This window comes from Leopardus geoffroyi, chromosome A1 (assembly GCF_018350155.1).
Source record: "Leopardus geoffroyi isolate Oge1 chromosome A1, O.geoffroyi_Oge1_pat1.0, whole genome shotgun sequence".
NCBI lineage: Eukaryota > Metazoa > Chordata > Mammalia > Carnivora > Felidae > Leopardus > Leopardus geoffroyi.
This window is the reverse complement of record NC_059326.1, coordinates 62632374-62704462: the sequence shown is the minus strand read 5'-3', so window position 1 is coordinate 62704462 and position 72089 is coordinate 62632374. Positions and strand designations below refer to the sequence as shown.

The window sequence follows — 72089 nt, the reverse complement described above, 5'->3', positions numbered from 1 at the left end:
GAAATGTCTAATGCATAAAAATGTTAACATTCTTTTCTAATTTTCCACATGGCAATCATATTTTTAACAATAAATGGTTCTTATAATTATAAAAACAGATCCTCTTAACAGATTCTCTTGCAAACTTTCACTGATATGTCTACTATTATGATTGCTATATATAACACTTGAACTAAAAACTCATACTTAAATAAAAATTCACTATAGTTATAAAATATAAGAAGTATATAATATATAATATATATGAATAAAAGAAGCATATGGCTGGAGAACTGAAAAATTGTTTCAGAGTTTTTTAAAGGTAATGCCAACATCCCACGGGGCATTTTATTGCAAAAATGTTACAATTTATCTCATTTCTCAGATGTTTGTATCTAGTGTGATACTGGTTCAAGCTCAGGCGTGGCTACAGATGGTGTGAAGGGATGATCTGATTAATTTTCCATAAATATAGTCCCTTCTTTCTAACACAGTGTTTACTACCCATGCACATGTGTTCACACACACATGCACGGACACACACACACAGCAACAACAAGGAGACAAAACTATGTAATAAGGTAAACTGGCACAGCATGAACTGACCATTCATGGCTGCCCTTAACAGCTTGATAGTTATTTTCTCTGTCCCCTTCTTGTTCCCCTCCTCTTCCTCCTCTTTCCACCACCTCCTTACCATTCTTCTCTCTTGCCCCCTTCCTCCTCCCTCCTCCTTCTCCTCCTCTTTCTCTTACTCTGCTTTTCCTCTTTCTTCTCCTTTAATTTTCTTTAACCTCCCCTTGTCTCTCCTTCTTCCACCCACCTTATCATTGGAAGAGACAAAGGACTCAAGTCTGAGGAATTAAAAGCCAATTTTGGGTATTAAGTATGCAACTGGAAGGCTGAAATGACAGGCACTGCCTATAGAGAGACATAATCTCCTCTAAAGAGTACTCAGGAGCTCAGCTCTGTTTTTGAATTACTAAATTCTCTCCAACTCCCCTCTCCCTCGCGGCCATCGGAGACTTTGAAGCTCTAGTGTCTCAGTCCAGGCTGTGTCTTTGCTCAGAACGCTAAAGTAAATCAACTTCTGGAACCAGCAAGGCCACTACACTCATATGAAACCATTCTTTTGCATATAGTACAGCCTCCTTATTGCACACACAGCATCATGGACCTTGACAAAAATGTGATTATTATATTGTCTTATTCATAACTATAAATGTATGATACATTCTTTTAATTTATCCTATATATTTAATTATATAATAATTTATTATCACATTATATTATATAATAAAATTATTTTAATAGATATTAAGTATACATAAAAATCCTTCTCAGTTTTCACTTGTGATCTCCTAATCCCTCCCTTTGACAAAAAGCTGTTTTCCTCCAAGCACCTTGTTTCAAAACTTCCTTAGGCCAACATCTTTAAGCAATAGAAAAAATTAATACTGTAGCTCACCAGTTCCTTTATGGTGAAATTCTGCTTACTCTGTTACCATACCAGTAACTCTAAAATTTTGATTAATGATGAAAAACTCATTCCCTTTTTTTGACTTTGTATTAACATATTTGCTAGCTTTCAATTTTCCATTTCTCAAGACAATGCCTCAAGCTTTAATACATTATTCAGCTTTATATTTTCCAATATGAAATCTTTCTACCACAATTTTCCTAAATATATAGTTAACTCTCAAATATTCACTCAAATACCAAGCCCAGCGAGGTGTGCAATGTAATATGGGTAGATAAGATTAAAATCCTGACTCTAAACACTTTTCCATTTATATTAAAAAAAATTTTTTTTAATGTTTATTTATTTTTGAGACAGAGAGAGACAGAGCATGAGCAGGGAAGGGGCAGAAAGAGAGGGAGACACAGAATGTGAAGCAGGCTCCAGGCTCTGAGCTGTCAGCACAGAGCCCGATGCGGGGCTCGAACTCACGGACCGCGAGATCATGACCTGAGCGGAAGTTGGACACTTAACTGACTGAGCCACCCAGGCGCCCCTTACATTTATATTTAAATATGTATATATTTTTCTGTTTTTTCACATTCATTCAAAGCAGATAAACAACAAGTAAAGTAATCCACATTGAAGAACTAATAGAAGATTTATTGCACTCCATCTGGTTTCCTGTTGCTCTCCCTTACCCAACGCTTACATGAATGTTATTTTGCATAGGAAATGAGCTACTTTTCTCTCTGTCTGGTGCAACATTTTTTCTTTTTAAAATGTTCTCTACAGGTAGTTATAAGGAGCTTTTAAGTACAGGAAGTAAACAGAGCACATCAAGAAGTCAAGACGTTTTAACTGCATTTAGTGAGTAATATAGATATTAATAAATTCAGTATTTCGGTAGAATTGCTTTGTCATACTTGAAAATAGACTGTATTCCATTTTCTTAACTGCATAAAATTCCCATAGAAAGTGAAGCAAGCTGAAAGAAATGTACTATATAGCTTCAAAAGTAAGGTGCACATTGAGTTAAAACCTAATGAGATTCAATTCTAGAATTTGGAGGATAATGGAGCCAAAAAACAATCAAGTGTATTATACATTTCACTGTTGTTTTTCCTAAGATAGTTTGCTTCAATTATGAGTCCATTTGGTGCATCTATAAAAATCCACCAGCAGGGCTCTCCCTTGCATTATAATTTAGAAACAAATTATTTTTTTATTTCCTTGGAAGACAATATAACCCCTGAAAGCCCTAAAAAAACTAAATATATTGAATTTTCAAAGTGAATGACTAATGTTTACAACCTTATACTTGCTTGTGCTATTTTTGATCAATTCATCATTAATCTAGTAGTGTTATAAATATGTTATTTAATATTAAAATCTATATTTTTTCTTTTAGTTTAAAAAGAATAATAGATCCAAAAATGTACACACAAAAGTTTGTAACATTATTAAATGAAAATTGAAAAGAATGCCCATATTTATGGCTAGCTGATAATCTTTTGAGCATGTTGTTATTTTCATCATGAAACTAAGAACTTCACACTAAATTGTGTGTTTTTGCCTTTTTTTCTCTTTTGAGATAAATGGGCTTACTCATTTCTCTTATGACAAAATGATTAGTCATGTGTTCAGATCACTGTGTAATACCTGGGTAATAACAACATATAATGGAAAAATGAATTATGGAAAAAAGTCTGACAGTGAAGTCAAAATAACCTTGTCATTTGACTCGACCTATAGTATCTCATTGGAGTTATTCTACTTGCACTAAGCTTCATAGCCTTACATGGCTATATTTTCAGAGAGTTTCTCTTTGCTGGGAAATATTGTTATATTTAATCCTTTGGAGCCCAATCACTTGACTGACTCTTTCAATATCATAACTCCATTATTTCCAAGAGTGAAAAATATTTATTTGATGTCATAATTACATAGAGTCATTTCATGTATTTTACATAGCTGGTGAATTATAAATTGGTCTCAAAGAGCCCTAGTTGAATATATCTTAGGACTAGATGTTGTAACAAGCAAACTGATAGATTATTTACCTACAATTCATGTGAGTACTTGAAGTTCTAAAGGGATAAGAACATATCATGATAAGGGAGCCTAAAAGGTTATGGATCTATGGCCAGACATTTATATGGTATCAATATATTCTGGGTAATGAAAGATGCTATTAACATCAGGGGATGTGTGAAAAGAAGTAATGGTTTTCAGAGTAGATTGATAATGTTATTCAGGTATATATGTTAGAAATGACCCTAGTGCAGGGATTTTTATGTGATAGTTACTTTAGCTGTAGTCCACAAGGGAAATACATGGTGACAAATCAATGTGTCTTTGTTTCCATCTGTGTTGTCTCTGAACCATTTATCAGTTCTGCTACTGAGAGTCTGATCACATCTAGGAAGATGAGCCTATGGTAAAACATTTTCTCTTTTATGTGGGTAACACTTTTCTGCACTACAGATTCAGTGTGGTGCAAAGAATTAGCTTGAATGTAAAAACTAACTCACTATCAAATATGCTGAAATTCAGACAATTACATTTGTATACATCTTTTTAGTTTAAAAAGACAAATATAATACATTTAAATAAATGTGCACAAATGGAAGATAATAAATGGGCAATAAATAATAAATTTAAACAAACAATAAATTTAAATAAACATTTGAAATAATAATGTATGGACCTACCTTGAAGATTACGTTTTAAATTTTGGCTAAGCAAAATGAATAATTCAAAGTTGTGTACCTGTGGGGCGCCTGGGAGTCTCAGTTGGTTAAGCATCTGACTTCAGCTCAGGTCATGATCTAGCTGTTCATTGAGTTGGAGACCCCCCATCGGGCTCTGCGCTGACAGCTCAGAGCCTGGAGCCTGTTTTGGATTCTGTGTCTCCCTCTCTCTCTCTCTGCCGCCCCCCCACTCTGTCTCTGCCTCTCTCAAAAATAAATAAAAATTTAAAAATTTAATAACAAATTTGTGTACTTGTAATTTGCTTAGGGTGTTTGCGATAGTCATGCAGAACAGTCATGTATTTGGATGGACTTTGCAGTGCTCTTTTCTAGTGCATAAAGTGCACTAAAATAGGATGAAAGGCAATGTGTTAATGGACTTTATAGTAGATACCAAAGCTACCTCCCCACTCCTTTTCACAATCATTTTAATCTCTTACCTATAACAATGATATATAGTAATCAACAATTACCCAACCATTAAATTCTTATGCTTAAGAATTTTATTGTGATTGGATTGATGACTGTGGGAAGATAAATGAACAGATTATAAAAGTGTTAGCAGTTCAAACAAGAGGCTGTATCATCTTCAAGAGTTAGAGAATGTCTTCATAGTACACAAATTTCAGCATGTAAAGAAATCTTAAAATTCATCTAGGAAGATTGTTTGTTACCTTTTCAGAAATTCCACCCCTGTTCCCTAGAAATGGGAACAGCCAACCTCAGGCTCAGCCAACATCTAAATTTATACTTTTTTGATCATATATGTCTGTACTGTTCATGCAATATCCCTTAGCCACGTGTTGCTATTTAAATTATTTAAATGAATCAAATTGAAATGAAATTTAAAATTCTCTTCCTTTGTCATACTAGGCTACTTTCAAGTGTATAATAGTCACATGCAGCTGGTGCTGGCATATTGAATGGTGCTGATATGGAAGAATAATTCTTTTATATGAAACCCTTTCATAGATCTCCTTCAGGCTTTCTTTTCCAACTTAAGCCTCCTGAATTTATTTCAGCTATGCCTTTTGCCCTCAACTACCGGCCCTTCACTTGTGAATATAATTTTCATGAGCCACTGTTAACTTGAATTCCTTATAGGAATTTCACCTCTACTAGCCTGCAATGCTTCTAGTCTTTGTTATTTCATTCAATGGAAATCATTCATACAATTGCTCTAACCATGATCATCAGTAGTATTCTTGATTACCCACTGTCTCTCACAATGAGAAGTTCTGCCATTTCTAGTTGCAAAATAAATATGGCAGGTCTATCCTTTCTCTTGTCTACATGGCCATGGACCCCCATCTAGTTCAAGCCACCATCATCTCTAGGTCTGAATGAATATAACGTTTTTTTTTTAATCTATTTATATTCTTGCCCTCTAAACCATTTTTTTTGCATATTAGCTATTATAAACATTAAAGATAAAAGTCACAACCCGCATCATCCTTGTGTCATTGTGTAATCCACTATTTATTATCTTTGAAGCATAGCATATTATTCCATTAAGAAAACGTATGCAATGAACTGGTTGCAAGAAACATATCATAGTGGTTAAGAAAGAAGGCCCTCTATAAGCCTGTTTAGTTTAGAATCCTGACTTACTGGCAATGTGATTTTGAAGAACTTACTTAACTCTTGTCCCTCCAACTCATGCCCTCCTTGTCAAATACAGATAGGAACAGTTCCTTTCTCAAAAGATTGTTGTGAGGCATAAATGAATTGATTTAGAATAGTAGCTGACATATAATCATTTCTCAGGAAATATTCAATATTATTCTTGCCAGAAGAAAAAGGCACAACATTATTCTCACTTATGCATACTCATTGCATTGTAGACTCAATGCCTACCCTCTGTTTAGTTTCTCTAACCTACTAAGTTTTTTTTACCAACTCCAGATTTTCATTCAGAGCCTGAAATGCTCTCCCTTGTTTTCCCCAAACTGGCTTATGCTCAGTCTCATTTGGCTGATTGTTACCTTCTCAGTATACACTACGTTGAAATTCTAGGTTTGTATCTATCAGATTCTAAAATTATTTCATTTGATTACTTTGTAATCATTATCAGTATGTTCAATTAATTTTTTACCTATTTTCTTGCTAGGTGTCTGCGGTTCTCTCTTGTTCACATCTATTCTTTGACGCCTCATAGGTCATAGGTCATAATAAAAATTAATTGACTTATTCAATGCAAGCATGAATTAATGACTATTTATAAACCCGAATTTTAAGCATATCATGACCAGAACACAAGACAGTGGTACAAAAGTATTTTTACTCATTCTACAAGTTATTTTGTATAACAATATCACACTTTTTTGAGTATTTATTTATAGTGAGCTTATTCTGAATCAAAATCTTTGTATATTTTTTACACATGTGCAACATAATTTTGGGTTTGAGGTTTAGTGTCTTCTTTAAAAAAATTTTTTTAGCGTCTTATTTATTTTTGAAACAGAGAGAGACAGAGCATGAACAGGAGAGGGTCAGCGAGAGGGAGACACAGAATCTGAAACAGGCTCCAGGCTCCGAGCTATAAGCACAGAGCCCGACGCGGGGCTTGAACTCACTGACCGTGAGATCATGACCTGAGCCGAAGTCGGCCGCTTAACCGACTGAGCCACCCAGGCGCCCCTAGTGTCTTCTTTAAAGAAGATATTGCTAAAGTTCATCTCATGGGAGTAAAGCTATTGATGTATTTCATAAACTTGGTAATCATTTTCAGAATACAGTATTTGATATTTTTTGATAGATAGGCAAGAAATGACCTGTTAGCATTTCAAATATGAATATCTGCTAATAAATGGATAGTATTGGTGTGTAAGTGCTTATTTTCTCACGTGGAGTTGATGATATTTTGATTTACAACTTAGTGTCAACCTCACATATCTACCTATTTGAAGACAGAGAGCTAGAATCAGTAGATTTCAGAAATCTTGCAGAATAGCTTTCAGAATAGCTCCCAATGAGGTTGCTTATTACATAGAAACAGGAAAATGAGTTCCATCAGCCCAGGCTCAGTCAAGTCAAAAAGGTGTTAAAATAAAAATTACAGAGTTAGCAGCTTATGCTATCTTAACCTCAAAGACCAGTAAGATATCCTTGTGAATTGTTAGATATGTGACTTCTCTTGTGTGGAGGCTAGAATAAGCAGTAGGTGAATTCCCATTCACTCTGGTCTTTACAGGGAGTAGAATAGAATGACATTGGATATATGAGAGGGGGAATTAAAACATCTTTTTTCCATCACTTAAAGTCATTCTTAAATATCATCCCTAATTAAAAATATATATATATTGCTTCTTCCCTCGCTATAGTTTACCATTTTCTCTCTGATATACATTATTTCAGATATCCACCACAAAAATAAAATGTCTTTATATGAGATAATTTTTTAAAAGCAAGGATTTATATATAGGCTGAGAATAGTGTGAGATAACCAGGCCTTAGGAAAAATTGAAAACCTTCTAGTTGCATAGTGCAAAAGTTAATAAAGAGAGAGAGATGTGGAAGGAGATTGAGGACTGTGGATTCAGACTACAGGTAATTAAGCTAGTTGGTGTAAAAGATACCACACCAGAGTGATGAACTGAGTGACCAGATATATCAAGCTACTTTCAACTGAACTGCCCCACTAATGAAAATGGACATAGGCTCTGGCTGTTGTTTTCTTATAAAAATAATAATCAACTATGAAAATATTTTGAAGCTCCATTTCATTTTTAACAGTGAAAGTAGCCTCAGGACATTTTTGTGCAATTGTTGATTATGCTCATTGAAAAAAAAACCACAGCAATTTGTAACTGAAATTATCTGTATCTGTATTTGATATTTTTAATGGTACAAGAGATATTCACTAAATCATTATCTTATAACACTTGAATAAAGCAAATTAGATAAAATTTTAATAGGGAAAGTGGCACATCAAAAATGACACTAAATAATTTTCATTCTAGATCAAATATAAACAAATACAATAGAGTCATGGAAGTGAGCTTAATCATTTCAGATATCAAGGCTTCATTATGATCTTTAAACATGTTACATGCTGTGGCTATCAAGTTAAGTTGTACATCAGAATCCACACTGTTCTAGAGGTTACACATAAACCTTTGTAAAACTTTGATTGTGGTTCTCACCATTTAATATTTAAGATAGCATGCAGTACCAAACTGAGTAAAATCACTGAACAGAAAAAATTGAAAAGATTAATATCAAATAAACTTCATCAGGCATACTGATGACAAATAGCTATTACAAAAATATTACAAAATGCTTTTAGAATTTTTATATATTCTATTTAATTCATTTCTCTGGATAATATCAATATTGCTACCTTGCAGAGTATCATTTTGTAAATCGAGAAAGTAATGCTTTATGTAATCCAATATAAACTATTGAGTTTATTCTTAAATATTTATTTAAAAGTTTTTAAATAGTTTTATTATAAACAGTATAGTAGATATGAATATGAGTAAAATATGTCCCTAACTTCAGTGAACTAAGTCTAGTAGGGAAGTGCAGGAGCAGGATGAACACCATTTTATTATATTTCATGTTCTCATTTAATGTTAAACATATGACATATTTATTATTATTTCAATCATAGCCAAGAAAAATTAATCTCAGAGAAAGTACTTGACTTACTTAAAATTCCAGTTGGTTTGAAAATATGGAAACAGAATTTGATTCCATATGTGCCTTGGTCTAAGGCATATGTTCTTTGAACTGTATTACATAGCCATCCACAAAGCCAAGGCTTATATCTCTATCAGCTAAAAGCATGTGACATATAAGCAGATACTCAGTTTAAAATGAGATAGAGAGGCAAAGGAAAAGTTTCCTCTCTTCAGATAGAGCAGAAGAAACTTGGTGCCATCATGACTGAGGAAGGCTTAAGAGCTGCTAATCAGGAAGTTGGGCAATAAAGGATATGTGGAATTTTAGTAGGTAGAACTGATAAGAAAGCCACTTCTGGAGGGGTAGGAAGTACATGGGAAAGAAACATGCCTTCCTTAAATATATTCTAGATATTTTCTATGACGAACATTTTAATAACAGATTTTCTATGAGACGATGCTTTTATGCTTATATGAAAGTCATTTACCTGCTCTATGGGGGCACTACCTACATAAATAATGCAATACTCAATGGCTAAAGTTTGTACCAGTTGTATTTCATATAATTGTTGATCAGACAGAAAACTAATCTTTGCCTAGTAGACTTACCTTCTAGGGTGGTCATGTTCTTCTATTTCTTAAGCTTTGGAAGAAAATGGTTTAACTTCTACAGCAATACCTATCGGAGCCAGTTTGTACAATATTGATAGAGGTAGAAAATCTAATTTTCAGATTTTGGATTATAATATCTTGAAGGGTAGAGAAATCTGATTGTGTAATAGTGGGTTAGTTTATTAGAGGTAAAGTGGTTGGCTTATATTAAATAAATTTTCCAGAGCTCAAATTCAATACCAACTTTACAACTTGCTTTTCTCATTTGATAAAATATCATGGGTATTCTTTCAAGTTGATTAATATAGAGATTATTCATTTTTGAAGTAGATGTGTAGACTTTTGTATTACAAATGAATGTCAATTAACTTATTTATTCTCTAACTAATGTATATTAATATTTATGTCTTTCTAAAAACTCCAAAATAATGGTGTAATAAATATTCTTATGACTATATTCTTATATATTAGGCTGGGGTTGAGTTGTGATAAGATAAATCTTCCAAAAGAAAAATTATGACTTAAAGCCTGCTTTATGCCTCAGGTTTTAAAATCATATGGTCATCTCAATAGATTCAGGAAAAGCATTTGACAAAATTCAACATCTTGTCATGATAAAAACTCTCAAAAACTGGGTATAGAGAAGCATATCTCAACATAATGAAGTCCATCTATGACAAGTCCAAAGCTAACATCATCCACAGTGTTGAAAAACTCAAAGCTTTTCCTCTCAGATCAAGAAAAAAACAAGGGTACCCGCTCTCACCTGTCCTAGTTGACGTAGTACTGGAAATCATAACAGGAGCAATAGGGCAAGAAAAAGAAATACAAGTCAACCAATTAGAGAAGAAGAAATAAAAGCATCTGTTTGCAGATAACATGATATTATATTAAGAAAATCCTAAACACTCCATTAAAAAACTGTTAAAATTAATATATGAGTTCAGTGTAGTTTCAGGACAGAAAACCAACATATGTAAATCAGTTGTGTTTATATATACCAAAAAGGAACTATCAGAAAAATAAATTAAGAACAAGTGTTGATGAGAATGTGGAAAAAAAGGAACCTCTTGCACTGTCGGTGGGGATGGAAAGAGGTACAGCCACTGGGGAAAACAGTATGGAGGTTCCTCAAAGTTAGAAATAAAACTACCCTACAATCCAGTAATCACACTACTGGGTATTTGCCAAAAAAAAAAAAAAAAAAACAAAAAAAAACAAAAACAAAAACACTAATCGAAAGGGATACACACACCCCTATGTTTATAGCAGCATTATTTACAAACGCCAAATCATGGAAGCAGGCCAAGTGTCCATTGATACATAAATGGATAAAGAAGATGTGGTATATGCACACCGTGGAATACTATTCAGCCATAAAAAGAATGAAATCTTGCCATTTGCAATGATGTGAATGGAGCAAGAGAGTATAATGCTAAGTGAAATAAGTCAGAGAAAGAAAAATACCATATGATTGTATTAATATGTGGAATTTAAGAAACAAACAAAATAATGAGTAAAGGAAAAATGAAGAAAGAGAGAATGAGACAGAGAGAGAAAGCAAGAAAAAGACTCTTAATTATAGAAAACAAACTGATGGTTACCATAGGAGAGGTGGGTGGGATGATGGGTAAAGTAGTGATTGGTAATATCATCACAGCAAGGAATGCACTTGCTGTGATGAGCAGAAAGTGTTGTATGGAAGTGTTGAATCATTAAAATGTATACCTGAAACTAATATAACACTGTATATTAACTATACCAAAATTTAAAAAAAAGATTAAAAAAAAACCAAAAAGAAATTAAGAAAACAATCACATTTACAATAGCATCATGAAGAAAAAAACAAAAAACAAAAAACAAAAAACTAAGGAATAAATTTAACCAAGGAACTAAAAGTTCTGTGCCTTGAAATTATAAAACATTGACAAAAAAAAGTAAGAAGGTGCAATAAATGGGGAGGTATTCTGTGTTCATGGGTTTGAAGAATTAACATTGTTCAGATGTCCATTCTATCCAAAGTGACCTACAGATTCAGTGCAATCTCTACCAAAATTTAAATGCCATTTTTCACAGACAAAGAAAAAAAAATAGAATTGGTATAAAACCATAGAACCACAATGAGATATCACCTCATACCTGTTAAGATGACTATTAATAGAAAAAAATAACAAATGTTGGCAAAGAGGTGGAGAAAAGGGAACCCTGGTCTATTGTTGGTGAGAATGTAAACTGGTACATCCACTATGGAAAACAGAATGGCATTTTGCAAGAAATTAAACTTGATCCAGCAATCCTACTTCTGAGCATATATCTAAAGGTCATGAAATCACTATCTTGAAGAGATATCTGTACGTCTATGTTCATTGCAGCATTATTCAGAATAGCAAGGTATGGAAATAGCGGATTAATGGATAAAGAAAATCTGATATGTGTATTGACAATAGAATAATATTCAATCCTAAAACAAAATGGAAACCCTGCCAGCTGCGACAATATGGATAAACTTGGAGGATATTATGCTAAGTAAAATAAGACGGCAAAGAAAGACAAATATGGTCTGGAATCACCTGTATGTGAATCTTAGAAAAAATTGAATGGTGGAAGAGAGTGTAGAAAAGTAGTTGCCACGGCTGGTATTTGGGGGAAATAGAGGAATGTACAGCAGCACAAAATTTCAGTTATAAGTTGAATAAGTTCTGAGGTCTAATGTATAACATAATAACTATAATTGATAATACTCTATTATATAATTAAAATTTGTGAAATAGGCTTAAGTATTGTCACAAAGAAAAAGGAAATTAAATAATCCACACATTCAACTCCAAGTAAGATGAATAAAGAAAATGGAAGGGGCGCCTGGGTGGCACAGTCGGTTAAGCGTCCGACTTCAGCCAGGTCACGATCTCGCGGTCCGTGAGTTCGAGCCCCGCGTCAGGCTCTGGGCTGATGGCTCAGAGCCTGGAGCCTGTTTCCGATTCTGTGTCTCCCTCTCTCTCTGCCCCTCCCCCGTTCATGCTCTGTCTCTCTCTGTCCCAAAAATAAATAAACGTTGAAAAAAAAATTAAAAAAAAAAAAGAAAATGGAATATTAGTTAAATTGAGCTCAGATTATAACCAAACTAAAAATAATCAATAATGAATAAAGAATACGTAAGACAAACACACACCCCCCCAAAAAAACCTGCTTAAAATATCATTGAATTAGGAAAAAAAAAACTCTAAAAAGTGTGTTCAAAATATTTTTTTTTTAAATTGAAGGCACACTTAAATAATATTTTGGATAAAAACAATAAGGCTGGTTGAATGAAAGCAGGTAACAAGAGCTGAAAGATTTGCTTTGGTGCTTTTCACCTGGATTTTACTTTCAACTCAGTCTCTTAATACCTGTATGATATGTAACTTAGCCACTTTATGTGTTAACTTTTTCATGTGTAAAGTGGATTTTCAACATTACCTAACTCTTGAAACTTGTGTGAATATTACATCATTTAAATGCTTAATACTTATCTCATGTAAATAAACTAATATAAGTACTCAATAACTATAAGCTAACATGATCTAAATGGAAAACCAAAGTAGAATATTTTCACTAACAAATTTAAAATCCTAAGTTAAATAGACAGTTTTCTAGGAAAAATATAAATTTTGAAATTTAATTCAAGGTAAATTGGCCACTTGCTATGAAACAATAAACTTTTAAAAACCTGAAGATATGGATTAGGAAGGATATTTATAAAGCCATGAAGTTTTATAGTATATTGTTCCAAGATTTAAGAAATAGAAAATTCTTATTTTATATAAAGACATTGAGACTAATATAACCCTGATATTGGAATATTATTTATATACATTAATTTATCTTTCAAAGAGTCATAGGACTCTAAAGTGCATTATTTTGAAATGTCTCCCTTTTTGAAATAATCATGTTTCCATCTTGGACTTCAAAGTATTTGATTAGACTTGATAACAAAAATAATAGGCTTGGGGCGCCTGGGTGGCGCAGTCGGTTAAGCGTCCGACTTCAGCCAGGTCACGATCTCGCGGTCCGTGAGTTCGAGCCCCGCGTCGGGCTCTGGGCTCATGGCTCAGGGCCTGGAGCCAGTTTCCGATTCTGTGTCTCCCTCTCTCTCTGCCCCTCCCCCGTTCATGCTCTGTCTCTCTCTGTCCCAAAAATAAATGTTGAAAAAAAAATAATAATAGGCTTAATTTGATACTCATAATAAACATGTATTTATAATAAAAATGTAAACATAATAGTAAAATAGGGCTTAGTCCAAACTCATTCTATATTTTAATCTCCAGTCATTTATTTTTTAAGAACAAAGATCTGAAACAGAAGAAGTAGCTTTGTTTGACAAACAGGATTTTGGGTCCTCAAATATGAGGAATTTGAAGGACTAAACTTACTTTTACTAACCTTCTGGAGTGTACTCTGGGTATAACTCTTAATGAGTCTGTGTTTCATATTTGTGACTTTTCTTTCCCTAGTTAGATTGATCAGTTCCTCAAAAAGATAAATCTTGTTAGATACTACCTTGATTTTATGAGAAATGCAAATAGAAAATGTTCTGCTAGGTAAACAGTGTAGTTTTTAAAGTGTCAGATCAGATTATTAGAACTAGTTTCTCAATATAATGACTTCCATGTTTGTAATCACCTTCAAGTAGTTTAAACTCTTTAAAATTCTAAAGTTTTAACATTGAAATTTTGTTCTGAACCAAATTGCTTTCTCTTTTCATTCAAATAAATACCTATGGGACTACTTTTTTTCACTGCTACCTTTGAATGTTGTCTTTTGTTCTCATGAGCAATTTTGTTTGCCTTATTTCACAGCTTATACACAATTTTCAGCATTTTTCAGCGAAATGTTTAGTTTCTAACTTCCATGATTACCTTCCATCCAGTTTAAAACAGATGATTGACTTACTGATTGTTTTATTTCTTTTTCCAAACCTCCATTCAATTATCAGTAAAGAAAAAAAAATTTTTAAAAGCCCTAGATTTGAAATGAAGTAGAAACCAGGGATAAGCAGACAATAATGATAGATAATAATAATAATAGATAGATAGATAGATAGATAGATAGATGATAGATAAATGCCCTCTCAATTAAAAAAAAAAAACAAAAAACTATTAACATGTTTTTAAGGACCAGTACAAATTTCCTTTCTCAAGAGAAAGATTTCTTTTTATTGAAAGTATTCCCCTTTACTCTGCAAACAAATCATCAGTAGATCTGGTTAAAATTCTTTGAATTGTATTTTATTTTCTAAGTGAAAAATACATAATTATATGCTCATATGGTATAATTTAAAACCATGTTAATCAAAGTGTGGTTCTTGAGCCATTATCATCATCATCTTCTGGGAACTTATGAAAATACAGAATCTCCTTTACTTACATAGAAAGAGTAAACATCTCAAGTCTTAAATGAATGTCACTGGAACCATTACCAATCTGTGCAAAAAAAACTCTGTTTTCTTTTTTTCATTGTATACATTGTTAATTGTATCAACTTAATTCACACACATTTCATTTTGTCCCATAATTACTAAAAGTGCATCTAACTTGCTTCTTCCTGACTCTCAATCATTTGTGTCATATTCAGCTTCTATAATCATATCAATTCTCGCCCAACAAACTTTCAGTGATTATTGCTTACCGAATTAAATGACGCTCCTTTGTTTCACAGTTAAGATTTGTCATAATATGCCCCTCCGCTTTCCCTTTTCACATTATCTGTCACTCCTTGTTTATATATTCTACATTCCTGGTAATCTGACTGGTGTGTGTCTCTCAAACATGCATTATATTTTCTTAGCTTTCAGCTTCAATTTTTATTTTTATTTTTTTTTTTCAACGTTTATTTATTTTTGGGACAGAGAGAGACAGAGCATGAACGGGGGAGGGGCAGAGAGAGAGGGAGACACAGAATTGGAAACAGGCTCCAGGCTCTGAGCCATCAGCCCAGAGCCTGACGCGGGGCTCGAACTCACGGACCGCGAGATCGTGACCTGGCTGAAGTCGGACGCTTAACCGACTGCGCCACCCAGGCGCCCCCAGCTTCAATTTTTATGCCAGGAAAGAATTAAAGGAATGGTCCAATGGGGCAAAAAACTCAAAGAACACAAAAATGTCTTTAAAGTTGTACTTGAAGTTTGTCTCCTATTCCAGAAAAACATTGTATCTCAAAATACTAGAATATCTGTCAAATGAAAGTGATTTTCATACATTACAAGGAAGCATGAAAAATCAGAAATATATAAAAAGATAATAATGGATAGGGAAGAATTTCATTTTTAAACTAGAGTCAAATATCTACATGCAAATTGTAGTCCACTTCTATCATATTTGAAGAAATAATAGCATGGGGATGACAGATATAATATACATCAGAGTTAAATACTAAATTAGAAGTTTCTAAATAGTAAACATATACAATGAATATAGAGGTGATGAAAACATGGACAGGAGAATGGGTTTTAAACCATTTGGAAGTATTTCTTTCCTGGCATATTGTGTTCTAACATCTAGTAATTTAGATTCACATTTCTTTCTTTATAAGTGTGAATACAATTTTCTCTACTTTAAGAGATGCGATGAGCTTGTCTAGTAAAATATTCTTTATTTTGATCCTTCTAACACTCACACAACTTTCATGCATTGCACGTTAGCACCCCTTATCTCCTTTTGTGTGCCAGATTCAGATTTTCATACCTTGATTAGTGAAAGAATATTTTGAACTATTACACGATGTTGCTGCCAGCTGGCTCTAACAAATCAGTTTTGTCAAAGTCACCAACTTTGCATATCAGTGTGGTGTGGTTTGGAATGACTTTTATTTCATTCTTTTCATGTGATTTTATAAAATGAGTGTAAAATAAAAACAGGTATAAAATTCTAATGTCAGTTTTTAAAAAATTTTTTAAAAATGTTTATTTTTAAAACTTTTTTTTAACGTTTATTTTTGAGACAGAGAGAGACAGAGCATGAACGGGGGAGGGGCAGAGAGAGAGGGAGACACAGAATCGGAAGCAGGCTCCAGGCTCTGATCATCAGCCCAGAGCCCGACGCGGGGCTCAAACTCACGGACCGCGAGATCGTGACCTGAGCCGAAGTCAGATGCCCAACCGACTGAGCCACCCAGGCACCCCATAAAATGTTTATATTTGAGAGAGAGACAGAGCATGAGCAGAGGAGGGTCAGAGAAAGAGGGAGACAGAATCTAGCTGTCAGCACAGAGCCCGAAGTGGGGCTCAAAGCCAAAAACCGTGAGATCATGACCTGAGCTGAAGTCAGACACTTAACCGACTGAGCCACCCAGGCACCCCTAATGTCACTTTTTAAAGCATGGCTTATCTTTGTAACAGTAGAGCAAAATTAAAATTCTATTTGGCATGTGTAAAATTGTTAGCCTCCAATGGACAATTTTTGGACTTAAACTAGTTAACTATTAATTCAGTTGTGAAAAGAAAGTAATGAAATTAAGAAATAATATTGAGTTCTACAAAGAGAACATTAAAATAAATTCCATAGCAGCTGGTGTAATATTGAAACTTACTGTTTTTTTGTATATTGCAAACTCTGGAAAAAAACCGCACTTAGAACATCACTTTTTATATAGTTGACATACACTGTTACATTAGTATCAGGTATACAACACAGTGATTTAACAATTCTGTACATTACTCAGTGCTCACCACAATAAATGTAGTTACCATCTGTCACCGTCACTATACAACATTATTACAATATTGTTGACTATATTCCCTATGCTGTCCTTTTCAACCCAGTGACTCACTTATTTAAAACTAAAGGTTTGTACCTCTTAATCTCCTTTTCCTGTTTCACCCATTCCCCTACCTCTTCCCTCTGGCAACCACAAGTTTGCTTCCTATATCTGTCTTTTTGGTTTTCTGTGTCTGTTCATTTGTTTTGTTTTTCAGATTCCACTTTAATATGTTGATTGACTCCGTTTTTCTGGAATTGATGATTTTATGATTAAGCAAAATAGAAGGTGGTGCTGTCAAAGTCTTGCCTTTGTGATAGAATTATTTTCTATCAGGAGCTCATGTGGCTTTTTGTTTTTAGCACTGATCCATATCTTCAGGCCAAGATTGACAAGACTTTCTATGCAGTCATCAGAGTTCACTGTGGGTTTACTCTTATGTCCAAGTAGAACCTTCCAGGACCATTTTAATCCACCTTCTGCTACAGATCAGAGGCAACAGTTGTCTTTTGTGTCTGTGGCACCCAAAGCTCGGGATAGTTATTCTCCACCTTTACTGCAGTATAAGAATAGAAGTGACAAAGAGTATTATTTTCTCACAATTCCAGCAAAAGCAAATATTGCAACGTCTGAGTTTGTATTTAAAGTATTTAACTTTGTAACACAGAAGAATAAATACAAAAAAGCCTCTAATTAAGAATATGGGGCCCCTTGGGGCCCCTGGGGACACCTGGATGGCTCAGTCGGTTAAGTGCCCAACTCTGCTCAGGTCATGATCTCACAGTTCATGGGATCAAGCCCTGCGTCAGTCTCTGTGCTGACAGCTCAGATCCTGGAGCCTGCTTCGCATTCTGTGTCTCCCTCCCTCTGCCCCACACCTGCTTACATTCTGTCTGTCTCTCTCCCTCTCTCAAAAATAAATAAACATTAAATTAAAAAAAAAAAAAAGAATATGGGTCCCCTGGGTGGCTCAGTTGGTTAAGCTACCGACTCTTGATTTTGGCTCAGGTCGTGATCTCAGTTTCTGAGATCCAGTCCTCTGTTGGCTGCACAAAATCTGCTTGGGATTCTCTCTCTCCCACTTTCTCTGTCCTTCCCCTACTCATGCTCTGTCTCTTTCTCTCAAAATAAATAAATACACTTAAAAAAAAAGAATATGTGACCCATGTAAAAAATTAACATGGTAAATAAAAATATATACTATTTAAAGGACTAAATATTTTCAATAGGATTTCACCTAGTATTAAACTGACAACTCTTTGCAGAGTGTAGATACTCTATATATTTTTTCATGTCTATTCAGCACTGGCAAAGCAATTTCTCTTGTGCACTGCACTGTGGAGATATATATTTATGTACATATACACACATACATATATCTGGATGTGTGTGCATGTGTGTGTGTGTGTGTGTGTGTGTATATATATACACACATACACACACACACACATACATACATATATATTTATATGTATATTTGGAGTTCTTGAATTTTCTGAAAGCTTAGATTATATCATTAAAAATATGTGGAAGAAAAATAATTACATCAGATGTAACAGATTATTTGGAAAATATATTATGCCAGTTACTAAAGAAATTTCAGGGAGGATTCAAAATTACTAATTATTTGCATTGCTCCTATCTCCACTATATAATCCTATACTCCATGAGGTTATTTTAATAACATTTTCCTTTTAGTATTTTAAGACTTGAAGAAATTGATTCCTTTTAACAATCTCAACATGGCTTTGATATTTGAGGTAATCCAAAAGTAATTTCATTAGAAAATATTCTTGCATAGAACATAGCATTTTTCTTACATTTGTTTTTACCTTTGAATTTCGGGAAATCTAAATTACTTACTTTTTACTGGTATTTTGCAATTGACTAAATATCAATATAGCCTAGTTTTCAATCATGTTATGCTTTATACTTTTGAAAATCTTTATATAATCTAGTCAGTCATCGGAACATTCTGTTAATATGTAGTCTAAAGTATTTTAATATTGCTGAGCACCCATAGTATATATTTGCAAATGCTGAAAGTTTCTTATGACCTTTGTGAAAATTATAAAAATTATTATAAATGTCTCAACAGCTAGACAGAACAAACAGTACTGGATTTTCCGGGAGTGTGATGTATAAGCCACAGAACATCTGTGCTATGAATGTTTAAATACATATGAAATCTGCCTTCATGCAGCAAGCACCTAGGAAAGCCAAATACATAATGGTGGTTTTATGAAATATTTTGGTCCTAGTGCAAGGAAATTTTATCTTAATATAATAGAAATCATGACAGATCTACAAAGCCCTGATAGGTGTATAATGGCATTCAGATCAGAATAGTGGTATTTGACTTGTTAAGGTCTCTGTGTGGCAATAATTGTGTTGCAAACAGACAAAAAATGATCAATATATTTTGGAGTTGATCTCAAGTAGTGTATTCTTGTCTCATATTAAAGAATCTTGTATATGTGTATTTAATAATATTTGAAGTACTCATCATATTAGCTGTTTTTTTTTCTTTCCCGTTTCTTATAAATTACCTATTGGTATGCTTTAGCATGTTCATAAATTAAGAGGAAAGTTCCTAGAAAGTAGCAAATTCTTCTATGCTTCTCCCCTGTTTTTTTCTTTATTTTACATAATTTAGTATTTCTTAGATACCAGTTAGATATCGTGACACACTCACTAATACTTGACTTTAAACTGAGGAAATGGCTGGGGCGCCTGGGTGGCTCAGTTGGTTGAGCTTCCAACTTCGGCTCAGGTCATGATCTCACAGTTCGTGGGTTGGAGCCCCGCATCGGGCTCTGTGCTGACAGCTCAGAGCCCAGGGCCTGCTTCCAATTCTGTGTCTCCCTCTCTCTCTGCCCCTCCCCCACTCACACTCTGTCTCTCTCTCCTTCAAAAATAAATAAATATTAAAAAAAATTAAAAAAAATAAACTGAGGAAATGGCTTTATACATAAACGATTTTGTTAATGAAGGGGAATGATTTTGCTGCTTAAATTTCTGTATTTTGCAATTTTCTGTTTAAAAATTGCATTAGGATTTCCAACAGTGCCTGACTCTTGAAGGAAATGTAGAATTTTGTGAATTAATTATTAATCATAATTTTTTGTAAGAACTATTGGACACAGAGATTATTTTCAATACATTTTTTAAAAAGTTTTATTTATTTTGAGAGAGATGACGTGTGCACATGCATGAGTAGTGGTGGAGCAGTGAGAGAGGAAGATAGAGAATCCCAAGCAGGTATCATGCTCAGCACAGAGCCCAGCTTGGGGCTTGATCCCAGGAACTGTGAGATCATGACCTGAGCCAAAATCAAGAGTTGCATGCTTAATCCACTAAGCCACTCAGGCACCTCTAGATGTAGATATTCTTAGACAGTATCCATATAGGCATGTGAAAAGCTTATATAAATAATAGCCATAGTTAGCAATGAACATTGCTCCATAAAAACACAAACGCTCTGTCCTCTAATTTCACAAAAGCAAATTAAAACCAGTATTAATTCATTAATATATGATATGCCACGTCCAGTGCTAAGCCTATTACATCATTTATGTCCATAAGAAATTTCTAAGTAACAATTATTATCTCACTTCTCTACATCATAAAACCGAGTCTTCAAAAGGTATGTAACTTGATGAAGGTGTGCATAACTAGAAAGTGGCCAGGCTGTGGTGGGACCCAAGTCATCTGACTGTAGATGGAAAGTTCTCACCCATGTTCTACTGACGATTAGACAGCTAATAATAATACCAATTCTCAGGGACTGCATTTCCCTTTTACTTACAACATTTTCATGCATACAAGATGTGTTCCATTGTTCTCTGATTTTGAATGGAAACATGAATAACACGGGAGAAGATTTTCACACTGTTTCCAATTGTGCTTCTCACATAGAAACTGACAGAAAGAAGGATTTTACCACATTATGATCAGTCACACTTGCAAATGCCATTTGAAGTGTCAGAGTGAAAATGTCTGCTCTTTCTGCTGTGCTCTTGGATGACTTATCTCTGTCGTTTAATTTTAAAAAGCAAATATTTTGAACTATACAAATATTTCTGTTTATATATAAGCATAACAGAAAAAATCATGAATCAACATCTTTCTTTGCAGGATATAAATCATATTATCCTCAATTAAAATTTCAAAATCTGCCATAGTATAGTGAACTTGTGTAATTTAGATTCTTTAATTAAATTTTATTGAGTGTAATTTTGTCTTCATCTGTATAAGTGAAACAAAAGGAAGATCTGGGGTTTGAGGAGTAGAAAAGGGATTTAAAAAGCAGAAATAACTATATCTCCATTTAGTTTCCGGGTAAAAATATTTGAGCAAGTTTTTTTCCCACAGAACAGAATTAAAAATGCATATACTCAAAATATTATGATTATTTCAACTTCCTGAAGAAGTTTTAGGAACAAAGAATAGACAACTAGAATAGACAATATGCCAAATTTCACTAATTCTAAACTATACCTGTGTGTGCATGTGCATGTGTATATGTGTTTAACTGCTGAGAACATAGCAGCTTTGCTGAACTATATTCCTCTTTCTCATTCCAAGTGAGACATAAAATTATTTGCACTCCTTAATGGTTGCCATGATATTCTTGTGATAGCTGGAACCTTGCATTTGTATAGATGCAATGCCTTTGCATTGTTTTTCATTTCTTAGGGGAAAAGGGAAGGCAGAGTAGATCATTGTGTTGGTCACTGAAACTATCTCCAAAATGTTTTAATTATTACCAACAAGGCACCCTACTTTAATTCACAATATTTATTCATTCAATATAATACAGTTTAACAAATCTACAGAGTGCTTCCTGTGTTCAAAGAGAGGCATGATTGCAGCCTTGTTTTCACCCACCTAGATAATGAACTTTAAGATATATATCTACTCAGGGCGCCTGGGTGGCTCAGTAGGCTAAGTGTCCCACTCTTGGTTTCGGTTCAGATCATGATCTCTCAGTTCATGAATTTGAGCCCTGTGTCCGGCTCAGTGCTGCTGGTGCAGAGACTGCTTGGGATTTTCTCCGTCTTCCTCCCTCTCTGTCCCTCCCCTGCTCTCTCTGTCTCTCTGCCTCTCAAAATAAATAAGTAAACACTAAGAAAAAAAAGAAATATATCTAATTGTCACCTTAATATTCTGTAAGTAATTATTTAAATGTAATGTATTGGGTTATTTTATTTTATTGGAATATAAGGCATATCTTATACTGGCGTAATTTTCTGCTGTTTTCTAGAATTCATGTTCGTTTTCTTCAACTTCCCAATTGTACTAAATTGGCTCCCTTGACACATTTTAATGATGTTTACCTAAAGAAAAAAAAAACACAAATTGGATATTGGAATAAATGACTTTTCCAAGCTTTAGGGAACCTCATTCCTATTTCAGATTGTTTTTGCTTCCTAATCGTGGATGATTTTAGGCTTGAATCAAATAGACAACTACCTATTTTGTTTAATTGGGAGATATCTTAGAAAAACCTCAACATTTAATTCACTTAATACCTACCATATATACACATTTCTAAATATTTCTTTCCCAGACCCAAACATATGTCTTCATTTCCTGTCATTTTCTTTGGATTTAGACATTCAATACAACAGCAGTTTCTATGTGAATTATGACTGCCAAATCATTGAGATCATTCTGTTTAGATGTCAGGGAGCAAAGCTACTTAGAAACTAGCCAACCCTTAGTGGAGAAAGTTTTCTCTAATATCTATCTACACAGCCAGACCCACCTGGAGAAGAAGGTCATGCCTTTACAAGAGGTCAGAATATTCAGGGGAAAAGGGAGTTACTGAAAAAAATTAATGACAACATAGTAGAAAAAGTGAAGACAACTATATTTGGTAGAGAAATGGAACCACTGGGCAGAAAATACGAAGAAACTAGATCCAACAGTGGCTCCCAATACTGTCACTTTGAGCAATTCATAAAGGCCCTCTTACATTATTACATAGGATGTTTGCCTATAGAAACTTTAAGGTTCTTTCCAATTCAGCAATTCTTAACATTTGATTTTAGAAATATATTTCTGCTTCTATTCCATTCTAAAAAATAATAACAAGGAAGGCAGAGAAGGGAGGAAATTATCCATCATCGATCCTGCTTATACTATAACTACCAGTATTGAATTTTAATAATAATGAGGAGACAAATCACAACATATGCTGCGGCAGAAATAAGAGAGAAAAAAAAAAAGAAAAATTTCCTAACACTCCAACATAAACTTACTGCTTTACTCAAGACACCACCAATAGCATCTTCCTTTTAAATGTTGTCATGGGGAGACTCTCATAGGTTTGTTCTTTTCTACACAGCTGGGGATTATACAGAAAAGATTTATTTGGACAAAGTTAATTTGGCACATGTGATACCACCTGCTGTCTGTACTGTATATATTTTTTGCTTATTCTGAAATGGCTCTGATGTTATCATTTTGTCTTCAGGTACAGAAGGAAATAAAACACCCCCTACCACTACTCTCCTGCATTTGCCTTCCTCTTTTAAAAACACAGGGCCATAAAAAGATGATTTGCAAAACTGGAATGAAAGATCAGAATGTTATTTTTATTATGATGTTAATAACGTGCTTGCAAGGCATGCACTGCCTGCCATTATTACTGTTTGTTGTATAGAGCCTAAAAACCAACAACTGGCATTTGGTCCTTCATGAGATGATTCATCTAATCACTCATTACTGCCTCTTCTGCTCCTAAAACCCATAAGCACATTATTACAATCCGTGGTGGTTAATTTTATGTCACCTTGAATGGGTTAAAAGATACCCAGGTAGCAGAGTGTTTCTGGATGAGATCAGCATCTGAATCAGAGCTCCTGCTTCTTCAACCCTTGGACTCCTGGTATTTAAACCAGGAACTCCTGGTTCTTAAGCCTTTGGACTTGGACTGATTTATACCAACATGTTTCCTAGTTCCAACCATGTAGATGGCAGAGTATGGAAATTCTTGGGGTCCATAACTGCCTAAGCCAATTTCTAAACAAATCTCTCTCTTTCTTTATTGGTTCTGTTTCTCTGGAGAAACCTGTCTAATGTAACCAGGTTATTAATAAGCTTACGTTTTAAAATCACATAACCAACTTTTTAATAATGGGATGTTGAAATGGATAGTCTGTTCTCCAGGGGGAGGGGGGCACAGGGCATTATCAGCTACAAACATGAGCTCTGCTGTATTAAATGATCTATGTTCTGCTATCAGAGTGTGTACTCAGAAACTCTAAAGTTTGCTTTCTGTCAAGCTCTGGATTGACACTTGCTATTGCGGGAGTAACATACTTCCTTTTATTTGTCTTAATTTTACAGTTTAAAAGTTTTAAGGGATCACACCCGAGAAGTGAAAGAGGATACCTGGTGATCTTCAGAGGGACTCTTTTTGATAGGCTGTCCAGTTGCTTAGAAGAGGAGAGAGGATCTCCTCCAAACCAGAGCAAGGTGGGCACTCTTGACCTTGGCCCTACTGAGACCCAAGCTCTGTGCCTGTGAATACTGCTTCCTCTTCCTCTGCTTATTGTTCTATGCGATTCCCAGCCTGTCCGCTAAACCCACTCATAGGTGTTTATCTTTGCCTTTTGCTTGATGACTTTTTAAAAATTATTTTTTAATGTTTATTTATTTTTGAGAGAGACAGATGAGTGTGAGCAGGGGAGGGGCAGAGAAAGAGGGAGACACGGAATCTGAAGCAGGCTCCAGGCTCCACGCTGTCAGCACAGAGCCCTACTTAGGGCTCAAACCCATGAACTGCAAGATCATGACCTGAGCTGGAGCCGGAAGCTTAACCAACTGAGCCACCCAGACTCCCCTTGCTTGATGACTTTTAATGATACTATTGTTGAATTTAGAGGACTCCATATTTTGTCCGTAATATTCTCCTTCCACAGGGTTGCCATAAAGATGTGCCATTGAGGTCTTATGAGGGAAGGGGTGTGGTTGATTCACAGTAACAACCGCCACCTCTAAAGATCCAGCACTATATTTCTGTTGGGATCCCACTTCCCCAGATGATTGCCGGCCAATACCTGGGCATGCTCTCAGTGCTAGTGCTGGCCTGTTCCTGTAATTCGTGGAACAGGAACGTCTAACAGGGGATGTGGGCTGCGGACTCCCCATTGTCCTGGAAGAAACTTTCTTAAAACTACTGAGACCCTGTAACCTCACAATCCTCTTCTCCTACCCTGTCATATCACAGGCCCATCCTATATTACACTCTGCAGGCTCTCTCTTTTGATGCCTGCTTCCTCCTCCGCTCTCTCCTTCACAGCCATTTCCCCCAATAAGTTGCTTGCATTTCTAATCCTGTCTTAGCATCTGTTTCTTGGTGAATCCAAACTGATGGATTTCCTAATCCTAAGAAGCAGTTGATATGGCTCATTAAAAAAGGAAGAAAAACATAAACACATACAAAATCAGGTTTAAAAAAAGAAAATGTGAGAACAGAGCTGAAAGTATATGGACCAAGGAGACTCTGGTTAATATGCAATCACAAACCAAGTAAAATATTTTACTTAAATAAATACAAAATATAAACATATTTAATATAAATATAAAAAGAATATAAAAACATATAATTTACAAATCTCACTCTGAACTTCCTGGCATCTGGGGAAACATTGTAAATAAATTACACAAATTTTATAGCATAAATGCAACTTATTCCAACTGTCTGGTTCAAAAGCTTGGCCTCTGCTACAGCCCCTTGTCTGTGTCACCACTTCCTTCCTTTGGAAAGTAGTCCCTTCACAACCTTCTCCCCTCACAGTAACCAGGTTGTCTGAATAGCAGGTGACTTCTTGTTCATGACTCTATTCCCTGGCTTCAGTGACAGGCTGATGTATAGACATATGTCCACCACTCTGGATACAGTGAGTGCTTCTGCTAGACATGACTCAAGACTTGTCAACCAGTGATCTTGCCTAAGGTCTTTTAATTAAGGCTGGCAAGAAAGAATCCTCTTTGTTCTTTGGCTGGAGCTCTGTAGGTGTGCATGAAGATGCCGACAGTCATAGGGAATGATTAACTAAAATAGTAAGATTGGTATCTTGAAAACACCAGAGATGAGAGATTGAGTGCATTTGGTACTAGAATCAGTGATTGTAGTCATTCCTAAGGCTATATCCATCCTGTTCTTGCTGTGGTTTGGCTATGCAATTCAATTAATTCAACATTTTGCTTAAGGCATCCTGAGTTGATGCTCTGTTGCTTATAAACCAAAAGGCTTATCTAGTGTAGTTGTCATTCTTATTCCTTGATATTACTTTCTTCATAGCATCTCTCTGACATTGTGTGTAATATCATAATAAGCACTTGCAGACTTTTGACAGAATATGTCTCTTGCACTTTAGCTGGTAGAATACAAAATGAATTTATTTCATTGATTGTAACCATTTTATTTGCATTTATTTCATGCATTATTTAATATTTAATAAACTTCATTTTTAAGAATAGTTTTAGATTTACAAAAATGTTTTAAGAATTCTTGACAAAATTCTTTTTATGTCACACCTCATTTCTCTCATTGCTAATATTACTTTGGTACATTTGTTACAATTAGTGAACTGATATCGATACATTCTTATCACCTAAAGTCAATATTTTATTCATATTTCCTTAGTTTTTCCCTTGATGTTTTTTTTTTGTGATCCAGAACCCCATCTAGGTTACCACATCACTTTTAATAATCATATCTCCTTAGGTTGGATCAACTTTATTGTGACAGTTTCTCAAATTTTCCTGTTTTTTGATGACCTTGACAATTTTCCGGAGTGCTATTCAGGTATGTTGTAGAATATCTTCCAGAGTGCTAGTCAGGTATGTTGGGATTGGTCTGATGTTTTTCTCATACTAAGACTATGGTTATGGGTTTTGGGGAAGAAGATCACAGAAGTAAAGTGCCAGTCTCCTGAAATCATATCTGCTTTCATGATATCTGAGTTCTCATAAATTTTATCCCCCATCTGCTAAATTTGCTTACAACAGGAGAGGCAAATATCACATTACTTTTTTTTTTTTTTTTTAATTTTTTTTTTTTTTAATTTTTTTTTTTTCAACGTTTATTTATTTTTGGGATAGAGAGAGACAGAGCATGAACGGGGGAGGGGCAGAGAGAGAGGGAGACACAGAATCGGAAACAGGCTCCAGGCTCTGAGCCATCAGCCCAGAGCCTGATGCGGGGCTCGAACTCACGGACCGCGAGATCGTGACCTGGCTGAAGTCGGACGCTTAACGACTGCGCCACCCAGGCGCCCCAATATCACATTACTTTTAAAGAATTATTTATTAGCTTCCTTGGAAGAAAACCTCACTTACTATGTAATATTACTTTTACACTTTCAACATTTGACTTTCAAACATATATTCAGGGCACTTTCATTGCAAATGAGGGAGACTCTGCATCTGATTGAGAGCATTTTATTTGTTTTCACTTTATTCAGTATCAGTGTTCCTGAAACATTTGCCAGTGAGCATGATAGCAGCTTATCTAACATTTTCATTGGTATCTTCCTACTCAAACTTTTTCCTGTTACTTTAATCAAATAATTCATCATCTCACTTTCCTTTGATGTTCCTAGAGATTTGTATCTCTCTATATAAGCATTACATCTTTTCTGATTGATTTTCCCCCATGTTCAGTATAAGTGCTATAATCTCTGTTGGGTTTGATCTAGCTAAATTCCATGTCTAAAATTGAATTTTTAGTTATTTCTAGGAGAATTGAGATTTCACACTGATCAGCACTCTTGAGAGTGAAATCAAAGTAAAAAAAAAGTTACTAAAGAATTGTTATGATATGATATATTCATAGACTTTATTGAGTACTGAAAGAGTATTACGTGAAATTTTATTTTATTATTATGATTTATAGACCAACTTGCACCTTTAATGGCGTATAGCCATAATCCAGGATATGTGGCATTTTATGTGGCAGTTTATATATATGGGATGGAGGAGTAAGTTAATGATGTCTAAGAACATCGTTGAAGTATACTGCTTTAAAAAAAAAACGGTAGAGGAGCCATGTGGATTTCAGGTGGGAAGGCTAGGCTATATGTATTTGGGAAACAGAGTGCAATATAACAGAGGACCTGATATAAAAAATGTTCAACATCAAGGAATCTGAGACAAGTTAGTGGTATCCCATCAGGAAGGAGAACATAAGGAGACATATAATTATATGTGCAGAAATGCCATCACTTGCTATTTATTTTGTTTTCCTACAGATAACTACAAGTTGTTATTTGGGAATAAACTTCAATTTCTAGAGAATGAACTGGAGAAAAGCATTTCTGCGAAAAGACTGGTGACCTGGCCAGGTAACTAGAATCAGAATGCAGAATCAGGACACCACTATGGACCAGGGCATGTAGCGATTTATTCTATTTAACTAAGGTGAAAGTACTTACAATGCATGTAATAAATTAGGAAAATCAGTATTAGAATTGGACTTCTTCATGCTAGTTCAAGTTTTTGACAATGGCACTGTTGGATCCAACTACAGAAAACTGTAATTAGCTTCAGGATGTGGCTTAGCTAATGAAATGAAGAAGAAATTTTGCTTAAGAATAGTCCCCACTAATAGCACTAAAATTCAATGATCATTGTGAATTGGATTACCCAATTTCTCTCCATTCTGACAATACTGATGAAGATGGGTTTTTGACTTCTAAAGCTTCAGTGAGGAGCAGTTTATAATCTATTGGAATTGAATTGATATCTTTTCTATTACAAGGAAAACATATTAGAAATATTTTTAATTATCAATGGCCAAAACACTGGGGAAAGAATGTAGTGGTGGTTTATTGCCTATAAACAGGATATATAATCTGAATGAAATTTTGTAGTAGTGTTTGAAGATGATGCAAATGATTTCTTGGCTCCAAGAAGACATTCATGATATAAGTGGATATTTCTACACAAACAATAAGCCATTCTCAAATGCTTTTGAATTATTTCATGTATTTCTAGGAGAATTGACAACTACCACTTTCTTTCTAGACTTTTATAATGATCAATCATTTCTACTTAATGTTTTTCTACCGAATTAAATTTGGTTTAAAAATATAAATTCATAGAAGTGAAAGAAAGTGTTATGATAAAAATGTCCCGGGGGTGCCTGGGTGGCTCAGTCGGTTGAGTGGCAGACTCTTGATTTCAACTCAGGTCTTGATCTTAAGGTTCATGAGATTGAGCCCCATGTTGCTGACAGCATGGAGCCTGGTTGGATTTCTCCCTCTCACTCTCTCTTTTTCAAAATAAATAAACATTAAAAAGAAGTCCCTGAAGAAAATAAGTTTTCTTATGCCTTATATTCTTGCACACTATCCATTCCTCAAAAAAAAATTGTAATAGAAAAGGGAAATACAGTTTAAGTGATATGCTGAAAACCCTGTGAGTTCATTTGGAGAAGAGTTAGGTCTGAAAATTTCATGCCTTCTCTATGCAGTGTCTAGTATTCTCATTGATTCTATTTTTTATTTCCTACCTTGTGTTAGCAATATTACAATTCTGAACTGTTTAAAAAATTTCTGGGTGTCTAAAAATAGCAATGTTTCTTTTGAGTTATAGTTCAATAATTCATAAAGATAATATTTGAAATAGCATCAATGGAGAAATAAGTATTATTTTATTTTTTAATTCCTTTATCATAATAAATACTAAAGTATTACCAGGCTAAAATATTACTACCCTAATATATTGCCACGTTAAGTTAACTCTACTCTGATTTATTTATTTACTTAAAAAATTTTTAATGTTTATTTATTTTTGAGAGAGACAGAAAGACAGAGAGAGATAGAGTGAGCAGGGTAGTGGCAGTAAGAGAGGGGGACAGAGGATCCAAGCGGGTTCTTCACTGACAGCAGCAAGCCCTATGTAGGGCTGGAACTCATGCACTGTGAGATCACCACTTGAGCCAAGGTTGAATGCTCAACCGACAGAGCCATCCAGGTGTCCCTTTCGCTATGTTATGAAAACATTTTCATAAACTGAGCATGAATTAGGGAACAGTCCCCAAGATCACTCTCACTTGTCATCAATAGCAAGTTTGGGGTTCCCAAATATCACCCTCAGTTTTGGTAATTTCCCAGAAGGACTCACAGAACTCACTGAAAGCTGTTATATTCATGGTTACAGTTTACTACAGTGAAAATACACACATCAAAATCAGTCAAAGGAAGAGATGCATGGGGTAAAGTGCAGGAGAATTCCAGATGTACAACACCCAATTTTGCTCTTTCTGTCAAGGAATGGACAGCTTTAATTCCTCCTACAAAAATACATGATGATATACTTGAAGCACAGCCTACTAGGGAAGTTCTCTCAGGCCATGGTGTCCAGAGTCTTTAGTGGATTCTATCAGGTAGCCATGGTGGACTATCCACATGACTGACCTCTTTCCCCAGAGTCTCTGGAGGTATTGAGCTGAGATCTTGTCCCTCAAAGCCACCTACCATAAACCACACTATTAGATTGCCTGGCTTAGCCTAAAGACACCAACAAAGATGCTTATATCACGCAGGGCATTCCAAGGGCTTAGAGATCACTTCCCAGGACCCAAGGGCAAAGGACAGGTCTTTAGTCAAGGTTCAATTCTTTACTACACACTGAGAAATGTTTTTTTTTTAAATTTTCTTTTATGTAGAAAAATGCTTATAAGCCTGTTTCAAAATTAAGCAAAAATAAAACCTGAACATGCTAGAATAAACATATGATCAGGAATAAACATAGGTCATCGAATGAGTATTCTAGCATAATTAACTGACTGGGTGCAGGTATTTTTCAGCTCTCAAGTATTGTTACAACAGAAAATCAAGGATTCTCAAAGAAAGAAAGGAGGGTACAACATTAAATGTGAGTATAAGAAAGAGAAAAGGGAAAGGAAAGGAGAGGAGAGAAGAGGAAAGAAGAGGAGAGGAGAGGAGAGGAGAGGAGAGGAGAGGAGAGGAGAGGAGAGCAAAGGAGAGAAAAGGAAAAGAAAGGAAAGGAAAGGAAAGGAAAGGAAAGGAAAGGAAAGGAAAGGAAAGGAAAAGATGAACAACCTGGAACTAAACTCCTGAAGAATTACAGTGAATTCAGGCAACTGACCAAAAAAGAAAATCATAATCTAAATAATTAGGACTTTTAAAATATTTAGTGCCCTATTTCTTGTTGTTTTACCCGCTTCTTGGAAACCCTTCTCAACTCCATACACTATTTTACAGATTTAACTCTTCTTAAAGTTAAAAATCAAAATTGCTACAGGAAAACCCTGCCTGATCCTCAAATATATGTCAGGTAATTTTATTATACCACATGCACACACACATGCATACTATCCTGAAATATATAAGTATACACACACACACATACAAAGAGAGAAGATATATATATATATATATATATATATATATATACACACACACATACACACACACACACACACACATATATATATATACATGCACAAACATGGAAAGTATATTTGTGTATATGTATATATACATACATACATATAGATATGTATATGTGTATGTGTCATCTTTTATGTAGAGCGTGCTTTAGTTTTTTAGCCCTTGTTGAAAATTGCAGTTGAATAATTATTGGTGTAATTGTTTTTCCTGATAAAACCCTCAGCAGAAGAACTATATTAATCTTGATCATTTTCTATCTGGCAAATAGCACAGTGGCTGGCCCATGATGGGCTTTGAATTAGTATTTGTTAAAGTTAGCATTTGTTGGAAGAATAAATATTTCTTTACATTAAAGTGGTAAGAGTTAATGGTGAATCAATTGAGAAATTAGAAAGTTAACACCAAGATATTAGGTAAACTATGAGTCAAATATTACAGATGAGAATTATGGGCTGTTTCAAGAAGAAGAGTAATCACACAAGAGAAAATAGAGATAAGATTTTTTTTTGGAAATAAATATGGAAATATGCATTTTTTGGAAATATGCATTATGAGCTTATATGTAATTTCTAATAATAGTGAAATTTTAATTAAAAAGTGCTGCTATGAGGCATAATCACCAAAGCCAAGGTGTCATGAGTTTAAGGTATTGCCTTTTAGCACCAAATTTGGCTTTCTATACTGACTTTGTGATACTGGAGCTGGGATCCTGAATACCACATATTAGGATTTGCCAACAAGGGGTGCTGGAAGGTAGATGCATAGCTAGAAGAGGAAGAAAGGATTTATTCCTTTCTATCTTTGTATTGGAGACTTTCCTAGGCTTGCAATTTGTGTGAACATCACCCTAATAAAGTCTAATAAGTAAGTATATATCTTTGTAGCAGCAGCTGAATCCAGATGCCAGTTTTCTCAAAATGTGCCACAGTGGCTTCACGTAACTGCCTCTTAAACAAACAACTTAGCAGTGCCCCCTCCCATAGGGCTGTTCTCCAAGCTCAGGTCCATCAGCAGCTGGACAGCTACTCCCTCCTCAGGGATCTTAGGAGACATCCTCTTCTAAGTTTTTAAGTTTTCATAATTCCAACGTCTTTTCTTGGTTCTCCCAGCCCTAGGAGTAGTGGTTACTTTCTCTTTTTTTATTAAATTTTTTTTAATATTTATTTATTTTTGAGAGAGTGAGAGACACACCATAAGTAGGGGAGGAGCAGAGAGAGAGGGAGACACAGAATCTGAAGCAGACTCCAGGTTCTGAGCTGTCAGCACAGAGCCTGATGCAGGACTCGAACCCAAAAACCATGAGATCATGACCTGAGCTGAAGTTGGATGCTTAACCGACTGAGCCACCCAGTCACCCCAGTAGTTACTTTCTACAGCCGCTACTTCTCTGATACACTGGAATTTTCTGTCTACCTTTTTAACGACTAACATATTTATACCTAAGTAAAAATTATTATATCAAACGCTCTCTGTTCCAATAGCTGGATGGATTCTGCTGTCTGACTGGGCTCTAGCTGAAACAGAGGGAATATGTATTGAGGAAATAAGTAGAGACTGAATATAGTTTGATAGAAGTGACTTGGCAATAAAGAGAAAAGAAACAGGCATGTCCTAAAAGAATCGATGCAAGGCATATGGAAGATCTGACGATGTTTGGGGACAGAGGGAGATGCTAGTGGAATGAGAAAGCTTGAGAACTGATGAGAAGGAGGGAATGAATGAGGCTGCAGGTCCCAGAGGCAATAGAAGTCATTTAGTTTAATGGATAAAGGAGATGTTATTAGTCTGAAAATGGAGGAAAGTGACATCTTTTCTACAAGCAGAAAAAAAAAGGAACAGGTAAAAAGCAGTTTAATGTTATAGGGAAGTTTTCAAGGGAGAAAAGAAAAATATCAAGGTAAAAGAGAGATTGAGAAATGTAATGCTCATTAAAGAAGGTGGTGAACATCTGCCAAAATGAATAAAAGGAAGGAATTTGAAAGAGTAGTAAATTTGGACCACTAGCTGTGGCCATCAATAGACACAGTTATAATAGTTTATATTATATTACCCAGGATACTTTTGGTTTTAAGTAAGAAAGACCCAATTTGGTAAAAAAAAATGATAAAAAATGAATTTAATTGATGTGTATCAGAGTAGCTTACAAAGTTAAAGGGGAAGATAATCAAGTCTTGGCAACTTATGATCCAGGGACAGTCACAGGCCAATAGGGGTTAGAACAGGAACACAGATACCATCAATCTTCATATTTGCTGTGTCATTTATTTATGCTTCTCCCTAGCTGTTGACTCCATTTACTCTTTCTCTGTGATAGCCTTGTTCATCCAGCAGGAAACATGGCCACTATATGGAAAAGAGACATCTATTGCATTGCAAGAAATCCACATAGAAGATGCCAAGTGGCCAGCCTATTTGAGGTAATCTGGTCACTCTGCCTCAGGATGAGTTTGAGTGATGGCCTAGTAGGGTCAATGGCCATGGTGTTGGAAATGTAGGAAAATTGCAATTCCTATTCAAAACATTCATGGATAGCCTCCTAGTTTCCAATTGTTGTGTAACAAAGGCCCACAAATTTGGTCCTTATAAAACACAAATTCATTATCTCACAATATCTGTAGGTCAGAAGCCCAGATACTCCTTAGCTAGGTTCTCTGCTCAAGCTCTTATAAGACTGAAAGCAAAGTGCTAACTAAAATGCCAGCTGAGGCTAAATTTGTGCCTGGAGCTCAGGGTCCACTTCCAACCTCTGTCTCTATTACAGAACGTAGTTTCTTGCATGTGTAGTTTCTTGCTAGCTAGTTTTAGCCAAGTTTGCTCTTTGCTTCTAGAGACCACCATCAGGTCCTAGCTGTGTGGCCTCTCTCATAGGTTATAATATGATTGTTCCCTTGTTTCCAGGCTAGAATATCTTGATGATGCTTTACCTTCTTTTTGAGATTTTAGCAGATTGAACTAGGCATACCTAGGATAATCTCTAATTTGATTAACTTGAACTCAACTCTGTAGGGATCTTGATTACATCTAAAAAAAAAAAACCCAAAAACCTTTTCCATACCTGAGAGATTAGTAATAGGATTGATACGCTGTAATGTTCATTGGTGCTGCCTACACTAGAAGGGAAGACATAAAGAACATACACATGAGGGGCTGGTGGGAATTTTGGGGGTCATCTTAGGATTCTGCCTACAAGGGTCTACTTCCTGGCCCACAGTGATTCATGTTTCTCCCACAAGCAAATTACATTCGTGCCCCCCCTTTTAACACTCCCAAGAGTTTCATACCATTATAGCTCAGTTCAAACCCTAATTTTAGTCATATAAATCACTTAAATTAGATGTGGATGAGGCTTGTATGTGTAATTTATTAAGCACAGCTTCTGGGCACATTCCCTCTCCATCTGTGGATGTGTGAAACTAAACACATCCTCAGCGCTCCCAGTGTATCCTCAATGCTACTAATGTACAATAGTAGAACAGGTATAGGTTAATAGTTACATACATTCTGGTTCAAAAAGGGGGGATTTCCCCCACTCACTCTCTGTCTCTCTCTCAAAAATGAATAAACACTACTTTTTTTAAAAGGGAGGAAAAAGATGGTATATTTACCATCCTTGGCATTCATCCAAGTCAGTTTAGAAATTTGTCCAGGCAGACCCCAATACTTTCATGATTAGCTTCCAAGTCCTGGCACTAGTTATCTATAGCTTTTGTTTCAACTCTTTGGGTACTTGACTCCACCTTCCTTTTTCATGGAAGACAGCATATGTTTGTGGCTGAGCAGTGTTGTGAACCTTCTTCCTGTCATTAGAATTTGGGGACCCAAGAGCTTATTTTTTTATTGAGATGTAATTTATGTATGACATTGTTTAAGGTATGCATTGTATTAATTTGATACATTAATATATTGCAATATGATTACTACCATAGTATTGGCTAACACCTCTATCATATCGCATAGTTATCATTTATTTTTTGTGGTGAGAAAAATTAAGATGAATCCCTTAGCAACTTTGAAACTCATAGTACAGCATTGTTGACAATGATCACTATACTGTGCATCAGATCTCCAGAAATTTATCTATTAATTTCAAATGTGTACCCGAAAGCAATGTAACTCAATAACAATAAAATAAACAATCCAATTTAAAAATGGGTAGGGAAACTAAATATACATTTTTCTAAAGAAGACAAATAATGGCCAACAGGTACATGAGAAGATGCTCAACATCACTAAACATAAGAGAAATGCAAATCAAAACCACAATGATATATCATATCACACCTGTTAGAATGTGTGTCATCAAGAAGACAAGAGATAACGAGTGTTGGCAAGAATATGAAGAAAAGGAAACCCTGTATGCTGTTGATAGGAATGTAAATTAGTTTAGCCACTATGAAACAAAAGTATAGAGGTTCTTGAAAAAATTAAAAATAGAACTACCATATGAATCAACAACCCCACTTCTGAGTATTTACCCAGAGGAAGTGAAAACAGGATGTCTAAAACATCTGCATTCTCATGTTTGCTGTAGTGTTAGTCACAATAGCCAAGATATGGAAACAACTTAAGTGCCTGACAACAGATGAGTACATAAAGAAAGGGTGAATACACATACAATGGCAATGATATTCAGAAAACAGCTTACTCTAACATCACCTTCACTCTTTCAGTCTCAACTAGCATTGTTTGTGCTGAAACAATTTTCTTAAGGACTTTCCGTATCTCGTGTAAATTTTACTAGGTTTTACTACAATAGTCAAAGGCGCACGTACAAGATTTTCGAGATAATTTCTTCTATATCATTGGCCTTTAGCAAGATGGCTGAGGGACAATGGCCTTAAGCTTCCCAGAGGCTCTCTAGTTTGAGAGGATCAGTAAAGCACCCCCTTTGTGTTATTGAATGCTTTGCGGTTTGACCTGAGATTTTAGCAAAAGGTTATATAGTTATATAGTAACACAGCAGCTTTTTTGCTATGCGAGGTTTCCAGCAGCCATTTCTGAATTTTAGAATCTTTTGCCATCCAAAGGGGTTGAACGTTTTCAAAATCATCTGATCCTGATTCCTCTTTAACAACTCTTCCTTAATTTATCTCTCTTCTCATGGATTTTCCTGTAAGTAGCAAGAAGAAACCGGATGGTACCTTTAACACTTCCATTGGAAATCTCCTTACGTAAACGCATTATTTCAAAATTCTGCTTTCAACATTCCTGCATTTTTGCTAGGCTTTCTGCCAATATATGATAAGGATCCTCTTTCCTCCAAATCCCCAAAATGTTCTTGACTTCATTTTGAGCCTTCACAGATAGCATCCTTAAAAGCCTTGATATCTACTGGCAGTCTGTTCAAGGCAAGTTGGGCTTTCTTTCTTACGCTCTTCAAAATTATTCCCACCTCCATCGGTTGCCTGATTCCAAAGTTTCTTCCAAATTTTAGGTGTTGTATCAGTAGGCTCCCGCTTCCAGGTACCAATATTTGTATTAATTTTCTTTTAATTCCATAACAAATTACCACAAATTTATCAGCTTCAAATAATACAAACTTATTTCACAGGTTTCTAGAGATCAGAAGTTCAAAAATGTCATAATTGGGTTGTCTTTCTAGGACCTTACTAAACTGAAATCAAAGTGCAATCTGGGCCACTTTTCTTATCTGGAGCTCAGGATCCTCATCTGATTTCATTAAGTTGGTTGATGGAATACAGTTCTGTGTGGTTGCAGGACTGATATCCCTATTTTCCTTGTAGGAGTCTGTTGGCTCCTACAGACTTCCAGAGGCTTCCTTCAGGTCCAATTCTTATGTTCTCTTTCATAGGTAGTTTACAACATATATCATTATTTACTTTCTTTCAGGCCCCCAGGAAAAATTTTCAGTGTTACTTCACTTTCTTTCAAAGATCTCACATGGTTAGGTCAGGGCCACCCTCAAAGTCAAATGTTTGGGAACCTAATTATGGAAGTGATATCCTGTCATATTCATTGCTGTTAGCCCCACACTGAGAGGTAATTATATAGTGCTTGTGCATAGGAAATGGGAATTTTTTTCTACCACAGCTGGGTATAGTAGCAATTGTTAACACCCTGCCTTCCAATGGCATTACTGTTTCTGTTAGTGTGAATCCTGATAAAAAGTCATTATTATTGATATCTACTGTCTGTTCCCTGCCCAAGTTATTTTCAAACAAGCAAACAGCACTATTGGGTTATTGGTCAGGACCAAAAAAGTCATTCCCAACTCTCTCTTTTACTCACATCCACTATGTAGTCAATTAGCAGGTCCTATCTTCAACTCCTAGTCTACCCAGCATCATCTCTCATGACACCAGCAATAGCAGGAAAATCTACCTTTTCTATTCTTGATGCTTTATAATCTATAATTCATATTATAACCAGCAGTATCTTCTGAAAATTCATCAGATATATCTTCAAATATAATCAGATCATTAAATAAAGAAATTAAAAAAAATTCAATGATAGCCCATTCAACAGCCCATTATAATCCAAACTATCATGTTCTGGTCCCTGCCTGCATTGTATCCAACATTGTCTCTTATTACTCTCTTCACCCAATTCATTCACTCATTTCCAGCCACATTTTTCATTTTTGCATTAAGATTATTACACTTCCTTTTTCTTTATATTTGAGATTTGTTGATATGACTATTTCTTCATCATCCCAGTGCATTCCCTCACCATTTCACTTAAATTATAATCTCATTCTTGTCCAGCTGACCAACATTTCTTTTGTCTCCTTTAAAAAAAATTATTCTTGTCTATATGTCCCAACTTTCTTTATTCCTACAGAAGGGCTCAGTTCACTCCTGTACCCTGTGCTCTGGTGTCTCACCTCATCTTAAGGAGCCAGTGTTTACTTCCACTCTGGCTCTCAAGACCTCAGTCCATATTTAGACTATCTCTCTAGCATGATTTGAACTATCTAATCCCCTTTGAGGGAAAAGGGGCAATGATGGAAGTGCTGCTGTGATAATACTAAGATAGACTTCAGGAAACATTAGATAATGAATTACAATGCAACATTTTAAGATGTAAACTAAGCTCCAAATAAATATATGAAAGTTGTCTAATTCTCCTTGTAATTTCTATGATTTTTGTGACCAAGCAATATTATTTGTTTCATTTCTTTTTTTTCATTTAAATTTTAGTTAAATTTAAATTTAACTGAACACTGAGTGCTCATCATGAGTGCCCTCCTTAATACCCATCACCCATCTAGCCCATCTGCCAACCTCCTCTCTGCATCAACCCTCAGTTTCTTCTCTATCCTTCTTCTTTGTCTTTCTCTGATTGACTTATTTTGCTTAGCTTAATACATTCTAGCTCCATCCACATCATTGCAAATGGCAAGATTTAATCCTTTTTGTGGCTGAGTAATATTCCATCATATATATATATACGTATATATATATATACACATATATATATACATATATATATATATACACATATATATATACATATATATATATATATATATATATATATATATGTGTGTGTGTGTGTGTGTGTGTATCCATATCCATATTTGGGCTCTCTCCATAGCTTGGCTATTGTTGATAATGCTACTATAAACATTGGGGTGCACATACCCCTTTGAATCATCACCAAAGGCAAGGGAAACAAAAGCAAACATGAACTATTGGGACTTAATCAAGATAAAAGCTTCTGCACAGCAAAGGGAAACATCAGCAAAAGTAAGAGGCATCTTACAGAATGGGAGAAGATATTTGCAAGTGATATATCTGATAAAGGTTTTTTATCCAAGATCTATAAGGAACATATCAAACTCAACATCCCAAAACCAAACAACCCAGTTGAGAAATCGGCAGAAGACATGAATAGACACTTTTCCAAAGAAGACATCCAGATGGCTAACAGACACATGAAAAGATGCTCAATATCACTCATCATCAGGGAAATACAAATCAAAACCACAATGAGATGACACCTCATATCTGTCAGAATGGCTAAAATTAACAACACAAGAAACTATAGGTGTTGGCGAGGATGTGGAGAAAAGAGAACCCTCTTGCACTGCTGGTAGGAATGCAAACTGGTGCAGCCACTATTAAGGATAGTATTGTGATTTATCAAAAAACTAAAAATAGAACTACCCTACAATCCAACAATTTCACTACTAGGTATTTACCCAAAGAATACAAAAATACAGAATTATTTTTATTTTTGGCTTACAACTGGTTATCAAACCTTATCTAATTTTGGGTGTGCTTTTATGTAACATATATTTAAATGCACATATTTACATTGTTACAATTGCTTTTAATCTAAGGTAGTCTTAAAATTTACATAAATAAAACTTCCGCCTTAAGTTCAGTAAATATGTTTACTTTTTAATAAAACAATGTATTCAGAGGGATAAACCAATGTAATTTGCATTCATTTAGATATATATTGGGAGACAAATTTTTATTCCAATAATGACGAACTCTGATGAAATAGTTGATCCATATTCCATAAAATATATCCTACTTGAAATGTAGTAGGTATGTGTGGGCATATATGGAAATGTGTGTACATAAATATGTAAATATGGATCATACTCTTTTAAAACATAATCTGATTTGAAGCCCTGCTTTTGACTACTAGTCAGAGTTTGACAGTTGTGTAGCTTTGAGAAAGTCCCTTTTTTTTAGACTTCGGTTTTTCTCTTCTGTTAAATGGAAATAATAATATCTAAAATGTAGAATTCTGTGAAGATCAGACTTATGTGATGCCCTTTACTATCACTGGTCACATAGTAAATTTGCACTAAGCATATAATCAGACACATGATGATAGCAGAGTAACAGTTTGGAAATGATTAGTTTTCTACTGATGCCATAGCAAATTATCACGCATTGAGCATCTTAAAACCACACAAATGTATCATCTTGTAGTTCTGTACGTCAGAAGCCGAACACTGGATTCTCTGGGCTAAAATATAGATGCTGGGAAGGTTTTTTTATAGAGGCTCTAGGAGAAAATCTGTTTCTTACTTATTTTAGTTGTTGGCAGAATTAATTCATTTCCTTGTTGCTATAGGACACAGGTCCCCAATTCTTTGTCACCTGAGGGCTGCTCTCTGCTTCTAAAAGTTACCTACATATCCTGGCTCATGGTCCTTTTCTCCACAAGGGTTGAGTCTCTCTCATACTTTGCATCTCTCCTGCCTCTTCTTCTGCGACATCACTTGACCCACTCATCCGCCTTCCCTCTCCCACTTGTAAAGACCCACTTGACTACATTAGATGAAGCTGGATAATCCATGGATATCTGCTGGATATTCTGCGGGTTGTAAGGTCTGTAACCTTAGCTGCATTTGCAAGGTCCTTTTTTTTTTTAATTTTTTTCAATGTTTATTTTTGAGAGAGAGAGAGAGAGCGAGAGAGAGAGAGAGCGCGAGCATGAGCAGGGGAGGAGCAGAGAGAGAGAGAGGGAGACACAGAATCTGAAGCAGGTTCCAGGATCTGAGCTGTCAGCATAGAGCCCGATGCAGGGCTCGAACTCACGAACTGAGATCATGACCTGAGCCTAGGTCGGACACTCAGCCAACTGAGCCACCCAGGCACCCCTGCAAGGTCCTTTTTTTCTTATGTGTATTAACATATTCTCAGGGTCCAGGGATGAGATTTTAGACATCCTCTGCCTATCACAGACAACATTCTTTAAGAATGATGTATACTTTTTCATACAGAATCTGACAAAATATCAGTTTAGCATATTTTCCAGCTTTCCATGTCTCTAATAGTATATATTCCACTTACTGTTATAGAATCAAATACACAGACACATTACTAGAAATTGACTGCATTAACACTAAGCAGTGAACAACGTAGAATTTAGCATCAGAATACACAGACACACACAGAAAGATGTATACACATACAGACACGCACGTGTATCTGTTCCTAAAATTAATATGCAGATCTAAGTGCAGTGTGATTTTTATCTTAATCAGCCTCACCTGGGAATTGACATTTCTCTTCTTGGGGGATGTGATCAAGGGAAACATCACAGTTTTATTTGCATGTGATGTTTTCTGTTCTCTTTCATTTTCCTGGTTCTAAATTTTGAAACATTTATTCATCTCAAATTAGTCTTTATCAGGAATCACTTCCTTTTCAGAGCAAATTTTTTTTTCCCAAGCTTTCTCAATTACTACTATAATTGCAAGAAATTCAAGGGCTAAGTATCAGTTCTTCATCATCTGGTCTTCTAGAGCTCTGATTATATCCTCCCCCCCCCGCCCCGCCCCATTATCTGCTGCACAATTTCATCCCATCTGGAAACTTAAAGGGGACTATTTCTCTCCCGTTTTGATAAAGCTATGCCTGTCACAACTGCCTTTGACCTCAGACGAATGATTTCATCTTTGTGCTCCAATGCCAGGAGGGGAGTTATAAAGATTGACCTAGTTTTAGGGGAAAGAAAACAACATCTAGGCTGAGTCATACCTGGAAAGTATTTCCCAGTGTGCAGAAGACATTTATTGTATTGATGCATAATTATTTTGTCCCAGACTCCCACACCCCTGCTGACTGCAGCCACCGAGTGTAGCTCTTTCACTGCCCCGTGCCCTCTTCTGTGTGCTGCTGCCCATCATGGTTCTGTGTTTTTACAGATACAATCCTGGCCTAGATAGGCATACTATGTCATATTTAACCCTCTTTAGCAGCTTCAGTAGCTGATGATTAGAAGCATAAATAAATAATATGAGCCAAGTGTCACAGTGTTTAAAAGCTGACCATTCACTATTCATACACTCTATGTAGAGTACATAAATTTAGTGAAAGTATTAATTTCACATTTATTTATCTCATTATCTTAGGGGTTTGTCATTAACTCAGTACTTATTCATTTCTTCCATTCTTTTGTAAATTCTAAAAGTGATAGAAACATTTAAAAAATAAAAAAAAGAACAGTGTTGAAAACTTCCCCTAATCCTTAAATCTATTTTTTTAGAAAAATATATTTGATTGTTTCTATTCTTATTTCTTCTAGTGGGCATCTCATAATTGTAAGCAATATCCTTATACAATTATTTCCTATTTATCAACATAAATCCTATCTTTTTATCCTCTACTATGAGAGCTGACACCCATGGTTGATGTTCATAATCGTTTCTTCTCACTTTCCCCCTCCTTCCAATCATCGTGAGATGTGTTTTTGGTTCTGTTTTTTTATTTTTTATTTTTTAATCCTTCCCATAAATCTTAGTAATGTGTTGAAATGTAATTTTGATCCATTATACTTGCATAGTATACTTTTACTTCTCTTAATACAGAATGTTAGAACTGGTACTGCCGTATCTCTGACTCACCTTCCCACTTCCCCTCTGCTCATCAGCCATAGCATACATTTCACATCGGTATTTATAACATTTACATTTCATTACATAGCTATAACTTTACATGCTCTGTCTTTGATTCTGAGAAACTAAAGGTCGTGAACACTTACTATTACAATATAGTAATGTAAATATTACCTTGAGAACAACCATATTATTGGACCTGTAGAGGGTGCAGGATCAGCTTTCTTTAAAACTTACTCTTTCTCAGGAGAGAAATGCAACAGGCAAGATGGATTGGAATCACTCTTTAATACTCTATTAACCTCATAAAGTCATGTCATCTTCTAATTTCCTTCATATTGGGGCCGTAAGTTACACAGCCAATTTTTTTCCATAAAGCTTTTCATCTCTGTTGTCGTTAGAAGGGGGCTAAGCCTTTCTTTGCCACATGTCTGAGATCATCAAGTCTCTTCCTTCTACTAATTATTAAATGACGATTTTACATTGATTGCACTGCAGAGCTCTTACAAAATGCTATCCAATGATTTGTTTTGAAGGGACTGCTGGGTGAGAGCCATTGTTTCTTCAATGTAAATTGTAAAAGAGATCTCTTTAGCAATTTGTTTGGTTGTGTGTTTACTTATTTTTAAAATTGATTTGTTAATTTGTTGTCTCTTTTTCCCCCCCCCTGGAGAATTAGCATGAGATCATGAAGGACCAGAAGATGGGCTGAATGTTAACTTTGTAAAGCTGAAAGTCAGATATTATAGGTGTTCTAGAATTAGTCCTCAAACAGTAAGTCCAGTTATCCAAGGAAAGCCACTGAGGAAGAAGGGAATCAGGTCACCTGAACAAACAGTGTTTGTAGGAGAGGAATGCCTTCCTACGGTCCTGATTGGAATAGAAATTGAACCCTTTCTTAGAGGTGTTAAAATGTCTTTATAAATAGACATAAATAATGTCTGAATAAAAAAGTGGCAACTTTTAAGGGCCAACATTTTAGCAATTAATATTTAAAATTTTGAGAACAGCTCTATTCACTTCTGGTTATTGTTCAGGAACCTTTCAGTTTCTGAAGATAGTTTTATTTATTGTTAGAGTAACTCTTTAATGTGTTTCATGAGATCCAGCTTTTCTCTGAGTTGTCATAGATGTATTAGTGGTAATTTAGGAAAACTTGTTAAGGGCTGCAAGCCACACACTATGTCCTCATTTAATTTCTCCATTTAAAAACATTTCTGATTTATATCATATATGGTACATTTCATGGGGATTATTCTTCTCTGGTATGAGGTGAATAGTTGCAGATGAGATCCATTATCATGGAGACTTTGTATGGCCAGTTATGGCCCATCCTTCTAATGATAATGCACAACTAGATAAAATAGCACAGTATTTTCTATAAGAGAATTTTATGCTTTTATATTTCTACTTAAATTAAAAGTGAGAATATATCTGAGGTTAATACCTATTACTTTAAAAGAACTGCCAAAAAATGCCACTGTTAAAATTTTCATAATGTGTGCAAAATGACTTTTGAATTGTATTCAAAATTTATATCAAAGATGCTTGATTTGGGGAATTTATGTGTATTTCCTATTGCATTTAAAAAGTACTTAACTCTAATTTAAAAAATAAAAATGTATTTAAAGTGTTGTACTCTCTACGAATCTGCTATATGAGGATTAATTTCCTGCAATGCTTAGATTTTTCTAGATTGTATAAATATCTCCCAAAACATGTTCAGTTATATTGGGCAGAATCTCCTCTCTCAAGTTAAAAATGTGAAACCGCTATGCTTCCTGTTAGCTATAGTATATTGAGCAAAGGAAATAGAAATGAGTATACAATGTTTATAATAAATGATTGTGTTTATTAATACAAATTGAAAAGACATTTATAAAAATGCCTAGCAGAGGATCTGCAGGCTAATTGGTGTTTAATAAATGCCCCTTCTCTTATCTTGTGCTAGTGTAATGAAGAAAAGAAATAATTTTAACCAGAGTAGTAAAATTCTACACTAGGAAAATAACTTTGTTTCATCCAGTCCCAGTTTTTAGCCTCAGGCAAAGTAAACATAACAATAAATCTTTATTTAGTTCATCTAACTACAAAAGTATAGCATTGTGTACTTAATAGTTCTTAGAAGGAAATTCCTAATGATTTAACAGAATGTAGTACATTTTCTGGGCTGAATCCATAAGTAATAAATTGTGGGAATTTATAGAGTTTGAAATTGCACACCAAAGTTTTCTTGAGATAATAGAATAGTGGTAACCTATCATTTACATCCGTCTATTTACAACCTAAATATCCTATGATGCATTTGTTGGTTATACATTATTCCTCTATGGGATACTCTTCACTCAATGAGCTAATAACAGTTCTCCAAAACAAACTGAAGTGGGATCATGAGTTGGTTATTTGTATCTCACAGGTGAATGGCTGTGGAATCAAAATAGGAAGTTTTTGTTGCTTAATGTAGATTTTAAGAATATATATAAATGCTTTTGTGAAATTTAAGAAGACCATTTATTTGAATTGCATGGTTAAAAATACAATTTAAACGTAAATTTTCTCGAGGTAAATGATGAGTATTTTTTCAAGCATGTAATGAGATTGCACGTCTCTCTTCATTTGATGATTAATACATAAGTTGGTTTTAAAATATTTAAAGTAAATATACAAATTGCTTGTTTATGAACTAAACAGTTCAGTAGCTCTTTTTAAGTCAAAAGTGTTTTTCAAGTAACACATCTAAATGTTTCACAGAACTCAAAATCTAGATTGTGGAAGAGGCCTCACTAACTCAAAGAAAAAGAATTATCAGTTTAGAAGGCAGATTATTCTTTTCAATTTTGTTTCTGAAAAAAAGAGAAAACAACTCTTTTTAAGCAAAATGGCTGCTTTAAAATTTTTTAATGTTGTATTTATTTTTGAGAGAGAGAGAGAGAGAGACAGAGTGCGAGTGGGGGAAAGGCAGAGAGAGGGAAACACAGAATCGGAGCTCCAGGCTCTGAGCTGTCAGCACAGAGCCCCATGCAGGGCTTGAACTCAGCCCGTGAGATCATGACCTGAACCAAAGTTGGACGCTTAAACAACTGAGCCACCCAGGCACCCCCAAAATAGGTGTTTTAAACAAGAAGCTTTAGCTACAGAAAAGTTTAATCAATAAATACTTGTGAATACTTATGGATATGCTGAAAAGTACTCATTAATTTCACATGACATTGTGGAACAATATATATTATAGCCCTTTGTCTTCAAAATTGGTAGAATATAACAACTTTAAACATGAAAGTTTTATAAATATAATATTGTTATCAGATTTGAAACTCTAATTTTATGAAGTATACACTACGATATTTACAGTGTTTATTTAAAAATTTTCTAATATACCATAATTCATGAATGTGTAGAAAATAGAGTCACAAAAATGAATAGATAAATAAAACACAGAATGGCACTAAAGTGTTCTTTTTAAAAATTTTTTAATGTTTATTTAGTTTTGAGAGAGAAAGAGAGAGACAGCATGAGTGGAGGAGGGGCAGAGAGAGAGGAAGACACAGAATCTGAAGCAGGCTCCAGGTTCTGAGCTGTTAGCACAGAGCCTGAAGCGAGGCTTGAACGCACGAACCATGAGATCACCACTTTAGCTGCAGTTGGATGCTTAACTGACTGAACCACCCAGGTGCCCCAAATTGTTCTTTATATTCTTTTCTAGAGAATCACCAGGGACACATCAAAATGAACCATGGTGTAGCTGCATTTCATTCTTATAAACATTTCATTGTAAGAATATTTTTTTCGTTTTTTTCTTAGTATTTTGTTTATTTTTTAAATGTTTGTTTATTTTTGAGAGAGGGAGAAAAAGAGAGCGAGCCAGGGAGGGACAGAGAGAATGGGAGACAGGATCCAAAGCGAGCTCTGGGCTGATAGCAGAAAGGCTGATGCAAGCCTCAAACTCATGAACCGTGAGATCATGACCTGAGCCAAAGTTGGATGCCTAACCAACTGAGCCACCCAGATGCCCCCCTAAGGCACATATTTCTATAGCTATAAAGCAAATAGCTATGTAATATGTTCATGGCATTTTATATATTTTCCTTCATGTGGTAATGGTAATCTGACAAAGTTATACCAAAAAATTTTGATAAATTAAATTTCATTAAGTTTTTTAACTTAAGTTTTTTAATTGTTCATATACATGCAGGGCCCTCTATCAATATTAATACTCACTTAAATTTTTTTTTAACATTTTACTTTTGAGAGACAGAGAGCACAATCAGGGGAGGGGCAGAGAGAGAGGGAGACACAGAATCTGAAGCAGGCTCCAGACTGAGCTGTCAGCACAGAGTCCGATACAGGGCTCCAACTCACAAACCATAAGATCATGACCTGAGCTAAGGTCGGATGTTTAACGGACTGAGACATCCTGGAGCCAATACTCACTTTTTAATAGAACAACAGTAGTAGCATTTTGTAAAAACTTTACAGGAATAGTCCATTTTATCATTCATATATATACTTTTGTGTAAATCCATTTATGTTATCCCAAATTTGGATGATGTTCTACTAAAATTCCCTATATAATATGCAAGTATTCCAATTCTTTTAAACAAGTTTTGTGATTCATTTAAATTTGTCAAAATATCAGCTAGGGTAAAGTATTTGATATAAGTGAAAAACCAAATATTATAAAAAGTAAAAACAATGATATATATTAATGAATATTTCCTGACCTATAGTGATAATAGAAACATTTGCCTCGGGGCGCCTGGGTAGCGCAGTCGGTTAAGCGTACGACTTCAGCCAGGTCACGATCTCGCGGTCAGTGAGTTTGAGCCCCGCGTAGGGCTCTGGGCTGATGGCTCGGAGCCTGGAGCCTGTTTCCGATTCTGTGTCTCCCTCTCTCTCTGCCCCTCCCCCGTTCATGCTCTGTCTCTCTCTGTCCCAAAAATAAATAAACGTTGAAAAAAAAGAAACATTTGTCTCTGCTTCTATAGTATTATATCTATGTGTAACAAATTTGTGAGAATTATCTGCTTAGCTTCTGAAATTGTAGTACCTCATGGTTATCTTGGATCAATAATTAATGAGCTAAAGAGCAAGGCATGATAAAAGATTATTTAAAAAATGAAATAAATAAATAGAAGGGGAAAACACTAATAATCCTCTGCATACTACTGTACTTTCTACACCTTTTTCACCGAGAGGCACCAAAAAGCTGCTTACAAAAGCCGACACTCAAACTATAATGGAGCATGTATTATTCATCCTGCTAACAAAGGTACAATCATTAGAATCATATACCATAAAAGACTGAAAAAGCACTCATAAACCACTTAAAAAATAATAAGTTTTGATTATTGTTGACATAAAAGTATAATGTGCATACAAAAGTGTGTTTCTGAAAGAGTTAAAAAAATTAAAGACATTAGTTAAAGGAAGATTATAGAAAAATTATGACCAATTATTACATCTGGATGGTGGGATCATGGATATTTTCATTTTTTTCTTTTTAAATTTTTTTTTCAACGTTCATTTATTTTTTTGGGACAGAGAGAGACAGAGCATGAATGGGGGAGGGGCAGAGAGAGAGGGAGACACAGAATCGGAAACAGGCTCCAGGCTCTGAGCCATCAGCCCAGAGCCTGACGCGGGGCTCGAACTCACAGACCACGAGATCGTGACCTGGCTGAAGTCGGACGCTTAACCGACTGCGCCACCCAGGCGCCCCCATTTTTTTCTTTTTTGTCACTGTGTTTTCTAATATTTCTGTAGTGCCTGTGACAAAGCTGATTATGTAAAAAGTAAAACTTGTTTTTGGTTTTGAGTTACCTACTTTCATTCAAAAAATGCTGAGTGTTGGTTAATTTTACACTACAGAAATCATGTTTCAGTACAGCCAAATGCCTTTAGCTAAGCATAATTTTAGGAGGAAAGTCTTAAGGAAACAAATGGATAAAACTAAGTTGGTGAAGAAAAGAATTTCATACCTTTTGAAGGATATATGGGGACATAATTTGCATTGAAAATTAGTAAACCTTCCCCTGCTCCAATGAAAAGACAGTTTATTGGGGCACCTGGGTGGCTCAGTCAATTGAGCATTTGACTTTGGCTCAGGTTATAATCTCACGGTTCTGTGGGTTTGAGCCCCGTATCTGACTCTGCGCTAACATCTCAGAGCTTGGAGCCTGCTTCGGATTCTATGTCTCCTTCTCTCTGATCCTCTTCTGCTTGTGTTCTCTTTCTCTCTCTCTCTCTGTCTCAAAAATAATAAATAAATAAACATTTAAAAAACAAAACAAAATAAAAGAGAATTTATCTCTTTTGTCTATAAGGCAGATAGATGATACCAACAAATTAAGTCTTAAGGCATTGTGGGTATTGAATTTAGCAAAATCAAAATTCAAATCCAATCTCTCAAATTAAGTTTGAGATCTCAAATCAGTCATTTCATCTCTCTGAAACTCAGATTATTCTTTATATAAAATCTATGCAATAGTAGTAATTATTTTAAAGACACCTTAGCTGTCTTGAGGATTAATTAAAATAATGTATGTATGTAAAACACCACTGTGGGCTATTTTTGGAAGACTTATTTCCCTTTCTGCCCCTCCCCCACTCATGATCTGTCCCTCTGCCTCAAATAAATAAACATTAAATGCAATTTATCTGCAAATAAATTCTAGTAAAACACAGTAGTTTTTACTGGAGTAGCCCTTTCATAGTTAACCAACTCCAAACATGATGCAACAGTTACTGTATGGGTGCAAAGAGGGACCATACATAGGCAAGAACTGAAGGGCATTCAGCTCTTGGATGAAGGGTTGCTCAGACTGCAAGGTCATTGCAGGAGTGACATGATAACAGGAAGTACAAAAGAAATTGTTCTTGCCTGAACACATGGTTAAGGAAAACAATTTCCTTATAATGTACTTGCACTTTCCTCGTAAGTTTGAGATTGTTTCAAAGTAAAAATATAAAAAATGGAAATCTTGAACTAAATATAAAGACATAGTTTGAAAATTAACTGATGGATTCAGAATTATGTAAAACTAAGCACAAGAAAGCTAGTGTGTCTCTATTATTAATATGGCAAATTAGCTAAAAGTATTGTCAGTGATAGAGACATGTTAGTAGGTGATGCAAAGGAACAAGACTAATTTTCCTTAGTAAGGGAACTTTTGAAAGGTAGTTTTAGAAATGAATCACTACGCTTAGTGAATAAAATTGTGTGGTGTATAAATCTAGCCAGAGGCATCAAGCTAAAAGCTTGGCATCAAATTCCATCAGCTATAAAATCATCCTGTGGCAGTTAATATGGTAACAGTAAGGTCCTACTAGTAAATAAATAAATAAGCTCAGATATTATTATAGAACTCTCTTTCTCTCGGATATCATAGGGACATAGAGTAAGCATCCCTTTCTGACATGAATAACAATGTTATAAAACCAATTTTAACTTTAAAAATCTACACGGGAAGTTTTTAAAGATAAATCCAAAAAGAACACTTTATCTGTTATGGTCCTATATACACAGTAAAACAGTGAATGGAGTTTTCCTAAGTTAGGGTGAAGTAGAGAGTTCTTTTTATATTAGATAAAGAATGTATTTTAAAAACTTAGATTCTGATGGCAATGATTGGAATGATACAGTTGTTCTACTCATTCTTATTAGTGATCGTATGTTTAGAAATGGAATATACCATGGAGTGTGGCATTTTACTGTATATTATAAAACAAGCATTTTTAGATATATATAGTATCTTCCTTTTTTCATATTCAAAATATATGCAAACCTGTATTCTTTTAAGTTCCATTCTTAAAATATCAAAAAGGAAAATGCTTCTAGACATTATGAAGAGGGCCAAAAGAACCCAGAATCATTTTGAAAAATGTTCATTTTTTCAAAATGGTTTTTAGGAACCAGCAGCTCTAGTATTTTGAAATTGTCTCAGTCTCATTTTCATAGGAAGTGAGTAAGAGGAAAAGACAAGGGGCATTTCAGGCAGAAAGTTCTCTTCTTATTTTCTTACCACCAGCAGCAATTCACTCAAAGTTTTTTTCTATCAAAAGATGTATAAACCTATAAGCCTTGATTTTTGCTTCTTATTATGTGTGGTTCCATTCACTTGCATTCACTTTCCTCCCCAACTCTCCCACCCACCCCATCCCACCCGAAGATCACTGCTGAGCAAGTAGCTGTGTGTTATGTGCAGAAATGTTATCATATTTTATTACAGTGTGGAAAATCTCAAGTCACAACCATAATTACAGGGTGAGCCCTGACCAGCTATATCATTAACTTCCCTATCCGGTTTTCTGCAATACTTGAGTTGCTATCAATTCTCAGTTACTACCGTACCATACCAAATCCTTGATAGGGAACTCATTTTCTCACAGTTGCATCAGTTTGTTATTTTAATGAAAAACTTTCAAGTAAGGACTAGACATTTCTGAAATGACAGTTTCTAGTAACCCAAGATCGTAGCTACATTGATTCTGTATGCTGCAAAACCAGGAAGTCCCTGAGCCTGACTGTTTCAATCTTTTGTCCCCGTCTCAAGTCATTCTTTATTTTCTTACAATTCTCATTGTGATAATCCAATTCCATTTACATAAGTCTGGCTTTCACCTACATCAAGTGCTTTTTAATATCTCCGACATATTCCGTTATATATATCCATGTATTATGAGTAAATTGTATTCAATTCAGTTATGTTAATAAACTATAGAACAAACTGTAACTACTTATTTTTATAACACAAAAGATATATAAACAACTGAAAGAATTTGCCAAATATCACTGAAAAAAATCCCACAAATCTCTACCCTTGATAGTGTCCTTCACTAACATGACATCATAAGAGTATTCTGGGCTTGCTCCATAAAGGTGCCCTCTGTGTAGTGCTGGATGAACTCCAGGTAGTTTAAATGCTGTTGCTGGCACAGTGTATAGATTTCTACGTCGTTACTTATTTTGACAGTGTGCTGATATGGAGTTGAGCCAAGGGACAAATCTTGGGCTGTACATGTGGCTCTGCCTGTGAGGGGCTGGGATACTATGCCATTGTGTGTATACCTCACAAAAGAAAAAAAAATGCAACAGACAAGACCATATATGTTGTAAGCTTTACTCGGGAATTTTTCACAGCAGACTAGAAATTGTATTCTTTGTGAGTCTCCTATTTGAATGATGTGATGTCAAGTCTGACTTCAGTATATTTCCTGGTGTCATGTAGGTCTTGAAATGACACAGTTTTTCCTTCCTCTCACTCTCCTCCTCTTCTGGTTAGCTTACCTTGACTGGGTTCTGGTGAGCTTACCTTGACTGCCAGCCCCACTTCAGCAGCATGCATATTAGATGCCATTTCTCAGTTGTTGAGCCAGAGAAATATTGATTTAAAATTATTTTGAAACATCTCATTTTTTGCTATGTAATCACAGTTTCCTAAAGAGTAACATGTCCAAAAAAAAAAAAAAAAAAAAAGGAAAAATAAGTCACTTATAAAGTATTTTATGTAGTAAGGTCTATAATAGACACATTTCACTATCTAAAATTGTGATGAGTTTTAAGATTAAATTTTTAAAAAGGACAAAATTCCAGACTAACAAGAAGGATTACTGGGTTCCTTATTGGCAATAAAGATTGGCTTGGCAAAAACCAAAAGATTAAAGTCATACTAACTGTACATACCTAGGTGTAATTAATGTCAATTAGAGTATGCTAGGATTTGTACTATGAAAACATATATAATAACTATGTGTTTCTAAAAGCATCATGCAAAGTGCCTTCATTTGATCTAACTACTTTTAAAATAACTTCTTTTGACAACGTTTAATCTTATCAAAGTGATATGTTCATCCCTTCAAAATTGAATTCCGCTTCAGAGTTTGATTTAAAAAAAAAAAGTGACTGAAGTGACTACCATCTTCGTAATCAAGAATTTCAGAAGACGTTTTATCTTTTTTACATTAGGGTATCAACTCTAGGTGCAATGACCTGAATTCTGAAATATCTTATTTTTAAAAACTACGTGTGGTAGCCTAAAAATCAGATCTGAGTTCTTGTCTAGTGATTGGTTTACAGACAATCAGAATGGGCTTAATGACCTTGGGCAAGTTATCATAACCCAAGGCAATCTAAATTCTCAGTATGGAGAGTTTGTATCAAATGAATTGTGACAAGTGACCTTCTTTTTCTTATCTACTCTGTCTGGGTTGACTTTACATATTTGGCTATCTTGATTGGGAGTATTAAATCTATGCAGTTGGCTGTGGAATAGGGTTCTTAACCTTGACACTTGGTATTTTGAGTCAAATAATTCTTTGTTTTAGGGACTGTCCTGGACATGGTAGGATGTTTGGCAGAATCCCTGGCCTCTTGTACCATATTTCAGTAGCAGTGAAAACCAAAATATAGCAAGCATAAATGGACCCAGACATTGTCAAATGCTCCCTGGAGGCAAAATCAGCCTTGGTTGAGAACCACTGCTGTTAGAAGGAAAGGAAGTATTGTCACATATAAATAGCTTAAATGTACTATTTTTTTTTTCGAATATACTTGTTCAATCTCTGATACTTCAATGTTGTATTAGTTGACATTGGAAAGAAAGTGTGATTTCCACTAATCATTATGTCATTTCAGATGTAATAAATCATGTGATTCTCTGATATTCAGAAGGAAATGCATATTTATTAATTACCATATGTCCACACATTGGTTATCAGTTTCAAACTATTTTGCTTAAATGCTTTTACTGATTATTATTTAGTATTGAAGGAGATACTACAGAATAATTTAAAAACTTTTACAAAACTGCATATGATAGGATATGATAAAAATTAGGCCTGAGCTCATCATTCAGTAGTAATCATAAGACTCAAATAGAAAAACATATATTTTTAAAAATTTTTCTTAAGTTTCAAAATTTCTTAAATTCCTTTCATTTACTGAATTGCATTTCTAGAGCTTAAAGGAAGTCAAACTGCATTTTGGGGAAGAATCACTCTTTTAAAACTTACTGTGTTTAGGGCGCCTGGGTGGCGCAGTCGGTTAAGCGTCCGACTTCAGCCAGGTCACGATCTCGCGGTCCGTGAGTTCGAGCCCCGCGTCGGGCTCTGGGCTGATGGCTCAGAGCCTGGAGCCTGTTTCCGATTCTGTGTCTCCCTCTCTCTCTGCCCCTCCCCTGTTCATGCTCTGTCTCTCTCTGTCTCTCTCTGTCTCAAAAATAAATAAACGTTAAAAAAAAAAAATTTGGAAAAAAAAAAAAAACTTACTGTGTTTAGATATCAAGATATTGATTATTGAACACTTATTTTTTAGGCAACATTGCTTCAGTTTTCACATTAATATATTTTTCTTAAATTTTATTAAAAAAACATTTTTAGTGTTTAATTTTGAGAGAGACAGAGCATGAGTGGGGAGAGGCAGCGAAAGAGGGAGACACAGAATCCAAAGCAGGCTCCAGGCTCTGAGCTGTCAGCACAGAGCCCAATGTGGGGCTCAAATTCAGGAACTGTGAGGTCATGACCTGAGCCGACCTTGAACACCTAACTGACTGAACCACCCAGGCACCCCTCACGTTAATTTCTTAAAATAAGTTTATTCAGTGTAAATAACTTGTTAATAAAAATAACGTACATTCACTTTTCAGAAATAAGGTATGGAAAATGTATGGAACTTTTTGCTTGTCTTCAAAGGATTACCATTAGCTTAAAATGTGACTTTTAACTTTCTGGCTGTTATGCTGATTCCATTAATGTAGGAACCCAATCTGGAAAATGAATTTGCTATATTACAATTAAAGGTGACCATTGAATACCAATTTATTGATTTACACTGAAAAAATAAGTGAATCAACGTATATGTTTGAAAAATAGCAAATCCAGGGTGGGAAGCATTATCTTCCTGGACTATGATGTAAAAAATGTAGTCTCATAGGGTGCAAGACAGCCTCTCTGCTTCTTACCAAATAAATCTGTTATATAATTTTGGTGAATATACAGTCAGATTAAAGAGCATGAGACAGTTCTAGTAAATACCTACAAGCTGACCATCCATATATTCATTTATTATACAAAATTAACCAAGCATCTAAAATGTGGAAGCATCTGCCTAGTGTTGAGAATATATTGATGAGAAAAAGACTTTTTACCTATCCCCAAATGAATATTGGTTGATTAGGAAATTCTCTACCCATATACTGCTAATGATTAGGGTAAATTCTAAACATATTAAAAATTAACAACATTAAATTATGACAATACAAAACATTACATATTTTTAACTTCTGATCTTGAAATAATTATGGATTCACGGGAAGTTGCAAAGACAATACAGACAGGTCCTGTGTACCATTAACTCAGTTTTCCCTTATATAACTGAAGTTGACGAAGATTCTCCTAGACCCAACTCTTGCCAGGCTCCTCTGAGCCGTCTTTTGGAGTAGGCCTCCACCCTGTTCAAGTCCAGACTTGAACAAATACTAGCATAGTTTCTAACAGGTAAAGTCCCCATCCCTAGGAGGATGTTAGCCTCCTTTCAAAGGCCTTCCTGGGAAAACTCAAGGCTGCCAAAAGACACTATTTCTTCCAGCCAATACTTGATCAGCCTTTGTCTTCTAGTCTCCTTAGTGGGGGTGGGAGGAAGACCCTAACTTTATTTAATAAGTGCCCGCTCAGCAAACCCAGATGAGTTTCAGATAGACCACCCCCTCAGCTTTTTGTAATTTTTTACTTTCCTAACTCTACTGAGCCCCTGCTTATCTCCTTCACTAATCTCTCACTCTTCCTTTTAAACACCTAGTCACCTCTGAAGAAACTGAAGTCCAGGTCAGTTCATGTTGTACTCTTTTGCTTATTGTGATAGTACATACTAATTAAAACCTGTCCTTACCATTTTAACTAATGTCAGACTGTATCTTTGACATAGTCAATATCAAAACCAGGATAATGACATTGGTACAATCCGTAGACCTTATTCAGATTTTACCAGTTTTATTGGCACTTGTGTGTGTGTGTGTGTGGTTTTATGCAATGTAATCACATGCAGAGCCACATAACCACTGCCACAAATGATACCTAACTGTTCCATCACCATCAATTGCCTCTTGCTACCCCATTATAGTTAAACCTTTTTTCCCCGCAACTTCTTCCAACACCATTCCTATAGTTTTGTCATTTAGTTTTATTTTTATTTATTTTTATTTTTTTTTCAATATATGAAATTTATTGTCAAATTGGTTTCCTAGTTTTGCCATTTAAAGAATGTAGATAAACATCATCATGCTGTATATATTCTTTTGAGACAGGCTTTTTTCTTTCAGCATAATTCCCTTGAGATTAATCAAATTATTTGTTACTGTCCATTTTTAAGCAGTGTTCCATGAAATGGACCCATCACAGTCTGTTTAGCCATTAACCTGTTGAAGAACATTTGGGGTGTTTTCAGTTTGAGGCTACCACAAATAAAATATCACATGCCTGTTTTGTATCAACATAAATTTCCTTTTCTCTGGGATAAATGGCTAGTAGTGAGATTGCTGAGTCACATGGTAAGGGTATTTTTAGTTTTAATTGTTGTTGTTCTTTCCTAAGAAACTGAAAAAAAAATTTTTTCAGAGTGGTTGTATCTTTTTACATTCTCACTACCAATTGATGAGAAATAATTTCTCTGTATCCATTCCGGCATTTGGTGACATATGGCATTTTATGACGGAGTAATTAGCCTCATTCTGGTGAGACAGTTCACATTAACAGTACATTTATAAGATATTATTAGAGTTTATATTTATATAAATGATAAATTTAAAATACTGTAAATTTGCAAATAAAATATACTGTAAAGTGAAATAGAAGAATGTGTTATTCTTCAGATTATAATGTGTTGCTGCATATGCTTTTAATGTAATTGACAGTACACAGACACAATTTGCAGAATTGCATTAGAACAAATAACACTGCTGTTATTTGGAAAGTTTAAAATAAAATAGTCTCAAAAATTGAAGAATACCAAGCTACGGTAAATTACAAATTTGGCTAGGGGGGCTGTCGTGCTGTCTAAACAACATAAAATGCAGTAAGCATTTGACAATTATTCATCTTTGACAATTTAAAAATTCTTTAACTAATAGTCAAAGTGGATTAAGCAGTCTACGGTTTGGTTTCCCCCTAGTGATATTTTTCTCTCCTACTCTGACTTTTAGAACCATTCAAGTCCCACTGTTGCTTACATGCTTAATTCAATTCAACATTTTGTGTTTAGTTACTATGAAATGCTGGAGTATAACTGTATATCGCCCTATGTTTTTTCATTGATTTTTATGTGGAAGAAAATTAGTATATTTGCATAATATACATTTGCATATTTACATGATAGCATATGGATGTTTGTGTAAACCTATACCTATATGTATAATACACACACTTCCATATGCACAGATATGTGTGCATTTTTCCCCAATAAAAATAGCCAGCATGTATCTGGCATTTTGTATTTTTCAGGTATTGTTAAACAGTTTAATAGGTATACTATCTCCTTAATTATCAAACCATCATATAATATATTTTAAAGTGAAGATTCAGAGTTGTTAAGTTTGAATTGAGAAGTCACATAATTACATTATTATCCACTACACCATTTTTTATTAACTTGAACAGGAAGAGGGAAAAAACAAATTAGAATAAATTAGTCACTAAATTAAAAGTGATGTTGAGCTGAATTGCAGCTCTGATAGATGGATTGGCAACTCCCCCCGCACCCACCTTACCCCTCAAATTCACGCACACACTGAATGATTTTCTTTTAGAATCTAAAAGACTGTTTTATGCACTTGAAAGTGTTTACACTTCTGGTTTTCATATTTTCCTTATTGTTATAGATATTAGTTATTTATAAAATTCAATGATAAAAACCTACTGCCAAAAATTCCTGCTTTGAAGATTTCTGAATTTATATGCATAAATCCACACCGGTTGTACATTCTCCAATTCTTTATTTTTCAGTGAATCTATCTTAAAGCTTCAGTTTCTCCATATTTCACTCTCCTGACTCTACTAATTACAAATTACACATTTACATTTAGTCACCTGTGTGAAAGACTAGTAGGCATTTTGCTTCTTCTGTAATGGTGTCTAAATCAGTTGTTATTTTCAGTGATTCTTTTTGTAATATTGACACAAATAAATTGGCATATTATATGTGGAAAATAGTTTATCTAGAAAATCATGCCCTAAAAAGAGATCTCTGGTTTTCATTTTAAAAAGAGGGGGTTAAGAAGTGTCACAGTTTACATCAAATAGATGTTTTAAAGCTCATTAATTTTGTTTCTTCAACATTGTGGGAAGCCAATGCAACTAATGCAGTAGCAATGAATTTTAATGCTCAAAAGGAAGATATCGAAAAACATATTGACTACAGTTAATAATACTGTATTGTATACCTGACATTTATCGAGAGTTTATGTTAAGTGCTCTCACTACACACACACACACACACACACACACTGAACTTTGTGAAGTGACAGACATGTTAATTAGGTTGATTGTGGTAATCAGTTCACAATGGATACGAATATGAAAACATCACTTGTACACCTTAAACATATACAATTTTTATTTGTTGAGTATACCCTCAGTAAAGCAGGGGAAAAGCCCCGTATTGTATGACAAGCCTCTACAGTGACTTCTTAGGGTCCTGGTGTTGGCTCCCTTGTGTAAACCCTTCTCCTTGACTACTCTTAAGTCCCACCCTGAGGATACAGTTTGCCTTCTTGGGCGATAATTTTCCCGTGGGTTGTTACTTTGCCTTGATTTGGTGGTTTGCCTTTACACCAGCCAAGTGTTCATCTTTTTTTTTTTTTTTTTTTTCACTTTACCTAAGGTTTTTGTATGCAATTCTCAACACTTTAAGAGATAACAACAAATTTTGGGTTTCTGTCTGGTGGCAACAGTGGGCCCCACGACCTGTCACTGTGCGAGGGCGTCTGAGGCCCTGAGGCCGGAAACCCAGGTGGACGAGGGGCGGGGCGGGAGCACGAGGAGGGCTGCGGGCGGTGCGGCGGAAGCACCAGCATGTTCTTCGCTCAGCAGGAGGCCGCATCTCAGTGTCTCAGGCCTATGCTCCACCATCCGCCTACCCTCCCACTCGTCTCGGTGGTGTCTCAGCTCCACCTCAGAGCCGAGCTTTTCCTGCCGCGGGTCAGGCAGGTGGTGGTGGTTGCTGAGCAGTCTTGAGGGTGAGGCCCGAGGTAGCCGCCGGCAGGGCGACGCCGAGAAGAGCAGAACCTATTGGCCCTGCGTGGGTTTAGGCCCAGAAGGCTGACCCGGCCGGTGCCCTGAAGGAGCAGCTTACCGTTCTCAGTGAGGACCCGATCCAGCAACAGCAAGAACTTGAGGCAGTTCATCAAGGCTGCGAGGCTCTCTTCTCCGCAAGAGGACAAACCGAAGAGATGCAGGCCACGCCCATGATGTGTGATGTCATGGGAGCCTCCATCTTGTTGGCGTACCGCTCCAGGGGGTCTTTGCTGGCTTAGTGAAGCAGGTGGCCGCGTTGAGAAAGACCGTGTGCCCAGGAACTGGGGGCAGCCTTGAGGAGCTGCAGGTGGCCTCCAGGAGCAGAGAGTGACCTCCAGTCAGTAACCAGCAAGAAGCTGGGGCCCTCAGTCCGCCAACTGCGTGCAAATAATTCTGCCAACAGTCTCTGTCCACAAGCCTAGGAGTGGACTCATCCATTCAAACCACAGTTGGGGGACACCTTGATGTTGAGACCCTAAGCAGAGGACACAGGTAAGCCATGCCCAGACGACTGACCCGCAGAAATGGTAAGAAAATACATATCTTCTGTTGTAAGTTGCAAATAGACTTTGGTGATTTTGATGCAATGATTGAAAACGAATATATATATTCTCTGTCCCTGTCTCTCTCTCAAAAATAAATATACATTCAAAAAAAACAACTTACCAGAAGGGAGGGGGGGGGGGGCTCCTGGTGGCTCAGTCGTTTGAGTCTGGACTTGAGCTCAGGTCATGATCTGGTCTGTGAGTTCTAGCCCCACATCAGGCCCTGTGCTGACAGCCCAGAGCCTGGAGTCGGCTTCAGATTCTCTCTCTCTCTCCCTCTCTCTCTCTCTGCACCTGCCCTGCTCACGCTCTGTTTCTCTCTCTCTCAAATAAACACCAAAAAATAAAAACAAAACAAAACAAAACTAATATATATGACTTTAGGCTCGAAATGAAAAAAGGTAACTTTCTAAAATATTTTATAGTTTATATTCTCAGTAACAGGTTTCAGTGAAGGAAAAGAGGCTTTTTAAAAAAGGTAATCAACTGCTTAGTTTCTATTAAATTACTCTCAAATAGGAGAATCATGGAAAATAAACCTGGGAGAGATGACACATCTTCAGCCCCACAAGGAGAATAAACTGGAAGCAGATTTTAATAGCTAACTGACAAATAATGGTTATTTATCCTGGTGAGGAGTTCATTTCAGAGGCAAGAGAAATTTCTACATTTCAAGGCAAATTACAAGAACTATTAGGTAACCTGTTAGGAATTTTAATGGGGGTTATCAGTTCAAATGCCCATTGTGGCCACGAGGTAATATAAATAAATGAGGTGTGGCAAGAATAAATGCTTATGCAATCATCATGTAAATGGATGCTGCTGCTAACTAGGGGTATGTGCCCTACTGAAAAAGATAGCTTTCTGCACTGTCCATGGCCAGCAGTTGCCATGTGGCATTGAGTCTGTTCTTAGCTGAGCTTTTCATCTTTGTAGGAGATTGCAGAAGTAGGTGTTTGTAAATATCAAGTAAAAGATATAATTTTAAAACATATTTAAAAATACGTACCTGGAGGGCCGTTTTTTGTGGCTTCTGGTTTACCACAACATTGCTTTGTAGAATGGAACACCAGGGAATAGCCAAAGGAAAGTGAGTCAAAGAAAATCTTCAACTAGGAAAGGAATGAATCATTTTCCTTGTGCTGAAAATACTGGATCAAAGATATGTTTGGAGAAATACTATACCAAGATGACAAAATCACCAAACATGGAGGGATGATGTCGGATCAACAATTTTGCAATAGCTGAGGCACCTGGGTGACTCGGTTGGTCAGTTAGGCATCCGACTCTTGATTTTGGTTCAGGTCATGATCTCCTAGTTGTGAAATAAAGTCTTGCCTCTGACTCTGCACCGAGCATGGTGCCTGCTTAAGACTTTTTCTCACCCTCTGCCCTCTCCCCTGCTTGTGCACTCTCTCTCTCTCTCTCTCTCAAATAATAAATAAATAAATAAATAAATAAATAAATAAACGACTTATTTTTTATTTTTTATTTTTTGCGGTAGAACTCAGAAAAGGATAGGCTGCCATTCACCCATTTGGGAAGGACGGGGGAAAGTAAAAAAGATAAGAAGGAATTAGTGCTTATATCAGCTGCATTAGTGCATTACTGCTTATTTAATTATTTAATCATCTACTTATGTATGCTACCTGCTTTGTCCTATAGTATACTATTAAAGATGAAAAATATTACATCAGCGTATTTATAGTCAACTGTTACTAACTCTGTGGCCTTAGAATTTACTGGTATGCACATAAAATTGGCCTTAAGATAGAATAACATCTATTAACTTGAAACCAGTGAAATAACTGCACATATAAAGGGAGGGATTATAAACAATATCAGCAGAGATAGAAATACTGGACAAATGTGGGTGGAGCATGGTGTGAAGTGGAATCATCTAAGGATACACTCCCTGGCAAATTGCTATGAAATTTTGACATCCACGTTCTTCCTTCCGGAGTATATTGCCACCATCTCTGCAAACATTTTTGCTGCCCTTAATTTATTACTATGCGAGAGTCATTTTGAATATATCAAACAGAATGTAATACAGGTGTAGGACTTTTGACTTTGATCACCATGCAGATTTGATTATAAGCATCTGGGTACAGCACTGTAATGTCTTGGAAACAATTTGTTGTCATATGTGACCAGATTGTGCACTAATTTGAGTGTGGATGATATGTAAAGTTTGCCTCTATTTGTTGGGTCTCATTACTAGCCGCTATTTTAAGACTTTGATGTTGCTTCTAAGAATCACCTCTGTAAAATTAGATTTGCATTTAAGCCAGCTGGAATTATTCAGGAATAGATTTCAGACAGGCAAAGAACAGCTGGAATACTGTTCTTCCTACATGGGGTGCCAGGGAAGATGTATGGTTGGGTGTCATACAAGTATAGGAGGTGTTCAATGGCAGATGCCTGTTTTTTAAAAATAATACGATGTAGCAGAATAATGTTGATATATTATGCCTGAACTTTTCTTTTCCTTCAAAAATAGAGTGTTCTAATGATATCTGTCTAATAATAGCCTGAGTTTTTAAGATTTTAATTGAAGAATAAAATACATTAAAAGTTATGGAAGTCATACATGGGGAGTTTATTTTTCCAAAGTAAACATGTCCATATATGTAATCAACACAGTGATCAAGAACCCGAGGACATCAGTGGCAAAACTCAGGGCATTTCCAGTTATCCACACTCATCTCCAAAGATAATCACTATCCTAATTTCTAGCATCGTGGGTTAGCTTTTACCAGTTTTAAAACTTCTATAATTGAAATTTTACAATTTTTACTTTTTTGTCTGGCTTCTTTCTGGCAATATTATGTGTGTGTTATTTAATCACATTACTGCATGTAACATGTTTTGTTTTCTTTTTTTGCCTTTGTGTTATTATATAATACTGCATTGTGTCCTCATCCCAAAATATATGTGCTCTACTATTGCAGGAGAGTTGTTCATATCCGTTTTGGGGTGATAACAAATAATGCTTCAATAAATATACATATATATCATTTTGTCATATTTTTATTCATTTGTGATTGAAATGTGCCAGGGAGTAGAAGTGCTGGTTCTGGAAGGTACATAATCATCTAATTTATAAGATACTGCTGTGAAAAGGAGTAAAGGAAACTTGATTTAAAATAGAGTCAAGAAGCCATGAAGGGAGAGGTCTTATGCAGCTACCATTTGTTTCAACTCACATGACCAGTAGGAAGAAGGAAGATTTCTACATGCCTCAGTAACAGCAAACTGCCCACCACTGACAGCCAGTGAGAAACTGCCATAAACTCAAACTCTCATTCTCTTCCAATGAAATGTTCAAAATAACCCTCTGTATTCCTCCTAGAACCTAATAAAATCTAGCGTCCTCTTTGTCTCTTTGGACTTGCCTGTGGTTTGCCATAGTTTGCTTGTCCTGAATTGCAATTCCTCTGCTATTCTTGAATAAACTCATCTTTGCTTAATTAGCAAATTACCATTTGTTTTATTTAAGGTTGACATTGCTAAATAGTTTTTCATAATGATTGGATACATATAGAATCCTACCAGGTTTGGCATAAATATTACCACCATATCCACAATTTGTTATTTGTTAGGTTTCTGAATTTTATTAATTTCTGTTGGCATGTTTACCATTGGGATTTAAATTGGATTTTCCTGATGGCTCACAAGTTTGAGTAACTTTTTCATGTCTCAAGGATATTTTACATATTCTTTTTTCTCAAGTGCCAATTTTCCATCGGCTTCATTGTTGATGCTATAGCTTCTTGGATTTCAAAATATTTAGATTTCCATATGAACTTTAATTTTTTTTATATTTATTTTTGAGAGACAGAGAGAGACAGAGTGTGAGCAGGGGAGGGGCAGAGAGAGAGAGAGAGAAAGACACAGAATCTGAAGAGGCTCCAGGCTCTGAGTTGTCAGCACAGAGCCCGATGCAGAGCTGGAACTCACAAGCCATGAAATCGTGACCTGAGCTGAAGTCGGACGCTTAACCGACTGAGCCACCCTGGCGCCCCATATGAACTTTAGAATGTACTTGCCATATTCCAAAACAAAACAAAACAAAACAAAATTCTGTGATTTTGAGAATGCCTTCAATCTATAGAGAAATTTTGGGAGAATTGACACTTTTAAACATTCAGTATTCCAATTCATGAACATGTATAGTGAAAGCATTTATGCTTCATTCATTTTCTGTATTTTGTAGTTTTCTAAGTGGAATGTTTGAACAATGTTCATTAGGTTTATTTCTAGGTATTGAAGTTTCTTGAGGGTATGGTGAATGGTCTCATTTATTAATTTCATTTTGAATTATTATTATTTTTTTAAAGTTTATTTATTTTTGAGAGATAGAGACAGAGCGTGAGTGGGGGAGGGGCAGAGAGAGAGGGAGACACAGAACTTGAAGCAGGCTCCAGGCTCTGAGCTGTCAGCACAGCTCAGCCTGTCATGGGGCTCAAACTCATGAGCTATGAGATCATGACCTGAGCCAAAGTCAGACACTCAACCAACTGAGCTACCCAGGTGCCCCAATTTTAAATTATTTTAATGATATATTGAGCTTCATTTGAATTCATTCAGCACACTTCATAAATTCAATTATTGATACCAATTGTTTTGGGCAGATTATTTTGAAATTTTTATGTATAGTATCTTGAGTCTGGAAAAATGACATTTTCATTTTTTCCTCTTTAATCTTTGTGTTCTCCATTTCTTAGTCTTGCATTATTGCATTGGATAAGAGTTAGTTTTAAAGACAAGTTGTGAGAATGGACATTTTGTTTCCATTCTTAGGGAAAAAACCGTACCATTGAATATATTGAATGCTGACAATTTTTGATAGTTTCATGTAGGAAGCAGAATTCTATAAGGGTCCCAAGGTTTCTGGCTCCTGATATACATACACCTCCCGTTTATTTTAAAAAAAAGCACCCTAACTTTATTTTAATCTAGTTTGCTAACAGATTTTATCACCAGTGAATGTTAAATTATATCACATTAGTTGTCTGTACCTCTTGAGATAATCTTTTTTTCATTTTCTCTTTATGTTTTGAGTTAAAGTTTTGTAACTCTTACCTTCTCTTGGAATTAAACTTCACTTGGTCACGACACTTAAATTATTCTTTTCACATATAGCTTGATTCAGTTTGCTAATATATTGGTTAGGATTTTTCATCTATGATTATGATAGAGGTTGTCTGCTGATTCTCATTCTCTTGATATCCTTGTCAGATTTTGGAATCAAGAATTTGCTGACCTCATAAAGCCAAGGGGGAAAGAAATATGTGTATGTGTATAATTTGGCAGAGAAAACATCTTGGATTTGATAATTAGAAATATTTAGTTATATATTTATATTTTAGTAGATACTGGACTACCCAGTTTTTCTATTATTTATTCTGGTTGGAATGTTCTTTAATTTTTGTCTCGGCAGCCCATAATCTGTGAAAGCCAAAATTTGTGCTCAACTTCTTAGCCCATTATCAGTTACTTTCTGTTGGAATTTCCAGCTCCCACTTAAATTTGGCAAATGCTTTGAAAGAATTCCTTTCACATTTTCTATTGAACTATCAAATGAAAACAAAAATAAAATAAAATACTGCCTTATGTTAAAAAGTATATTCATTACAAAGAGTTTATCAGTAGTAAATTTAGTTGTAATTGACTGTATTTCTAACCTGAACCCATGTTGGCTTGAACTAGTTTTGGTTGATGTTAATTAGTGAAGAAAAGTGTAATTAAAAAATTTTTTAATGTTGATTTTTGAGAGAGAGAGAGACAGAGTGTGAGCGGGGGAGGGGCAGACAGAGAGGGAGACAAGGCATCCTAAGCAGGCTCCAGGCTTTGAGCCATCAGCACAGAACCCAATGCAGGGCTAGAATTCAGTAAACATGAGATCATGACCTGAGCCAAAATCTGACGCTTAACCAACTGAGCCACCCAAATGCCCCCAAAAGAGTAATTTTGTATCTCACCACTACTCTGCTTTTGTTCCTTAATTCTGGGAGAAGAGTGATTACCTGGACACATCCTCCACAATTAACTTTGCTACCTAAGCATCTCCAAATTTTCTTACTCAAAAGTTGTTTATTCATAAGAGCATTGCTCTCACAGTCAAGGGAACCATAAATTCCAACTGTGTGGGGTGACAACAGATGATCAAATAAATAAATGATGAATAAATCTTAGCAGATACCATCATGAATAGATTCTAAGGAACAAGGATTATATGTTCACTCTTCACCAATGCCTTAGCACTATGGAAGATCCCAGGATTACATGGAACCTCTGGGGAGACCAAGGTTAGGCTAAATTGACTGGTAAATTCCTAAATTCATTTAGATTAAATTTCCACCAACTGACAATTTAAAGATTAAATTGGATTACAGAGAAGATTTTAAAAGTTACATTTTTGGACACTTGAGTTAGAAATCTATAATCACACCACACATATATGTACACACACAACTTGTTTTTATTATAAATATTGAATATAGCATTTCTATTATTTGTGTTTTTTTCCAGTTAAATCCTCACAGTCTCATTTCTATTTTAGTACATATAGATCTGTATCATTATTTTGAAATACCTCTAAGTGTTTTATAACATAGACATAATATATTTTATCTAACAATCACCCTAGAGATGGGTGCTAGGAGCATTTCCTGTTTTTATTATCACAGACGATATTGCGAGATGTTTAGTAACTGCTCCTTTTATTTCTGTAGGAAAAGTGGATTTCTGGTCAAAAGGAATATGCATTCGTGACTACCAGATAATTCCCTAGATTCAATAAACAACTGATGATTGTTTTCCAAAATTTATTGAGAACTTCATTTTTACTATTTTTTCTGTAGTCAGTAATTAGCTACATGAAATCTAAACTAAGTTATATATAGAGAAAATTATTCTTCATTTCAGGTAAAATAAGAGGGACTGCTTATATTTTTACATACTGTGCTCTGTTTTAATAGTTAATCTTGGTCTTTTTAAAAAATTCTTCGGTTCTAAAATTAAGGTTACTAATAAGCCTTTCAATAAACAGAGTTCCCTAATGACAGATTTCTAGTCTCAATAGTCTTCCTTTGCTCCAGGACATGTTACTAATTACATATCTTCTTTATTTAAATCTTTAGCAGCCTAAATAATACTTTCTAAGGAGATTAACTATGAACACCTTGAACAATAAGTTCTCAGCCCAAGCATCTAATTTAACTTTACTAAATATTCACATTTTAGTTGCTTATAACTGGCAACTATCTGATGTTTCAAATGCTTCTTCCTTCATCAGTGTGAACATCAAGATATGATAAACTCAAACTAAAAATTTGTAAAATGATGATGTATTTTACCCAAGAATAATTTCTATTTTTTAGTTTTTTTTTTTTTTTAATGTTTATTTACTTTGGAAAGAGAGAGACAGAGCGTGAGTGGGGGGAGGGACAGAGAGAGAGGGAGACACAATCCAAAGCAGGGTCCAGGCTCTGATCTATCATCACAGAGCCCTACACAGGGCTCGAACTCAGGCACTCTGAGATCATGACCTGAGCCGAAGTCAGAAGCTTAACTGATGGAGCCACCCAGACACCCCTACCCAAGAGTAATTTCTACTTGTTATCAACTTCACAAATAAATATTAGATCTAAAATGAACATCTGTTTATGGTAAAGTGGCTAATAAAAAATGCCTGCAGTTAGAATGGAGGAAATATTTTCACATTTCTTCTAGCATTTTAATGAAAAGTTTATATGAAATATAGCAATTTTCATGAGGATATTTACATGCAGTGTTGTAAATGCTTGATTTGAAATATTTTGCTAAAATTTGTGTCCTCTTTTTTTCTGTGTAATCATTCATAATATAATTAAACAATATGAGAATGTTATTTTTGAGATCTACTTTATGAATGGAAACAATATTTCAAAAGATAGTATATAATTTGTTTGTTTCAATGCTGTTTAAGGATGACTTCAATAACTATAGTTACTATGCCAAATAAAGAATGACTTTGTGTTAAGATGGAACAGAGGCCATATCTCCATTGATCTCAGCAAATATTCACCAAGTATTATAAGAAATAAACCTGCTGTCATGGAACAAGTTAAGAGAATAAGAGTGTTAATGATTAATAGTAAATATAGGACATAAAAACAAAAGTTCTGACATCTATACCAACCAGTTTTATGTGTTGGTGACAATTTAATTTCTGTATCAGTAAATAAGTGGAATAGTTCATCTTGTATGTCACATTCTCTTAGCTTACATGGTTGCTATGTACAATTTTATGTATGATTTATCAAATATTTAGTACTTAGATAGGAGCCTGAATAGGGAGATAGCATGGAGACTGTTCAGGATTGAGTCTGAGGAGATCCTGATCAAGACACCTGAGTAGAATTCCAGAAAGGACTATAGGTTGAAGTGTTTCTCATGTTAATAGAATAGTGCCTTTGTTTAGTAGAGTAGCTCAGTTAGTTTCAGATTTGAAGGAAAATAGAGTGAAGAAAATCTTTGTTATTTTCTGAAGCAAAGAAAAGTGTTTAAAATATGTAAGTTGGACAATGTCTAAGGAAGGGAATTGAAAATTAAACCTAAGGGCAGAAAGTGCCAACACCCAAATTTTTAAATGTTAAAAGTGGAACTTCTTGGTTCATTATCACCAGAAAAGGACAGGCAGTACAGACAGTAAGCCAGAATATGCAAATAGAAGTGTCACAATGAACTCTTTTCTATGGAAATGGCCACCACAAAATATTTAGCTCATAGATGGAAGATTTTGAAAAAAAATAGCAAGTCAAGACTAAAGACCTGTAGAGAACAAAAACCTGAAGCTATCTTTTTACTCTTTTTCTTTTTCCTTTCTTCAATTTTACCTCATTATCCTTTCACCTTTACAAAAAATCACTTTGCAGTTCTCTGTTTTAGAACACTAAGTATGTAGAGATAAAAACATCAAGACTTGGGAAAGCTTAAAGCCTTAAGACTCACAAAATATATGTATAAAAATCAAACTTAAAAAAAAAGTAATGGGAATTAGCTGTCTGACCTATTTTCTAAACTTTCTTTAATAGAGAAAAAAAGAAGTTAGCCAAGTGAGTAAGGTTGAGACCTTGAAAAGAAAAAATACTTTCATGTTATCCCCCCAATACCTATGCAGCATCAAGATAATGTGAAAGACTGATTAAGAGGATGATTTTATTCAGCTTTATTGCACAGGAAGAATTCTCTTTAAAGAGGAAGGCCTCAAAGAAAAAGAGGGGACCTAGAGTTTTATACAGACAGATAAACAAGGGAGTTATTTTTGAACTCATGAGAGTCCATGGACAGTAAGTTATATGGAGAAGGGTGGTTCTTTTGAGGTTAGCTCTTTTTGGAACACAAAAGTGTGGGAGGAGATGTTTTTTACCATCACTAATCTTTTGGAGCACAGAGCCCAAGTTAAATTCAATTTCACCACTTTATATGACTATTAAATTTCTATTTAACTACAAAAGTACCTTTAACTGTATTGTCTATTGTTTTGTTCAATATTCATTGAATAAGGTCCCAAGTGATAAATTCCTTTTAAAAGTCATTTCTAAAAAATAATACTAATTATCCTGAGGAATTGATTTTTTCTTTTATTACACAACAAAAGTTATATAAAACCATTGTAGTTTTATTTGTACCTAAACTGAGAGCTAAATTGAATGCTCAGTTACAGTGACTATATATGTATTCTCATATACATATATATCTATGACTCATATATATGATGGCATATATGGTTCTCTGTTAGTCCTATAGTGTTATTTATAAACATTCTGTATTAGCAGTTTTATTGTTTGAACATATTTTTAAACATCCTGATCTTTTTGGAGGGAAGCAACATAGACACAATACACTTAGCTCAATGACAAAACAGTTCCTTATATTTTTATACCTGTTCAGATGTCAGCAACAAGCAAATATTCATTGAGATGAGAAAAGTAACTGATACTTGATTGCCTCCTGTATACCAAGTAACATTTATATACAGTATCTCATTATCTCTGTGAGATCACATTACCCTTAGAAGTATAACTCAAATTGTGGCCTGAATTATTTTTGTAAACTGATAGAAAGTGCATATTCTCAGGCCACATCCCAGATTAAAAACAAAACAAAACAAAACAAAACAGTTAAACAAAACAAAACCCAACTTCTCTGGAATCTGTGGCTCAACAGGTTATCCAGGTGAGTCTTCTAAAACTAAAATTTGAGAAACACTACTTTATACCATTGTACTTTTCAGGAAAAAGTTCAGAAATACTAAGCAACCAGCCCAATTCCATGTTCTCTAGTGAGTTACAGAATGTGAGTGGTTAATGAAATCAGCAAACTTCCTTTTTTCATCAGAAACTCCTGCATCTCCTTTAACTCTCCACATCTAAATACACCAACCTAAATACATAAACTTGTACCCTTACACTCTCTCCCTCCTTTCACATGGGAAAAGGGATACAGTGTCTTAACTGTACAGAGCCCTAGGCTCTGTATTTATTTTCTTCTACTTTCTCTGGATGAACGTTATTGATTGTTACTACTTTTTTCTCTATTTTTTTCTTTATTGTGTATTATCGACATTTAAGCATATTTGAGATTTTCTCATAGGATAAACCCTATTTCACCAAATAGCACTGGCTATCACCCAGTTGCATAATCCATAGTTTGAGGAGTTATTTTGGATTCCTCATTCCACACTCACTCATTTATTTAATAAATATACATTGAACTATATGTTCAAGATGTTCTTATAAACATCTGTGTAATGTTTTTTCTCTAATTATTCCTAATCAGTTTCCATGTATCACCTTGCCATCATTAAGCTTATTTTTTTTTCAGCATCTAGAATGAAAAAAAAAAAAGATAAAATCCATCATCACATTCTTGGCCTAAATTTTTTGAATATCATTCTGTTGACCTTGTGAGGAAGTAAATATTCTTGGAAGACCTTCTGTATGTGGTTTTGAATGCCTTTTTGTATTCAAAATTATCCCCATTTCTTCTTTCTGTCCAACTCCAATGGAATCCATTATTTAAAATCAGCACTTTATTTACCTCTAAATCTTCTCTCAAAATGAAAAAAAAAAACTTAAAAAATTAAAATGTGTTAAATATTGTATTTAGTTCATTATTAGGATGGTGTTTTAACCAGCTTAATAAAGAATCCAAAGAACAGATGTACTTACAGTTCAGGAATTTCAAAACGACTGTGAAAATAGACACAATAAAGGATGTTTACGTGGTGATAGATGAAAGTCATTTGAACAGACTGTTGGACAGAATTTTACACATCTATTGCCAGTAATTATTTTTCACTGCTATCAGATACTTACAAGTTATGGAGTTGTAAAATAGTCCCAATGAAAGGAAAGAGTAACATTGAACAACCTTGAAGATTGTGTTGTACAGAGCACACAGAAAATAATTTTTTTCCTACACCTAGTAGACTACCAACTCCAAAGAGTTACCCTGTCTGTTCAAAAGATATTTTCCTAAAAACTATTAAGGTGTGTTCCTTATAATAAATATAAAATTATTCATGAAAAATTAGATGATCTCTTCCAAATTTTTCCCTACAACCCATACCTCTCTTTTGAGATTTAAATCAATGTATCTAATTCCTCCATTAGATAGTCCATGTGCATACACACAGACACCTCAAATATAGCATTATCAAAACTTATGTTTTCATCAAAATAGTTATTTCTTCAGTATTCTAGACCTATTAATGATTCTGTGTACTCACTGAGTTAATGTTTCAACAAACTACCTAGACTCTCAAGATTTAAATCTATGTATCATACTAGGTCTAGTTCATTCATAAGTTATTTTTAATTTATAGACTTAATATTGTTTATGTTATAGTACCTAGCATTTATATGGTAACAACTGTGAAATTTCTATATGATACACATGATTCTGTTATTTTCTGCCTTTCAAATCTTACATAATTAGAAATCCTATTGATCCATTAAGCCCCATCTCAGTGATCTACTCTGTGAAGCTTGTCTTAGGTCAACCCCAGTCTACTCCACTCTTTACCCCCTTTCCACACTAAGGGGGATGGCTAATTTCAACCTTTGTGCTACCACAATATTTGGCATTTGGCACATTTTGCTACTATGGTACTTCACTTGCTTCACTGGAATTATTTTGATTAAAATTCTGTTTCCTTGGGGCTTCTGGGTGACTCAGTTGGTTAAGTGTCCAACTTTGACTCAGGTCATGGTCTTGCAGTTGTGGGTTAGAGCCCTGAGTCAGGCTCTGTGCTGACAGCTTAGAACCTGGAGCCTACTTCAGGTTCTGT

General features: G+C 35.2%; 1 long non-coding RNA gene across 2 annotated transcripts; it reads right to left on the bottom strand.

Moving 5' to 3' along the window:
• Nucleotides 1-17162: 17162 nt before the first annotated feature.
• LOC123599226 lies at nt 17163-65023 on the bottom strand. Of its 2 annotated transcripts, XR_006713053.1 has the most exons (4): nt 64835-65023; nt 59260-59502; nt 52207-52356; nt 17163-17715 (listed from the first exon to the last, which is right to left on the bottom strand). It is a non-coding gene; the product is annotated as an uncharacterized LOC123599226 (long non-coding RNA). The 2 variants fall into 2 exon arrangements; XR_006713052.1 differs by lacking the exon at nt 17163-17715 and having other exon boundaries at nt 52024-52356; nt 64835-65020.
• Between the last annotated feature and the right edge of the window lie 7066 nt (nt 65024-72089).